The sequence below is a fragment of the Aquila chrysaetos genome, chromosome 12, assembly GCF_900496995.4.
Source record: "Aquila chrysaetos chrysaetos chromosome 12, bAquChr1.4, whole genome shotgun sequence".
Taxonomy (NCBI): Eukaryota; Metazoa; Chordata; class Aves; order Accipitriformes; family Accipitridae; genus Aquila; species Aquila chrysaetos.
The window spans coordinates 24,879,526-24,951,614 of record NC_044015.1 but is presented as its reverse complement, the minus strand read 5'-3'; the positions used below and the strand labels follow the sequence as shown (position 1 = coordinate 24,951,614).

General features: G+C 40.2%; 1 long non-coding RNA gene across 1 annotated transcript; it reads left to right on the top strand.

Annotated features, from left to right (window-relative positions):
- The first annotated feature begins 39,554 nt into the window (after positions 1-39,554).
- LOC115349156 lies at positions 39,555-47,326 on the top strand. Its single transcript, XR_003926013.2, has 3 exons — positions 39,555-39,869; positions 44,258-44,380; positions 46,812-47,326. It is a non-coding gene; the product is annotated as an uncharacterized LOC115349156 (long non-coding RNA).
- Positions 47,327-72,089: the final 24,763 nt, after the last annotated feature.

The following is a 72,089-nucleotide window of genomic DNA, read 5'->3' as shown; positions in this document are numbered from 1 at the left end:
GCTTGCCTATGAACAGTTTGCTGGGAAGATTTGATACACAAAATATGAACTGTTTTCAGTAGATGCACAGGAAGTTCAGAATATGTCTCTGTTCTTTGTCTGGAATATTTTCAGTCTTGGCATCGGATTTTGAGACGCACGGTCTCAGTTGTAAAATCAAAACTCCTGTTCAGTGAACATTCTGTTGTATTCTTTTAATGCTACCCTTTGTTGAGAAGCTGTCATAGTACAGATCTAGACTATTTCTCAATAGTAAGCAGGAAGCATGTGATATATTTTTTTTCTTCTAATTTGAGTGAATATTCATAAGTTGTCTTCTGCAGAATACTCCTGACTAAGCAAAATACTCCTGACTCCAACCATGGCACTGTTGAGGATAGATGGCTGGTAGCATGTTAAAAGACAACAGGGCTTCCTCATAGACCTCCCAGAAGAGCACATCTCTGATCTGCTTGATGGACTCCCATGATGTCTCTGTGTAGTGGTAAGTCTTCCTGTTCTCTGTCCAATCCACTCTGGAGCTATTTCCAGCCATTTTCTCTGTTTCAAGGGAATATTATGAACAAATAAAATGCATGCATGCAGGAAAAACAGCTGTCTTGACAAGTGCAAAATAAAAAATGACTATACTACAGTGCTTTGATAGTGAGCTGAAATTTCTGTGGTAAATAAAAATTGAACCTATCATTATAGATAGTAAATTCTGCTGTGGTTTTTGGATGTCCTGTAGTCACCAAAAATAGAGAGCAATGAAACATTTGGTCTCTAGAAATGCTTTCAGCTTTATGCCTCTCTCTAATTAGAAGTGTGTTTGGATATCCTCAACATATTAGTATTAATCATGGGAGTTGCTGTAATGATGAAGAGTTGTAGCCATTCCAGAAATCTTGCTTGCCCCTTCATAGATGATATTCAGAGAATTTGCAAGAATAAGCCAGTTCTGATATCCTCTTGTCAGTCTAGATTCTTTCTACTCTCTAAGAGTCTAAGAACACTATTGCTTAGTGGGAATGCTTTTGATTGATACCTATTTTGATGCTTAGCTTCTCCCATGTCTCTAGTCATCGCATGTGTCAGTGTCTAGCTAGTTAAGAGAACATGTGAAAAGTTTCTTTCCAACCTAGGATCATCTTATTTCTTAAACCAGCTAGTAGGAATTATCATCTGCTTTTCTGGGAGATAATATTGCTTTTAAAATAAGCTCATCATCCACTAATCCATTTTCAAACCCTGTTAAGGCAATCTGGGTTAAGTAGAGTATAACAGAGTTATCCTGCTGGATTGATTGTGTAGAGTTAGATCTTTTACATGTGGGGAGCCCAAGACCCCAGGGTCTAATAGTAATACTGTCTTCTTCATGAATAATTTATTGACTCTGTAAAGGCTGTGTTCTATTACAAAAGATTGGAGGGAGGGGGTGGTTGTGGTTTTTGGTTTTGTTTCGGGTTTTTTGTTTTGTTTCTTTTTTTTCCCCCCAAGATTCTGCAAACTTTCACAGCTAAACCTGAAACATGACCAAACAGATGTTGGGAATGAGACTTACAAAGTTTGTTTAAATCTGGAGTAAACTGGGCTTAGCTTTTCCATGGTTATTGTTCTCCAGCAGCTTCATGTAACGATCATTTATTCAGAAGCAACCAAGTTCCTGTTCATTTGCAAAGTTATCCAGTGCTCACTTAGATTTTGCTGGTACCAAGCCTGTATTTGAATCCCAGTTCTGGTTTGGTGTCATATCTCATACTCAAATCTTGCCTAACCATTGTCCCCAGGGCCTTCTGCATATATAGTTACTTGTTGTTGTATGTACCTATTGTAGCTCTTGAAAAATATCTAGTGTTCTTGTTTCTGAGTAAGAAAAAAATCAGTTCATATAGGTACTGAATGTGTTTGAGAAACCATTCTGTAAATCTGTAATTTTTTTCTATTGTGATTAAAAAAATATAAGAAATAAAGAGCAAACAAAATAGGACAAATGTTAAGGTGAAGGTATGCATATCGCTCTAGTGTTCAGAAAGTCAATATACACGCAAACCTCGAGCAAGCCTTTCTGTTCTCCAAAGAAGCAAATGTTGTTCTACTCTTAGTAATTCTGAGCGTAACAGGATTGTAATCCACAGTGATCAGGAAAAACAAGGGGCAAAATTCAGCTCAGAAGAGCTGAATTTTCTCCACTCACACTAATAATCATGCAAGTAAGAATGAATACTCATGTTTATTTTGCATTTCCTCTCTGTCTAAAACAGGTGCAACTGGATGAATCAAAGAAAAGAACATTTCAATTTCTGTATTCTTAGTATTTTAAACGACGCAGAAAATACATTGTTATTCTTTATGCTGTTTTGCTTGTCTTTCCCTGTTTCTAGGGGGGGTGAAAATTGTAAAATGAATGCAAGGATCCTGTTCTTTGTCTCCTACCATACTCCCTGTCTGCAGCCTTTTCCTTCCCTCCAAGGCACCTCTATTAGGTGTTTCTACAGCTCTCACTCTCACAGATTCATCCTGGTAGTGTGAACAGCTGGATGGCAAAAGCATTTTCCGTTCTGCCTTCGGATGTCCCAAAACCTTAAAAAATGAAGAGGAGGAAAGAAGCTGTTTTGCCATATCAAGACCAGGGCCTCTTCCATGTCTCATGTTAGTTTTTTAATCTCCAGTCTATTGGTTACTCTGGAGTGGATCTCGCTGCCAGTCTTTCTCACTGGGTCACTTGGCTTTATATAGTTAAATCTGTATGAAAACAGAAGCCTTAACTTTATTCTTGTGCTTCCTGAGCAACTTGGCAAGAGGGTATTCTTGGACGGCCTTTCTGTCTGGATTTATCCAGAAACTCCCTTGTTACCTCTGATCCTGATTATTTTATTTCCACACGATGCTGCTGTGACCAGTATATAAGTTTTAAGCAGGTGCAGATGTGCTTCTCAGTGTCAGATACATGACCTCTTCAATTTCCTAACTCTTGGTGGTATATTCTAACCATGTCACAAAGAAAGATTGACTTCTTGTTTTAAATTTAGGTTTCTGCTTTTGCACTCTGAGTAAGAGAACTGCTTAGTCTAAGTCTGGGTATGTGAAGAAAAACAGGATTTGTTCCTCAAAAATGCTTTTCTTTATATCCCTTTTTAATATATCATCCGTGAATACTCTTGTAACAACATGAGCAACATTAGTCAGTATATGAAACAGCCTTGCCTGTATCAAAGACAGAAATTGCAATGACTCCTGAAGAATAAAAGAATTCCAAGATAACAGTAGAGTTACCATATTGTCAAATCTCAACTTTCTTAAACTTCCACAGACAAGCAGATGAAGACATTAAAAAAGTCATGCTTGGGCAAGGATGTAAAAACAGGGCACCCTTAATGTGGATTGTTTTACAAACATAACAATGGCTGAGACATCCAGGAAACAAGTTTAATATAATTAAGTCATTTACCCAGGAGATTCCTAGCACAGAATATCTTTGACTCAGTTAACTGGTAAATTGTTAGCATCAGGATTAAAAACCTGCAAATACTGACATATTACAATGCTAAAATTAAAAGATACTATAATCATGACTAGGGCCAGAGAAGATACTTCTTCATCCAGGGCAGGATGTCAGGAGGAGGCAGGAGCTGTCTCATGAATGCAAGATGTAGCTGAGTGTAATTCAAAGGAACTTTAGCTCCCGTTGCAGGTGCAAGGCACAGCTGATGAGCTGACTTCATGTCTTGCCTCTGGAGAAGGCAGGTTGCCCCAGATCCATCTACACTTGTCCTACAGTGAAGGTGTAGACATCGAGTCCTAAGCTCAACAGGAACTAGGAGCCAATCTCCCTCAAATGTTTGACTTGACTGGGGGAAAAATTAACTTAATTTATTGCCAGTTAAAATAAATATTTAATTATTAACTTGAGTAGTGGGAAACAAAAGACAAACGTTAAAACACCACCTTTCCTCCCCCCTTTCCCAGGCTTAACTTCACTTCAGATTCCTCTACACCCACCCTGAATGGTGCAGCGGAGATGAGGGTTGTGATCAGTTCATCACAGTTCTTCTCTGCTTTTCTTCCCCCTCACACCTTTCCTCTGCTTCAGAGTGGGCTCTTTAGGAGCTGCAGTCCTGTCAGGAGTGTCTGTCTGGTCCAGTGGGGCTCCGTGGGCTGCAGTGGGTATCTGCTCTGCCATGGAGCCCCTCTTCCTCTGACCTTGGTGTTCCCCCCGTTGTTTCTCTTTCCGTTCCCTCATCTTCTCTCCACTCGGCATTCTCTGCCCTTTCTTTAAATACGTTTTCCCAGAGGTGCCCCGCGCACGGCAGCGGGGCTCAGCTGTGCCCTGTGGTGGGTCAGCTGGAGCCGGCCGGAACCGGCCGTGTCCGGCACGGGGCAGCCCCGGCTTCTCCTCACAGAGGCTGTCCCCGCAGCCCCTGCCAGCGCTCTGCCACCAATGTGTAGGCCCAGGCTGTTGATAGGGTTTTTTTCACAGTTCATTTGTGAATAGTGAGCTTCGGTTTCTTCGAAAGAGCCCCCAGCAAGCAAAATGTAAAGTCCTAATACCTTTTTCTTTTCCAAAGGAGGACCGAGTTTCCTGCTGTAAGAACTGTTTCAGCAGAGGCAGGTAGCTCATAATAAATTTAACTGTAATCTGCTAAATATATGCTAATGCTTTACTTTCGATGTATGAGCATTCATGCCTCTTACCCATTGGTGCTAATTATCTAACATACATTACCATAAAGCTGGAATTGCGTGAGGTATGTTAGTGCTTCCTAAACTTTATTTCAGACAACTTTCCCGCTTATTCATCAGTAGGTAATTTTATAGCTCCCGGACACAGCGCACACAGAGTAACGTGGCTCCTTCAGTTTTCTCTGCAAAAATGACAAGACGCAGGCCAGCTGGTCCCCCACTGCTTGCTCTGGTGAAATGATATTCCCATCACAACTCCCGCTGTAATCACTTCTACTAATCTTGCTCTCCCTCATTCCCACGTAGATTCTCCAGATCATTACACAGGTTAGCTCTCCCCCACCTGCCCACCAGTCACAGGATACGAACAACGAGCCTCAAATTATGCTGAGAATAAATGGAGATAAACAGCAAACCCAAGGAGACAAATAAGACAAACACCTTGAAAAGGAACCAGTAAGCAAAATGGGATGTGACAGGCTCAGGAAGATGAGAGGGAATGATTTCCTGGAATGCAGCAGCAATTTCGTGCCGGCAGCGATGCGCCAGCTGTACTTGACCTTCAGTAACCTTTATCCCCATCTCCTCCTGCTGTTCCTACAGCTTCTCAGCCTGGTTCTCCTCCTTCGCTGCTGCTCTTGCAGTTTCCCTGGTCAGATACTTTATCTAACTGGTACAGACGCTGTGTTTTCTGAAATTGGGCTCTTCCTGTGAAGGTGCTGCAGTCTGTGCGTTTCCCCCCACCTTCCTGGAGTGGGATGCAGCCTGGGGGCTCTGTGGTGGTGTGCAGAGGGAAGTCCTCTGCCTATCTTCTTGACAGCTTTGACCTGATATTGTCGCACGTGGAAATGAATGTCCAACATTAACAGAACGATCTTTCGGGGAAAACCACTCAACTTTTTCTTGAGACCTTCTAGAGGGGTGCTATTTGTTGGGTTTGGCTGGGAATTCTCTGGCAAAATGGGTTTTTCCCTGGAAGGTGTCAGTTCCTCGAAATTAAAGCAGTTAATAGGAATGATTAAATGCCAATAACTTCTTGGAAGATGCTTCCTGGGGGTGAAGCGTTCTGATTTGACAGGTCTGAAGCGAGACAGAAATCACTTGTCTAGTTTGAAATATCTGGTGAATTGAATTACAAAACATGTTTTTAAAACTGAATTAAAAATGAAATATTTTGAAATTATCAAAGCGGAGAGTTTCTACTGATGTGATTTGGTTTGGTGTGCGTGACTCTTGTGTCCTTTTTTTCGGTTTGCCTCTTTGTCTCAGATCGGGGAGTGGGGCAGGGAGGAAATCTTGAAAAGAGTGACAGGACATGGCTTTGGGTAACCACCCCCGCCCTAGTTGTCTTCTTCCTCATTTGAAGGGAAATAGTCAAAAGCGAAGGATTTGCCTTGTTATATGAAGCTATTGTCAAACAAAACTTGTTAGCAGAGACCACCAGCAGCTTTGGAAGGAAGCGAGTATCCCCAGTCCAATGATGCTCAAAATATTTTGAGAAAGAAGGTTGCTTTTGTGTTTAAGCTGTGTATCAGGATATCAGTTCCTTTTGGCAATGCAGAGAGGCCAACGGCAATAACATCAAATATCTGTGTGAGTACTTCATTACATATTTGATTCAGTGTAGTACATCTCCTAATCCTGTTCCTGACATACTGTAACTGTGTTGTTTGGTCTCAGTATGCTCTTGTGTACCCTCATGCAGTGTAATATCAAAACACTTTCTGTTACTGAGAGCAGTGTGTGTGTGTGAATGCATCTTTGTGTATGAAGCACTCCCCTCTGTCTCTTCTCAGCCTGTCGGGAAAAGAATTTGATTATTTTATAGAATTTTGCTTTGTTTGAAGAAATTATTGAGGGATGTTCAGCTGGAAAGATGAGGTTTGCACTGAAGTTTGCAAGTGAGTTTATTTTTCTCTCCTCAGGGAAGAAGGTCTGTAGTCCACATCCAGCTCCTCCAAAAGTCATCTCCTCCTCTCAGGAGCATCTTGCCTGTTTGCTGGCAGATTCACTGTTTGGAGGAATGCAGCTGTCATGGGAGATCGTGGTCAGAGAAGGGGAAGGAGGTCTCACAGGTGGGTGGGGCCAGTCCTGCAGCAGACTTCAAATTTCAGGGTAGCGACCTTGAACTCATCTCTGCTCTGCAGGGAGCCCACATGGTAAGCCAGAGCACTGGGGTGAAGTGCTTGCTGTGACCTGTGTTGCTGATCAGATGAACTGTTATGTATAGCAACACTTGGTATTTTTTTCAGGATATATAACTTCACTCCTAGATCTGAGTTGAAGTGACATAAACGCCATGCAGTTCACTGTTTCATCAGACCTCTTCATTTACTGAAGGTATTTTGTGGCTTTTTTTTTTTTCCTAAGTGCTTTTACATTCATTTAAGTACAAGAAATTTTTGTATAGCCTGTAATGGATGAATTTCTTATAGCTGATGGAAGTTAGTTCATTTATACCAGATAAGTCCAAAGTACTCTTTTTACGTGTCTTAGAGTAATATAGTCCAGTAAACCTATATGCTAGGGAAATGTAATATTGGGAGTATACCAATGACTGTCTCTCTTAAGATGAAATTATTTTAGAAATATGAATGGTGTGAGACTTCTTTTCTGGTTTTCTTGTGAAGCTCCAGTTCGCTCGCTCTATGCACGAAGTATTCTTTATTGTTTTGAGTTCAGGTGAGGCTGTGCTTCAGTGATACAGTTGGCTTCATGGCTCCTGGCAAAGGTCCCCAAAAACCTGCAGCCTCATGATGCAAAGTGCTGATCTGATACAAGCTCATTCTGCTAGTTCTACTTTCTTCAAGTATCGTTGATGGCTTAACTTTACATTGGCAAGTTTTAGGCTAGAACAGATAGCATATTTTCTCTCCCAGCTGATGTCAGCTCAAAAATGTGTCACCAACTCTGTATTGCAGGCTTTGGTGAGCTGTACAAAAAAGTTGTTTACCTGCCCTAGTCTGGCTTGAATTTTTCCTGCTCGGGGGTGCAGCAGAGCAATGATGTGACATTAATGACCAAGGATGGAACCACAGCCTAGGTACTCTTAAGAGACTTGCCAGCTGTGATTTTGTGGCTCGCCTTACACTATCAGCATTTTCCTTAAAGCTTCAGCTGCAGCATTCATAGGAGTATGTCCAAATTCAGCTTGTGCTTAAAAATTATAAAATAGTGTGTTTACCCCATGGAGCTATGGGCTTAGATTGAGAAGAAATATTCCTAATTCTCAGAAGGAGGATAAAAAGCCAAAGATCACTCGCATAGTATTTTGTGATATCTTAACTAACCACCTCCTGAATTTTGGATGCTTGGCTTGTGATTTTTGAACTCCTGGGGTTAGAGGTAGTGGGATAGACAGTGAACAGGGAATCAACACTGAGTTGCAAAATCCTGCAAAAACCTACCAGAGTCACATTTTCACTGATGCCAAATAAATTGTATAAAACATTTTCATAGGCAGTCAGCAACTAATTATTTTGCATTCATGTATGTTGCTGTAGAATTCAATGACACCTCAACTTTTAAAATTAAATATTAAAAAAATAACTATTGCAGAGAGCTCATCAACAGCAGAGAAGTTATTTGCAGTATTCTTTGCGTAGAATATATGTATATTATCTTCACCTACTGTGGCATATCTTCTGCCATGCTTGTTATGTGGCTCTAGACTCCCATTAACTGAATCCCTGGTGGAAAGCCGTTTCCCTACATTATATTGTAATGCTCTTGTTAATGATAAATTGATGAAGAGCTGCTTTTTTAGATTAGGTGAGTGGTCCTTTGATAATGGGGTTGGAATCAGGCCAGAGGTTTTATACTACTTTGCCTGGAGGGTGAGAACCAACTAAAATACTCCTTTCTTGTGTTCTGCTAGAAAATGAGACAGTCAAAGAATTTCAGCTTTTAATTTTAAGAGAGCAGTTCAACACTGGTTTACATGGTGGGTATTTTTAGACTTTGTCTTTATCTTGCCCCATATTTCTAATAAATTATTAAAGAAAGGTACTTCTCATGTAATTAGAGAGCCAAGCACCTTTTAAACAAGATCAACTTCCGTACGTTTGAATTGACTGGTTTCATTTTCTATGGCAAAAGATCATAAGGAAAATACTTTTGCATGTTTCAAAGTTAAGATCAATTGTTACCCTTTTCCAGTTTCAAATGCACTAGGTTAGTACTTTTGCTGTGGCAGAAAACTGTTAGAATATTTATGGTTTTTATTTTCACATAAATCCAGACATTTCTTATTATTTGTTTCTTTGGGCAAGGAATGTGCAATGCATTCTTGCATCCATGGATATTTTTTGCTATTAGCATTAATATAATTGAAATTAAGTGAAAGTAAAATATATTTTTAAAGTGACACATATTTTTAAAGTTTACAGTCTTGGCTCCTGTGGTCTTTCTCAGCTCTGTACCTTGCCCTTTGGGAAAAAACATGGAGTGTGCATGCTCGTCTCTTCTGATCATGATTTGACAAGGTCATGCCTTGGTAGGATTGGGCTGCCTATTATTATCTTGATATTGCTTTAAAATTTAGTGGTATATGGAAGAAAAGAGAGGGGACAGTGGAATTTTAATACACCCAATAGATGTAGGAATCTCTTTGCTTATTGCTGACTGGAGGTGGCTCCATGTTGCTTAATAAAGGACAATGCCTAATGGAGATACAGGACATTTAAGTGTGAACTTAATTAACAGAGAAGAGAATCTTAAAATGTAATTACAGTAAAGCAGTTTTAGGTTCAGGTGACAAAATTGGAGTCTGGATTTTGATTCTGTCATTTTCAAATTTAGGTGTTTAGTTTAGTCCTCTATGAAAAACAAAGATTAAAACAAACAAAAAAAAACAAAACCCCAAAAAACAAACAAAAAAATAAACCCACCCTAAAAAAAAAAAAAAAATGTAGCTGATTCTAGAATTCAGAGTTTGACACTTCTATTACCCAGAGTTTCGATCACAAGAAAATGAGGATTCTTTCCTGTTGAAGGATTTCTTCAGCCTTTTAGATGAGAGCTGACCTAATCTCACCATAGGAGAGCAGATTTAATCTCACCATAGGAGAGATTCACAAATCCCTTACTTGCCTTCTGCTTTCCAACAAGCATTTGTTGTCATCATCAGAAGGAAAATTCTGGTCTACATTAAAATTTCTGTCCCTCAGCTAGGCCTGTGTTCAGCGTTCAGTTCATACCCTTGCTAATTCATCGACATTTATTGTCAAATCTTCTATACAGACTTTAATTTCCAGATCAGAGGGAACTGCCTGGGATCCTAGCACCACCTGGTAAATCCCAGCACCACCTGGTATATGGGAATCGTTTGCTCAGGTGTCCCTGTGTAAAAACAAAAAGCGTATCAGGCTCCAGCCGTAATCAGGAGACAGTCAGTGATAATAGAATTATGTCATGGCAGCTCTGTGGAGGGTAGGAATAAAAGGTGAAGGTTTTGGGGCTGTTGTACTTTTTTTCCAAGGATTCAGAAAATTCTCTGCGGTCACTAGCATGGAAGGCTGCCTCCTGAGGCCATTGTATCCCATGGCAAATAGGAGATGTGTTGGTAAAAGAGGGTTCTACATGTTTTAATTGTGCCACCTTTGTTCAGTTTGCCTCTTTTAGGGAGGCTTTGGGTGCAGCTTTCACTAAATTGTTTTGTCAAGAACATGATCTCTGCATTGCAACTGGGGAGGTAAAAGGCAAAGATGTGTCTTCAGTTAAAAAAAAAAAAAATCCTGTTTGGAATTCATGAGTGTGCAGTGTCTGAATATATAAAGGCTTTGCTCACCTGAGAGTTTGCCTTGTAGGACAAACATTATCCCCAGTGCCCCTGCCCCTGCAGGGGAAAGGGTGCAGAAATCTAAATATTGTGTTTAAAATGATCCTGGTTATAAAGAGCTAGAGCAAAAATACCTAAAAGACAGCTTTCGTAAGTTGATATTTGTTTCAACTGGTGGAAAGAACAGTGGCTGAGTGCTTGTTAAAGGTATATTTTCTTTTAAGTTATATGGAGAGAGATGTCAACTATTTACCATAAATATATTTATACATTTGAATATATAAATGATACTGTTACTTACCTTTAGTAGGTTTCCCACTGACAGGTATGCTCAGAAAACATCTTTCACTAAACCTGAAATGTTGATATAAATATCTGAAGAAAAATACTAATCACAGAATACATTGAACAGACTTACTGATCTTGTATACCTGGAAAAAGATTTTCAAACAGACTTTGTCAGCTCAGCCTTGGCATTCCTTGTCAAACAAAAGCATGCCTAAAGACACATTTCAAAAGCAGACAATGCAGCACTTGCTAACCTGCAGAAAATCGAAAAGGATCAGGGAGGCAGAGAACAAACAGAATAGGTAAGCAATAAGAAATGGAACACAGTTCTAAAGAGCTGTTTCAGAGAGCCAAATATGTTTAAAGAAGCCTACATCAATAATTAAACATCAGTAAGTAAAATTCCAGTATACTTTTTTGCCAGTATTTTTTTAAGATTTGTAATATAGAAATGAAATTATTGATTCAGTATCAGTAAGAAAACATAACTAGTGTTAGGGGAGGAAGAAGCGGGTGGGGGGAAGAGAAAGAGACAGGAGTATTTTTAGCACAGAGATGCTAGTCTGTAATGTTAACTTTTCGTAATAGAAAGTCCACACTTCAGTATTCGTCCACTTCAGTCAGCTGAAAATTTGGGTCAGGCAGCTGTTATCTGAATTGACAGCAGCTATCTGATTAAAAGTAAAATGGTCTTTAAAAAAAAACGAAAAGAGAAAGAGAGAGGAAAAAAGGCTGTGCTGTGTCACATTCACGCCACTCATGTTGCTTACGTTGTGTCACACTGTACAGTGATTTGATGCCACATAACACAACATGACATGAGTCACAGTTCACTGCTATCCACATTACACTCAGGTAGTTTGGCATAGCTCTAACTTTTGCTTTACTCTCATTTCCTATTCAGTGCACTCCACTTAGACTGGTTGGTTAATGCAGACAATTGCTATACACTCAAAACTAGAGTTCCCTACCCAAATACATTTTTCATTGGATATTAAAGTGGAAACTTCAGTGGGTATCTTTTGCACATCCATATGAAGCTCCTTTGCTCAACATAGGAAGGGCATTAATGGCAACTTACACCTGAAAGGGAGGAGTTAAGGGGAATTTCCCACAGGAAATAGAGCTGGTGTCTGTGGCAATGACTTTCTGAGTTGGAGAAATACTCTTTAAATGGAAAATAATTTGACTTTTTTCTGCCACCAGAGACATTCCCAAACCAAAACCTCATATTAACCTCCCAGCCTCCCCTTCAATTTCAATTTGAATTGAATACCTTTCTGTTTCAGAAGGATGTGAAATATAATTCCAGATCTGAATTTATAAGCAGTCTGTAGCAGGCTGAACCAAAACTCCACATCTCCAAATGCTTAGGACATGGGCAATTCAACATCTTTTCAGAGCTTTGCACTTTGGGGCTAGCTGTCTTAATTGGATGTTTCCCCCAAATAATAGTCTATTTTCTTCATGGTCACCCACCTCAGACAGCAAGCATCAGCCCTGGAGCACAGTTAAATTGCACTATTGCTTCCTGTAATGAACTCTTGCCTGCCTGTCATAGCATCTCATACATCTTACCTTTGTTCTAAACAGAAGTAGAGGAGCACAAATTAATAGCCAGCTTTGATGTGTTTCTTTCATTTTTATTGACAGCATCCTGAAGTTCTAGATCCACTTAGCACCTCCAAAGAAGCGGTAAGTGATTTAGCTTTTTGGCGACAAATTGGTTCTATTAACTCCAACTGCCAAATTTACCAAAAATAACTCATTAGCTGTGCATTATGATTCACTAGGGTACTCTGCTCTTGGCTAGATCCCAAAAACCACATTTGTGTACAAATGTTCCTATTAAGGGGTGTGAGACATATTAATGGTATACCATATGCACCAGTGCATTTTTCTCTTTCTAACAAAGCAGTTTTCCTACCACAGATGAGAAGTGACCAGATTTTGAAGGGTTAAACCTATTCTAATGTGATAAAACCTGAGAGACCACAGCAATCAAGCTATCATTCAATCTCAGCTACTCACTTTCCCCTTTCCTGTGGCTACTACTTGAACCTAATATTCCTTCCTCTACATTTAAGAAGCAAACAAGGCAGCCAGCAGAAAAATTTAGTTATGGACTTGGTTTCTGCTGCTAAGTTTAAGTTTGCTGGAGAACAAAAGTGCTCACTCCCTCCATTCCCTTTTGAAAAAGCTGTAATTCACAAACTGCTCCTGCCCCACAACTTGATTCTCACACTGATCGGTTGGATTCTTCACAACTGAGGAAAAGCAATGTCTGATACTGTGATAAATGTGACTTATTTTCCAATGTATTTAAGAGGTATTGGTGTAGTTACACACAGATCCAAAAGAAAAGCAATGGGTGATGTGAAAAATGCTGGAGGTTTTTTCTGTCTTCTCATCTCTTGGTGGTAAAGGCAAGGCTGTGATTGTCCTTTTATGCTGCTGTTCTGAATACTGTTGGTACCTTCTGCCTAGAAAGCAGAGACAGAGCAACCCCTAAGAAGCATACCCAGTCACAAAGGCTCCTTATGCTAACAGCACTGAGCAATCGGGAAAGTGTGTCTGCAAGCCAAGATAAAACATCCTTTCCATAATTCAAGGAGCAGGCAGGCAAACCCTCTTTCTGATCTATCTAGGGAGGCAGCGGGGGTGATGACTCTGCCAGTGGGGCAGCTGGGGCACTGACAGTCTTGTTCCTGTTCCACTGCATGCTTCCTGTGTGGCCTTTGGCTCATCATTTGGGGCCCACCTGCAATGGCACAGTGTGCTACAAGTCATTCCCAAGTCCTGCACCTGCATTTATTATCCCTTATCGTTCACCGACTCCCCTGTGCAAGCATTCTTCCTGCTGTGGACTGAGGGGGAACTCTTCCCATTTCCTCGTCGATATTTCTTAATGCTCTGTGTCAAAAGGCTTTTACTTCTGCTTCTTAGCTTGGTAACTGGAGTTTTACCTCCATGCTTCCACTTCCCTATTCTCTAAGCACTTTGACTATTAATTGAGTTTTCTAGTGTAGTAAGCTGAAGTTTTTCACCACATAAATGATTCATCCCAATAAAGTGAAGTTATTGAGTAAAAGTTAAATTGGGCTTTAATTTGCCTCAGGTCTTTTTTGAGCCGTCTCCTTGGTTGCTCCTTATTGTGGAAATGTTTCCTTCTTTGAACATGGTTTTCTTTAAAACACTATTTGCAAGAAAATGAAAGAGAACAAATTTTGTTGTTTGGACATCCTGACAGCTGGTGCCAGGTCCAGGAGATGTCTGTCTTCTGAGGAAGCTAGTTGTTCCATGAACGTCCCTTCTGTCTTTATTCAGGGCTGGTGGCTGAAGGGAAACGTGGGAAGAGTCTGGGTGAACAGCTGTGGCAAAATCCTGGTTCCTTCATTTTCTCCAGTACCCCTACTTCAGTCCTGTGGCCAAAGGGATGGGCAGTGTCTCTTCCATTTTGCAGATAATTGTGCTTTTAATGGTTTTGTCACTGGCCTTCCAAATGGCAGGTGTCCTTTAGCCTGTCCTCTAAATCCTAGCTAAACCTGCAAGTGAGGACCCTCTAGGTGCAAATATGAAATGTGCTGCAAAATGAGATGCAATATAGAGAGGAAAATAGTTACAGGTATAGGGATCAGTCACATCCCAATTTTGACAGACTTCTCTGAGCAAAGGCTGTTTCAGTATCGTGAGGCAGCTGCTTCTCATGGTGTGGCGTGTCATTACAGAGATTCACACACAGACTGATGCTCCAATACCCTGTCACCTTTGCTTGAAAAGTAAGGTCATGTTATATGCAAGATAATACTGTATTCATCACTTAATATTTTATACAATTAAAATATTTAGCTAAGTAACAGTGTGTTGGGGTGGGTGTGTTTGTGTATGTGTGGGTATAAATAGGTATAAATAAACAAGTATTAGTGGTGCAATACCACTGAATAATTTATACAGACCAAATGAATTATTTTCAGCCTCTTAGTCTTAAAAATTTCAAACTTAATTCTTCAACTTCATTTACAATGTTCTTTTTCAATAGGCATATTGCAGTAATAGGAGCTGCGGTGTCTCAGGGTATCATAGCTAGCTTAAGGATACAATGGCTGGAGAGCTTGCCCATATTCCCCACTTAGATCAGCTAGTCTAATGAAAGATGGTACTTCTGTCTGCAAAACGTGCTTCTTTTCTAATCAATACATTTAGTTTGTATAGGTCCTGATTTCTCGTGGAAGTGGTACAAATGTTTAAAAGCAAATTAATACAGAGCCCGGAGGATCAGTGAATACTAATAATCCCCCCAAGTCTCAAAGTGAGACCAAGTGGAAAAGGGAGGATGGACTGATCAGAGACAAGCTGACACGAGTAGCAATAATAGTAGCAATATAAAATGACTTAGAATGTCACTGCACAGGATTTGCCCAAGACACTGCAGTAGCGCCAGAGCACAGATCAGAGTATAAGGCAGTATACATAGTTTGCCTGTGCAGTGTCACTATAATCAGAGATTCCCATCAGGGTACAGTAACCCTTTGATTTTGATTCACCCCTTTGCTTCAGTGCTTGCCTTGGGCCACACCAGATCCATCTGGCTACCTGTCTTGCTTTTGCCACCCCTGTCATAAGGACTCCTGCCAACTGCTTGTCTCTCAACATGCTGCATTTACTACCCCTGAAAGCAGTGCCTTCTGCTAGTCAGGGAAGCAGAGCACTGAGGAGCAGTGAACTGGCAGATTGACAAATAAGCTGAGACTGACCCAGGGCTGGCACCCTCCAGAACTCACTTATATTTTTGTGTTGGGCATGATCATCTCTAAGTGTGGCCCTGATTCCAGCTGTCATTTTAGGTCAGATGCATAATATCAGTTTACAGAACAAGTGTAGTTAAAGGACCCTCATCCATCATAGCCAGATGGAGGAAAAAAAACTACAAACAAACAAACAAAGTATGTATCAGCAATGCTTGGGACATACTATGACTATGGCACTCCTTCAGCATGGGAAGCTGGGCAGTGGCACCAATTGAGATGGTAACCTACACTACAACAGTAATCTGTGAAACTGCTGCATGCTGGAGAAATTAATCTGATTACCTTGTCAGCACAAAAGTAGAGAAATTATCTTCACTTATACAACTTGTGATATATTTGTAAGGTAAATAATAGAACCCAGAGTAACTGTACCAAAAGGCAAAACATCACACTGAGCAAACTTCCCATACAGGCTGTTTGAGAGCCTTCTCCTTATCGGGAATTAGCACTGATCTTGTAAACAAGATGTCATTTCTGTGAGGAGACTGATGCTAGACAAGGCAAGAACTAAATCATTTATTCCTTGTTGACATCACTTTAAAATAGGTTGAAATTACTCTCTTTACAAAGGAAACAGAAATTACCCTTTTTCCTCCTCCATGTATCTTTCATCCAGTTTTTGGCTTTGTAGCACTTCCCCAGAACAGTGGACTCACGCTGGACAGGTCTGAGCTTCCCTGGCAAGAGGAAATGGATGTTACAGCTTCTCAGCTTGGACCAGTCCCTCTTTTCCCCAGCTTTTTGACTGTCACTGGCCATATACTTCTGGAGTACTCTTGAAATGCATCCTACCCCTCTCATCTGGCAAATGCTGCACTTATGCTCTGAGATACCCCGAGAGAGCTTCTGCTGGACCTTTCATGAATGAGGACACAGGAAGGTAAGATCACTCACTTCACCTCTCCAGTGCAACATGCATTCTTATTAGGAAACTGGATGGAAGCTCTGGTCTGTGGCTGCACAGTTTCTTCATATGGGCTTGTGTCTTCTGCAGTCAGCTGTGTGTCTGGGTCTCTCAGGCTAGAATTGGGTGGTGGTTACTTATCTCACTTCTTATGACTGTACTTCTTGACATATTTAGTCAATAGTGATTAGTTAAATCCTGAGAAAATAGAATCATAGAATGGTTTGGGTTGGAAAGGACCTTAAAGATCATCTAGTTCCAACCCCGCTGCCATGGGCCAGGACACCTTCCACTAGACCAGGTTGCTCAAAGCCCCATCCAACCTGGCCATGAACAATTGCAGGGATGGGGCATCCACAACTTCTCGGGGCAACCTGTTCCAGTGCCTCATCATCCTCACAATGAAGAACTTCTTCCTTACATCTAATCTAAATCTACTGTCTTTCAGTTTAAAGCCATTACCCTTTGTCCTGACTACATGCCCCTGTAAAAAGTCCCTCTCCGGCTTTCTTGTAGGCCCCCTTTAGGTACTGGAAGGCTGCTATAAGGTCTCCTTGGAGCCTTCTCTTCTCCAGGCTGAACAACCCCAACTCTCTCAGCCTGTCCTCATAGGAGAGGTGCTCCAGCCCTCTGGTCATCTTTGTGGCCCCCCTCTGGACTCGCACCAGCAGGTTCATGTCCTCCTTATCTTGGGGGCCCCAGAGCTGAACGCAGTACTCCAGGTGGGGGTCTCACAAGGGTGGAGTAGAGGGGGAGAATCACCTCCTTGACCTGCTGGTCACACTTCTTTCGATGCAGCCCAGGATACAGGTGGCTTTCTCAGCTGCAAACGCACATTGCCAGCTCATGTTGAGCTTCCCGTCAACCAACGCTCCCGAGTCCTCCTCCACAGGGCTGCTCTCAATCCACTCATTGCCCAGCCTGTATTTGTGCTTGGGATTGCCCCGACCCATGTGCAGGACCTTGCACTTGGCCTTGTGGAACTTCATGAGGTTCGCATGGGTCCACCTCTCAAGCCTGTCAGGGTCCCTCTGGATGGCATCCCTTCCCTTCAGTGTGTTGACTGCACCACACAGCTTGGTGTTGTCGGCAAACTTGCTGAGGGTGCCCTCAATCCCATTGTCCATGTCGCTGACAAAGATGTTAAACAGCGCCGGTCCCAATACTGACCCCTGAGGGGCGTAACTCGTCACTGCTCTCCACGTGGACATTAAGCCGTTGACCGCAACTCTGAGTGCAACCATCCAGCCAATTCCTTATCCACTGAGTGGTCCATCCATCAAATCCATGTCTCTCCCGTTTAGACACAAGGATGTCATGCAGGACAGTGTGAAATGCTTTGGACAAGTCCAGGTAGATGATGTCAGTTGCTCTTCCCTTATCCACCAATGGTGTAACCCCGTTATAGAAGGCCACCAGATTTGTCAGGCACGATTTGCCCTTAGTGAAGCCATGTTGGCCGTCACCAATCACCTCCTTATTTTCCATGTTCCTTAGTGTAGTTTCCAGGAGGATCTGCTCCATGATCTTGCTGGGCACAGAGGTGAGACTGACTGGCCTGTAGTTCTGCAGGTCTTCCTTTTTTCCCCTTTTCCAGTCAGTGGGAACTTTCCTGGACTGCCATAACTTCTCAAATATGATGGCTAGTGGCTTAGCCACTTCATCTGCCAGTTCCCTCAGGACCTGTGGATGCATCTCATCAGGTCCCATGGACTTGTGCAGCTTCAGGTTCCTTAGATGGTCTCAAACCTGCTCTTCTCCTATGGTGGGCGGTTCGTTATTCTCCCAGTCCCTGCCTTTGCCTTCTGCATCTTGGGTGCTGTGGCTGGAGAACTTGCTGGTGAAGACTGAGGCAAAAAATTCATTGAGTACCTCAGCCTTCTCCCTGTTCCGGGTAACCAAGTCTCCTTTTTCCTTCCAGAAAGGGCCCACATTTTCCCTAGTCTTCCTTTTATCACAATGTACCTATAGAAGCTTTTCTTGTCACTCTTGACGTCCCCGGCCAGATTTAATTCTGTCAGGGCTTTAGCTTTCCTAACCTGCTCCCTGGCTGCTTGGACAATTTCTTTGTATTCCTCCCAGGCTACCTGTGCTTGCTTCCACCCTCTGTAGGCTTCCTTTTTGTGTTTGAGTTTGTCTAGGAGTTCCTTGTTCACCCATGCAGGCTTCCTGGCATTTTTGCCTCACTTCCTCTTTGCTGGGATGCATCGCTCCTGAGCTTGGAGAAGGTGACCCTTGAATATTAACCAGCTTTCTTGGGCCCCTCTTCCCTCCAGGGCTTTGTCCCATGGTACTCTACCAAGCAGATCCCTGAAGAGGCCAAAGTCTGCTCTCCTGAAGTCCAGGGTAGCAAGCTTGCTGTGCACCCTCCCCGCTGCCCTAAGGAGCTTGGACTCCACTGTTTCATGGTCACTGCAGTCAAGGCTGCCCTTGAGCTTCACATTCCCCACCAGCCCCTTCTTGTTGGTGAGAACGAGGTCCAGTATATCACTTTTCCTCGTTGGCTCCTTCATCACTTGGAGAAGGAAGTTACCATCAACGCATTCCAGGAACCTCCTGGATTGCTTATGCCCTGCCATGCTGTCCCTCCAACAGGTATCGGGGTGGTTGAAGTACCCCGTGAGGACCAGGGCTTGAGAACGTAAGGCTGCTCCTATCTGTCTATAGAGGGCCTCATCCGCTCGGTCTTCCTGGTCAGGTGGCCTGTAGCAGACTCCCATTACAATGTCACCTGTCCCTGCCCTCCCTTTAATCCTGACCCATAAGCTCTCGGTTGGCTCCTCGTCCATCCCCAGGCAGAGCTCTGTGCACTCCAGCTGGCCATTGACATAGAGGGTGACAGCCCCTCCTCATCTCCCCTGCCTGTCCTTCCTAAAGAGCCTGTATCCTTCCATCCCACCACATCTCTGTGATGGCAATAAGACCATGGCCCTGCAGGTGTGTGCATGTCTCTAACTCCTCCTGTTTATTCCCTATGCTATGTGTATTTGCATAGAGGCATTTAAGTTTGGCCCCCGATGAAGCTGACTTACTGGCTGGTGTGGCTGGAATTCCTTTGTGTTGCTCTTCGGGTGCTCTCCTGCTGACCTGGGATCCCTCTCCAGGCTCTGGGCATTTATTGCTGGCACTGGCATTAAACTGGTAGGAGTGGAATGGATTGAGTTTCCCCAGCCTTGACAACTTTAGTTTAATGCCCTCTTCACCAGCTTGGCAAACCTATGACTGAAGATGCTCTTCCCCTTCTCTGACAGATGGACCCCATCAGCCCCCAGTAGACCAAGTTTCTCAAAATGAGTTCCATGGTCTAAGTAGCCAAAGCCCTGGTTGTGGCACCAGTCCCGTAACCATTTGTTGACTTGCCAGATTCGACTGGCCCTTTCCAACCCCTTCCCTTTGACCGGGAAGATTGATGAAAAAACTACCTGCGCTCCAGAGTCCCTTACTGCCACTCCCGTGATTCTGTAATCCTTCTTGATACTTCTCAGACTGCTCCCGGCTGTATCAGTGGTGCCCATGTGAAACAACAGCAGTGGATAATAGTCAGTGGACTGTACGAGATAGTAATTACATATTTGTTTGAAGGATCATAAGGATTGGTTCCTGCCCTTGGGTTTTGCACAAGAGGTTTTAGACCATTCTCCTGCTGTCTTTTCTCTTTTCCCCAGAAAGCTATTTCAATGTCTGCAGCTCTGCTACAGTCAGGTAGTGATTAGAATATATTGTCAAATCTTTTGGCTTTTTTTTTATTGTTGTGTCACACAGCTCACCTGCCAACTTGTTTCTTGTTAATTCAACTCTTCTCATCTGCTTCTGTTTCTACAGTTACTTGTGGGGAGATGAGGTGACTGGGATTGAATAGGAGATAGCAGCAGTAGTTGAAGCAAGATGAAAATGAATGATATTTTCAAATCCTAAGCAGGGCTGCAGAGGCTAATAATTACATTAAAAAGGCCCTCTGCAGGTAGGTGCAAATAGGCTAGTCTAAACAAGTGCCACTATTTTAATGTGGGCTGTTCAAGACGATGTCATTACCTGACTAGACTGCCACCTTTCACCTCCAGCCATTGTGCTCTGTTAGATCTCACTAACAGGGAGAGTGAGGAACTTGTTTGCAGGGGATTTGTTGTCTCACGCTCAGAGGCAGCTGAGAGACTTGCCAAATGACAGGAAGACGCTTATATTCACAAGGTGTGATTGCCTAAGTGTTTGACTGTGTCTAATTAGTTTGCCTTTGCTGGTTGGTAGCTCCACAGTCAGAAGCAGATTGACTCTGCAGGCTTTAAGCAAAGAGGTCTGATTGGTGTTATTATCATTTGTTTATTTAACCCTCCCACTAGCCATGAAATATTCCCTACAGTATGGCCTTTTCCTCTGTCTTTAAAAAAGGCATTTTTATGGCACATATTATGATGAATAATATTTTGTCCCATCATCTCTCCATAACTTCTAGTTATATTGTAATTAGATTTCTTTTAAACATCTTCAAAACAGGCATTAGTATTAACTTTTTGAGCTTTGAAATATGAACAGTATCTGATTACCTTCAGAAGCAGGTGATGTTAGCTTATTTTTATCATAAATAACAAAGATTCTTTCTGCCTCTGTGTGCGAGTACCTGTTTGGCCAAGCTTCTCTGGGGATAAAGAATCAAAATGCTAATCTTTTTCTTTAGCAAGTGATTCCTATAATGAGAAGAGACCAAAAAAAGTTAAAAATAGGCCTTGAAAATCCTTATAAAATAATAGGTAGCCCACATTTAAAATCAAGAAGGGTTCTCTGAGTACGAGTGAACACAAAAGCACCTTTCTTTCTCAGTGCTATTCTGCTTGGCTGTACCTCAGGTGCAGGTCCTAAGGAATTCCCCATCCTTTCAAATTTATTGGGCATGAGACCTAATTCTCAGCAAAACAAATGTTCCAGAAGGTGATTCTGGGAGGAGAAATGAGTTTTCTCTGGAGGGGAATGAATTCCTTTGCCTTCTTCCTGGATTGTACTTACAGGCAACTTTTTAACTGGGCCCAAAAAACCTCTGAGTTTTGAAGGGTTTGGTGTTCTTGTCAGATGTTCCTCCCAAAGATACCACATCCTGATCTGAAAAGGAAAGAAAAGGCTGATACCCAAGAGTCTCTGGAGTTGCCTTGGTTGACTTTGGCTCACGTGTGTTGTGTTTTGGTGCTTTGGATGTTACCACTCTGGGATGTGCAAAACTTGAAGATACCAATGTATGTCTCCTTGTTTGAAGGGCAGCTTGCATTTCTGGCTATTCTGCTTGTTCCTTTCTGAATTCTGTTCAGGCTCCATAGTGAGGATTTCCACGCTGCCTAGGAACTTGCTTTGGTTTTGAGTACCATTTTTATCCTTTTAACTGTCGAATAGACTGGCTCCTTTGGCATTTCCTGAAGACAACTTAAATTATTGTCAAGACTGTGTCAAATTATAGAAGGAATCCAAAGTATGTAACTGAAAGAATAGGTCATTATCCTATCAGTGAACAGATGATCAGATTAAATATGCCAATGTAGATATATCTTTCTCTACTCCATTATTCTTAGAAGTTCCAAGTAATAAACCCCATCTTAGCATCTCATTATATGATGCAAATTTTATAAACAACTGACATTATTATATCCACAGACATTATTCTGAATCAGTTAAAACACAAAGGAGCACAGAATAAGAATTCTGTCTCAGATCTGTAGACCACATTTTAAGGCAGCCCCTCTTTGGCTTATGCAGCCCTTTTCCCTTGGGGAGTGTGAGATGCAAAAGGAAGCTGCATCTCTGGGGGATGGTGTGTGGGTTTGTGATTCAACTGAGAGAGATGTGTCATCACATCTCTAGCTAGATGCTCTCATTTGGCTGATGATCTCAGCAGGTCCAAATGAACAATGTGTTGCATCAAAGGTCAGGTAACTTATTTACCCTAATATTAGGGGTAAATGGTTTAGGAAAACTATGAACAGTCTTAAATATTAATCAGAAAGTTAAAGATGTTATTTTCCTGTAAGCTGGACAAGTCCTCTATCTTAACCAGGCCTTCCCTCAGACCTGTGCCAGACTCCTGCCTGCTCCAGCCATCCTTAAAATCTTGAGTTTCAGAACTACTTTGCAGCAATAGAGACCAGTTTTCATTTCTGGTTCAGGACACCTCCTGAGCTTGCACAACCTGGGACAGGAGGGTGTAGAAAAGAAGCCAACCATTGCCCCGAGTTTTGCTGTCGCCATGGAATGGCTTTCAGCTAGCTTGTTCTGTGAAACAGAAATCGTGAAGTTGCCCCTTGAATTCCCATGTGATAACACAGCGTGTTGCTGTGTACCACCGGGCCGGACTTGACTAAACTTGTATAATTGTAGTACCATGTAGCTTATCCTAAGTCTTGAAAGATTTCTCAACAGCGGAGAGGCTAAGATCTCTAAACCGCTATTATAAGATAGCAGTAGAAGAAAATATAACCTATCAATTTACCAGATTAAAAATAAAACAAACTGATATTTTCTAGAGCTTTTACTAATTGTCACTTCTCTGCAATGTTACAAAACTCCCATGTGCAAATGGACTTACTGGCAAGTTTCTGTGTACATACCAGCGCCTTGGCTCTACTAAACCCCCTTATCTTAGCTTCACTAATTTGCCATGTCAAATTAGTGTGATGAAACAAATTCTAATTACACTGAAAGATCACTTAGAGCATTAGCACTGCTGCTGTGGTCTGTTCTTGTGCTGTCTTATTTGCATACTAATCCAATGTGCCGAGGTAGATGACAAAATGAAATGTCTTCTAACATGTTTATGAGTTTTTCCTGGGAAGGTGCTGACTCAGCCTTGACAGATGCTCCCATAGGCAGAAAGCTGGAAGGAGGAAATACGAATCACATTGCTCAACCTAAGGGGGGATGTTATTTTTCTCCTTTGACTTCCCAGCTTGTTTGTTTGATCCATTGGGAAAACAGAAACCATTTTTTCATTTTAAAGATAAGCCAAATAATGACATCAAGAATCAAATAATATAATCATGACCCCTGTTTGATATTTAAGTTTATAGCATCAAAACACCGAAAACATAGAAAAAAGTACAATTTAAAAGGTAGAATTAAAAAAAATATTTAAATATGTCCATAAATATTTTCCATATTTAAATTCTTTTAATATGGAGAAGAACAGTTGAGCAGAATTGCTAATGGTAGGAGTTATAGAATAAGAGTGTGGGTAAGAGCATTTGTAACTTCTTCTTTCTGTCTCAGTGTGTTCGATGAGTTTATGCTTATAAATTAATAAGTCATTGTTGTTTGTTTTCTTCCTGACCAAAAATACTGATTTGTAAGTATGCCTGGGCTGCAGAATTAATCTGCAGCTAGCTGCTTTAGATGTGTATTTACTCACTGAGGAAGAAAAAGAGAAAAACTATAGCAAAATTTAGGCTCAGAATATGGAACAACCGAAAAACATGACTCTCGGAATTTGATTTCCCGCTGGCATTACAACTTCTATTCCATTGGAAACACAAAGCCCATGTTAATAGGTTTTGCTTCACATTTTAAAGCCATGGGATTGAGATACGGAATCCTGAAAAGAAGGGAAAGGCAATGTCTTACCATTTGTGGGTGGGCCTGCTAAAATCATTTTCCCACTCGTCTTCACATGTGAATGATATCTTGCCCTTTTTTATCACACCACCATGCACAGGCCTTGTCTGGAGATTTTCATGGGAGTTAGCAGGGCTAATCATTGCTCTGTTCCTAATCGTAATGGGCAAATTCATAGAGAAGTCTTGGCTTAGGTGAGATCTTCAGCATCTTGTTGCAAAAGAAACAAGCTGCAATCCTTGTTCCACCAAGGTTCATGGCAGAGCTCTGGATGATTCAAATGCAGCCAGGTTTAGCGTGGAGTACAGCTAAAATGGGTGGAGATCACTGCCTATGTTGGTCACCCTGGAAAGCATTGAGGATGAAATGAACCGACTAGGAGGTAAAAATGTTTGATGTCATGAATAGGTGTGTATTTACTTAGTGTACTGTACAGTCTGCAGTGTGCATGCTTAATAGCCTAGGCTCATAGCTTTTTCCATATGAATATTTATTGGAATAGAACAGGCAAGAGTTGCTTGTATTTGTACCTGCAGAGAAACCATTATTTACTTGTGTGTAAGCATGTCACATAACATACACAGAGAAAGAAACGCTTCACAGTAGAAAAGTCATGGCATTTATTACAATTCAATAAAAAATATCACAGAAATATTCATACACCAGAAAATTAACCCAGTGCCACAGTGCTCTGGTAGAAGAAGGGCACTTTTACTATCATAATGCCACAGAGGACATTGGTCATAGGTGAGTAGTTGAGTCTGCAGATAACTGAGAGAATTTTTGATGTGATTATGTAGTAGACATACAGGAGATGACCTGTGTGTTGGATCACACTATGCACTGGCAAACAGGGACACATAAAATAGAAATTGTATTATATTTTCATTCTAGTTTTTCAAATTTTTCATGAAATGCTAATTTTGCTACAGATCCATTATTTATGAAACTGAAAGGCTTTTTTTCCCCCTCAATGCCGGAGGGATTTTACATGTGTAAGCCCCGTTTAGTGTTAATGGCAGATACCAGTATACCAGCTCCATTCACTGGGAGGAAAATAGTCTAGTGCACCTAATTAAATAATACTGAATCACTTGCATGGATAATATTTCCTGTTCACTGGGATTTAGTATTCTGGTTAAAAGCACAGTCCAACAAACAGACTCCAAGCTTGCATATCTAGCTGAAATATATCATAGGAAAATTGACTTTATTTTATTGTGTAAATGTAGATTGTTGATTTCCTTTCCTCAAGAACAGCATAGCTTGTGTGGTTCGATAGCTTAGACCTATTTGTCTGTTACATTTTCACAGCAAAGATGCAGCTCAGACCTGGCGCCCTATTGCTCTACAGGCAAGGTCCAGGGTCTGTACCCGGGCTTTCAGTAGGCAGGAAGGAGCAGCCCGTCAATGGACCAGTGTCAGAATCTCTCCATTGCCCTCACTGAGCATTGGAAATGGCTTTATGTCCTAATTGCTACTCTGAAGACTATTAAAATCTACCTGTTTTCATGAAAAATATGGTGCTCATTGCCATCCGCTTCTAAATTAGCAATATATCTTAACACTAAAGAATAGTTAGATACCTACAGCAATGTTGTACTTTAATGTTAAATCCTGTAAGATTTTCTCTTGAGGATTAAGGCACAGCCTTGCTTTCTTTTCTTTAAAGCAGCTTCCCTGATATCATCATATCTATTTTTTCTTCTTTCTGAGGGCTAGATACTGTCCTAGTCAAAAGCGGGCTAGCTGAAGAGCTGTCACTGTAGCTACAGCACTATAGGTCAGCCAGAGAAATAGCTGGCTTCACACACAGTGACAGAAGACAGTTCAGTTGTGGAACCAGGACAACATTCAACTTCCCTTTGCCCAGACTGTGCTCTTTGCAGAACACTGTAACAGGGGATGCAGACTTTCCTTATTAGGGGTAAAGAAAATCATGCAATAGCTACTAAAGTGTGAAAGTGGGTAGATGAGGATCTCATTTTCACCCATAAAGAGGATGAGAAAGAAAAAAAAAGAAGTGCAAGGTGTTTAAGTTTGTTACATTAAAAACATAATGCGCTTATTTCCAAGGCACTAAGTGTCCCAGGATACTAAATATGGGCTTGTATAAGAAGAGCAGATTGAAATCTTTTTGAACTTTACTTGAAGTTTGGGCTACTACAGAACTTCTTGGCTCAGTCCTCTCTCTCAATAGATTTACAATATCAGAGTTATGCTGTAATTGGTACCACACTGACACATAATGTAAAGTGTTACCTACATTTAAAACTTGAAAATAGTATTTGAATTCCATATTCACAGGTAATAAGAGTTCATCTTCATGGTGGGGAAAATGAGTTTCAGAATGACAGCTCCTAACCTGGATTTTTTTTTCCCAGTTCAGTTCATATGGTTTTCTCAACATGGGCATTATTCTGCAGTCCTTATTCAGGCAAAATCCTCCCTGAAGTTGTGAATATCAACACAATGATAGCGATTGAGAAAGGCTTATTGTTATAAATATATGTTTGTCTTTTAGTCTCCACATTCCCAGTGCAAGCTTTATAAAAAATGCTGCAATAGTCCACACTAATACCAGCAGCATTATGATATGTCCATAGTTCCACGTAAAACATTTAATTTAAAAATAACAATAATTGGCATGTTGACCTTCTCCTTCCCAAGGATTTCAGAGCACTTCCCAAAAGTTAGTTTATTAATTTTCACAATAGCAATTATCTGTCAAGGCAAGTATATCTGGACGAGATCCAAAGCCCCTTTGGAGAAGTCTCTGTCATAGTACCATTGTGCTTTTTGCCTGAGAAAAAAACCTACACATTCCAGTTTCTTTGGTGAATTTACAACAAAAAGTTCCACAAGCCCCTGAAAAACAGACTTTTTTTCAGCCAGCTTTTCTCTTTACCCTTAGGTCATGTTATCTCTGAACAACATGGTAAATCACAGGAATCTGCTTTTGCAGTGTCTTGATTTGACATTTAAATTATTCTCCTGATTCAGATCTTCTGACAATCTGGCAATAAGGTTGACAGTTGAGTCCAAATTTGCTTATTCTGTGGCATTTATGACAATCCCTGCGTGAATTCTGCTCTTTTAAAAACCAGATTTCCTCATGATCCTAGCCTGGCAGTCTGTATGGTAGGGATCTGTTTAAAGCTGGAGAAAGCTCCCAGCAGAGGAGTGGGCAATCTTTCCACAGTGCCTGCAGTGAAGCTTGGAAAGATAACCACATGTATTCCCTCATGCTTTATTCTTTCCTTAGAAACAAGCATCTAAAGATGATGGACCACAATCTGATGTCTGTGGACAGAGAGGGAAGGGGGAGACATAGCTCTCATCGTCCTCATGCTGGAGATGTGGGAAAGTATCAGCTTAGTGTGCATCTTCACAGATTACGTGGCTTCCGAAGATGTGAAAAGGCCGCTGTTGGGGGAGAGCAGAGATGAGAAATTTTCTTCCCTTCCTTCCCCTTGAGAGTTACCATGCTGGGCAGCTGGCAAGCAGCTGAGCTGTGTCCCTTCACAATTAGCCCATCAGGCATGGTAAGTATCTGACAATCTCACCACCTTCTTCATTGCATGAGTGAGTGATTAATGAATGAATGGTTTTTTTGCAGAGTAATTCAAAGCTGCAGTATAATCACTTTGATAAGATTAAGATCCTGTTTGACATTTTAATAAGAATTAAACAAGTATTTGCTTGCTAGGACATGATCAGGAAACACTGTGGTTGCAGATAAATCAATACATAATATAAGTTGCTCTGTAGAAACTTTAGAAAATGTTACTTGTATTTGAAATACCACATACTTTATGTCTGTGGTCTGTCTTTGGCAGTTATATTGCAAGGCTTTCTATATCTTTCCATGGGTTGAAGAAAGACAAGAGAAGGTAAAAAGCCATGCACAGAGCTAAGACGCACAGAAAACCCCTCAGAAGAACCCCCACTAAAGCCACTGGCTGCATATGTTATTGGTGAGGCAGCATTGTGGCTTTCACATGTTAAGCACAAAATGAAACATCAGCTAACCAGGAAAAGGTATACTATTTCTTTTGAGTGATGCAATTTAGACTACTGTCATATAGCGAATGACTCCGTATTTTTCACAAACTGTATCGGTGACAAAAATGAGTTAGATGTAACTGGGAAAGAATGCTTTAATTAAATTCACATTAACTAAAACTTTGACATTTGGCATCAAACATGGTATTTAAAAAAATTGCATAGAGTTGTTTCTGTGATCGTTCAATTTCTGTCATTCTCGGTTTCAGTGCTTACCTCTCTCCTACCAGTGAACATTGGCTGATGACAAGGAACGGTCTGGGCTGCAAATTGTTAAAGAATTCGGCTTAGAAATGCTTGCTTCAATTAAAAAATATTGCATATATCAGGATGAGGAGGTTGTAGATGTGCTATCACAGATTTGCTTCTTGTTCTTATGCGCATTTATTTTCTAGGAGTACTAATAAGGTGAGTCTTTGGACTTTCCTTGCTAATTATGGATGGGAGAGTAACCTGATGGCTGCCAGAAAGCACTGAAAGGCCTGTGTTCGTGTCCACTATTAAGCCAGGTGATTTAATCAATCTAAATGCCTGAACTTTTACAAAAAATGACACCTCCCTGTCTTGAGATAATTGTTATAGCAGGAAGGACCCAGGTATACTGCAATGAGTGATTTTTAACTAGATCCTCTGTTCCTCCATCCATGAATGTCCATATGTGAAAGGGCCATTGGTTTCAAAGCACTGCTGCACATTTATTAACGTTAAATCAAATATTATTTACAAAAGCCATGGGGAAAGTATTTCCATAGACTGTCCCAGCACCCCAAATAACACTTGTGTCTTGTGGGAACAGAAGTGAGAGTAAAGATGAGTAATTATTGGATCTAAATAGGGACACAGCTGTATTTCTAATGGGATTCAGGCTTTCGAATGGCCAACTTCTTTCAGTGTGTCTTAGAGGAGCTGTGAACTTATCATTCGGGCATGTGCACATAAATACAGCAGCTGCCATTGCTGATGGCTTTGAAGCATTTTGCAGTCAACTGCTGGAGCTGGTGGCTCCATGCCAAATCATGATGTGATTCTGATCCTGAGAGTTTTTCATGCAAGACTGGGGACAGAGGTCATGGATCAAATGTAATGGGCTGATGTGTATTAAGAAAGATTAATGAGTCTGGGCACAAATTAATTGTGTTCTTATCAGATAATCAGCAGGTCTCACTAACTTACTTTCAATGTTATAAAAGAGGAATATGTGCTGGGGTCTCTCCTGGTCAGCTATAAGGAAACAGTTTTTATCGTTATTTAAATGAGACAAAATAGCAGTTTTGTCTGGTATAAAATCTTAACAAGGGGTTATTCCAGCTCAGGTCAAGGCTATTTTTCCAAGTTCCACATTAACAGGGAAAGGAGCTACAACAACTGTCTAGATTTATTGTAGTGTCAGGAAAAAAAACAGGGTAGAGCAGAAATAAGCCAAAGATTGTTGTTTGCAACTGTGATCTGAGAAGAGTGAAGCAGCATAAGTGTAGTGGTGGAGTACAAAAGGTGCTGCCAAGAAAATCATGTTATGGCCCACTAACTAGAAAAGATTTTATATTTTCATTCAGTTAAATGTTACTAAAATGTGACTCCAAAGAGGAATTCTGTTCTGTGGGATAGTTTCCTGTTAACAATCAATCAGAACTTCTTGGATACTCACTTCTTTCCCAAAAACAAAGAGTTGGGAGTCCAAAGGCAGCACAGCAGTTAGGTTGCAGGGTATGTTACAGGACAGCTTCCCTAAAACCTTCTGCATTTTGGTGGTAGATGGTTCCCTTCAGTGAGTGTTTGCCCATTGTGTATGGCACTTGTGAAAAATTCAGCTCTGACTGTTTCTTGCAAATGTTTTCACTGGCCTGAGGAATCTGAATTTGTGGAAGGACTCAGGAAATGTATGTGCATTTGTCATACCTGTTTCTCCTTTGCTTTTTTTCTTGTCTGGTTTTTGTTTGGTTGGTTTGTTTGTTTGTTTTGTTTTTTAAATGAGTTATATACTAAAGCATTCAGGTTGCTGACTTAAGCAGTTACAAGTCAGGAGATAATGGAAGCAGCAGGTTATTGTGTTTAAGATTTGTATCAAAGAGCTTGCAAGTAAACAATTAATGTGTAGAATTTGAATGAGGGCATTTTCTCCTTTTTCAATGCTTTTTGTATGGAAACAGTCCATAGCCTAGGATGAGTGGGCTCCAATTCTTGTGTTGAATTGCATAAATCTGGGAGAATTTCTGTATAGTCCATGAGGTTACTTTGGGTTTACTGAATCAGACTGGAACAATACCAATAATTGGTATTTTTTCAGATTTTTATGCAGCCATTTGTGGGAAGTGTTTCATCAAATATTCCAAATTCAAGCTATTTACAAACCAAAGCTCTCACAAACCAAAGTTGGATGTTCTAAGTATATAAATGACAGTGGCAACTAGCAAACACTTATGAAGATAGATATGCACAATAGCAAACTTTCCAGTCATCTCAGCTACTAATATAAATGGGTTAAAAGACAGGCCTCAGTAGACGCCCCCCCTGTGAGGGGCACCTGTCTACCACAGGCTTTAGGACAATTCAGTGAGAGAAGAACCAGGCCAATTCCAAATCCTTCCTGTGGGAATACTCCCAGGAGTGTCAAGAACACCTCCAAGAGAAGGGTATGAACAGCATTCACAATAAAACTTGGGAAGACAGTGGACATAGTTGTCCTTATTTTGCACCTGAGTTTAAGTCACTTGTCAAGGAAAAAGCTATTTTTCTCTCTCCCTTAGGTTTCTCAGAGAATGCTTTACATGTAGAGAAAAGGTAATCCGTCCTTACTGAAAGAAATCACATATATTTGAGCTTGAGCATCACTTGGCTGAAGTCAATGAAGGTGTATCTCTTTACCTGACAGAGCAACGATATTAGGATACTCAATGTTCAATGCCAGTAATGGCTTGGTGCCCCTATATTTAAAAAAAAAAAAAAAAAAAAAAAGGCAGCAAGCTGGAATTGTGAAATGTTTCAAGTACCGTTTAACCAAGTGCTCCCTAATCAATATGGAGCTTCCCTTTCTCCTCCTTCTCTAAGCCTGATAAGGAAATTGTACCTCTGCAGCTTCTTAACCCAGTGAGTGGGATTTGGAGGGATCACTCCTATGGCTGGCTGTTACTGTTTAGCACCATTGTTCTGGAGTCTTAGCTAAAAGGTGTGATAAAATGGCAAGTCCTAGGGTGATTCCTTCCTTTTCAGAGCCTGGCATAACGAACAACTCATATAGTATCTGGCAGATATGAATTTGTGGAAGAACATAAGAAATTGCAGAAAAATGAGTGATTACAACAGCAGCAGAGTAAACGAAGTATTACTTGCCCAGGGAAACATGTGTGACACAGACTCTGATTTCTGTTTTTCCCAATTAATCTCATTTCTCTTTTCTACCTGCAGAAATTCACTAACTAGAATGAGAACACAAAGACTGTATAGCAAATATAAATTGACACAGTGCCACTGGAGCCAATAAAGCCTGGATACTTTACACCGGTTGAGGATCTATCTCATTTTATTTCAGTTCTCGTTGTATACAGAAGTGAACCATGATTTAAATATAAGGGGAATTTCTTCGGTTGTAATGAGCCCTTGTTTTTACAATACATGTAGTACAGTTCATGGAAGTATTTTACCACCCTATCTTCCTTTCAAGAGAATGACACTATATGGGTTTGATACAGTCAATAAGTTTGTGGTTTTGTTTTGTAACACTGCCCACTTCAGGGTTTCATCACATTCACAGCAATGTTTTGAATTTTTATTCATAACCATGTGTAAGACCTTAGCTTTTCACTGCTGCTTGTTAGTGTACATTTTGGACAATGTTAACATCATCTCAGATATTCAGGACAAGTGAGGAACTTGGTTTAAGTCCTTAGGAGAAGCTAAAAAGACTATTAACAAGCCGAGTCCATAAAAAACATCTGTTCCAGTCATGCTGCTGATTTTTTATTAGTCCTTCAAATCCATAGCAAAGATCTCTAGAGCAAGAAAAATGCTCTAGTGTGGAGTGCAATTTCCAATTTCTTAGCTAACCTGATTTTGTTGATTCATACATATGCATGATTCAGTGCTGTTCCTGAATACAAACAAAAAAAACCCCTTTTGGGTTGTACTTTATTTATTTTCCTTGAAATGCCCTTGAAATTTCATTTGCTCAGTGAAACCAAACAAATAATTGCATACTAAAAGGAAAATGAAGAGTAGCAAGCTAAATAATTTGTAACATCAAATATGCCTCTGCTGTGGTTAACATTCTCAGTGAGGGGAAACAGTCAGCAATAAACAGCCCAATGTATCTTAAATGCAATAACTAATATCAATGTCAAATGCATGAAGTGAAAATACCTTAGGATATGCTTTCACAGTTCTGCTATATCGCTGCTAAATGGAATATGCTATATAACTATAATAGCAGTCATACTTGTCATATTTCTCCTGATCTCTAAGGAAAAATACCCATGTAGCCATTATGCAGCTTACATCTTTTTCTAGTCAAAGTCATATTTTTATGGGGGTCTTTATGGTGGTTTTTAAAAGTTTACACTCTGAAAGCAAACTTGTCACAATTTGTATATCTCATAGACTCTACCAAGTCACATTCCTGATAATTAGGGACATGCCAGTACTCTGTTGTGCACATCACTGCTAGCTAGTTGTGTAGTAAATAACAAAAGATTACTTCTGATTTGGGCTATGTAATGCTCATCTGTATGAAAAAAATCAAATAAGCAAGTTCTTTTAAGCAGAATTTTTAACAATGACCTCATTAACCACACTGGACAAAATGTATCACTTGTGTAGCTCAAACAATACCATTGGAGTAATAGCAGGGATGAATTTGACCCATTTTAGCTAAAATTGCACTCATTTCCCTCAACACCCCAGACAGAGACTTCGTATGGTGATGAGCACTTTTCACCATGTTCCAAGTGGGAAATGTTGCTGAACATGAAGTTTGTAAATTAAAATTGGCATATTTGAGTCAGTAGTTGTCAGTGAACATCCTGCTAAGAAAATGGTATAATTTGTGATTCCAGCACGTGTGGAAACGCCTTGCCATAGGAGACTGTAAGTCAAATCTTTTTTCTGCTGGAAATGTCTTCTTTTGGGAGAAGACGGAGTCTTTGGGTGCTGTTGCTACAGTCTGTGCAGTGCCATACTCTGGTCCCGAGGAACATCCCTAGCAGAAAACAGGGTGCCGATTTCATCACAGCCTGTCCTTCTCTTGGCCTCTGCTTTGGTCTCAGTGCTAGAATAGCAGCTGCTGCTCTTTTCTTTACCCTGTTGTACACTGTGGTGGTGATGTCTGCTCTGTTACAAGGTGAAGAATTGCCTTGGTGGACAATGTGTTTTAATGGAGTTCTGGAAGAGCGGTTGTCCTGATAGGTAGCAAACACCTTGACTTCATCATTTTCCTTCCGCCTTTCAAAAAAGCTGTAGCAGACGTGGGTCAGAATGTGACTCCCACATATTCAGTGGTGTAAATCGTCCTCCTTATGCTTGCTATGCTAATTTCTAATTTTTTTTTCCTTATAGAAAGTCTCCTCTAACACTCTTGAAAGACTGTTTCTGTGCAGAGAAGTGGAAGCAAACACTTCTAAATCATTTTCTCTGATGGTTACAAGGAGGGCCAAGAGGTTGTAGAGTAGCTGTACACACGGGTGCAAGTAGTGTGTTTGTTTTTCCCCTTAAGTATGTTTAAAAATTCTAGTCTATTAATTTCTGCACCATATGATTCAGCTAATAATGAGAAGAATTGTATTTAGAAATGCCTTCTAAACAACAGAAGAAGAGAAGCAGATGTGGGAAAGACAAAGAATGGTGACTTGTAGCTATAGATGTCTGTAAAACATAGGGGATTGACTCAATTATTCAAAACAATGGTGGAGGATAAACTGACATTTAGATGTCATTAGAAATGAAGGACAGTGAAATATACTTCGAGAAGAAAATGCTGCATGTTCTGCCCTATTGGAAATGACTAAAGGATGCTCTGGTGAACATCTCTATTGGCTACTTCTGTTGCGGGGATGGTTTGGAAGATAGCTGGGAAAGGAGGTCACCAAGGACTAAGTCAGAAATTATTTAGGCTAATGAAATGTTTGAGAGATAACTAAGACCTTTGGATAGCTTGCTTTGTCTTCCTGGAAAGGTAAGGTTGGGAAAGCACGTGACAAACCATTCTAGTCAACTTTGCAATTGAGTGTTTCTGTGACTTTTTTTTTTTTTCCCCCCAGCCCTCCAGTCCATGTAAGACCCCTGCACACCATGACTGTATGGAAGGGTGTATAAAGAGGACTCTGGCGAACCATGTAATAATATACTGGTAACCTCTCTTTTTTCAGCTAAGGCTACCTCTTTATGCCTCACTGAGGAGTATGCTCCATTTTCTGCCTAGCACTATTGTTCTTGTAAGCCTGCTATTTTCTGCCTAGCACTATTGTTCTCGTAAGCCTTCTTGAGGTAGTCCAACATGACGTTTGTTACATCTGGCTAAAATGTACCCAACAGACTCAACTGTTTCTCCTGCTGGAGATCTGTGAACTGCTTCCTGGTGGTGGTGTCAGCCTATGGAGTCCTTACACAGAGCATGGAAGCATCTGGAGAAATCACATTTTCATAATGTAGCAGCAATAAATCATCATTTGTTCCACTTATATCAGATCCACTCTGCAAATCTGATAGGAAGATTTCTCCCTAGGGATCTCATCTTGCTTCCTTTACTTGTTCACTGAAGACCATGAGAACCACACAAGTGGGGTGAGCACTGTTTGACCCTTGGTAATTAAGATCACTTACCTTAATATGTTTGCTAGTTTGAACAGAAGAACCAAGCACAATGACTTAGGACATTTACAGGGTTGGTTTACTTCATGCATGAAATATTGGAAGACAATATGAAACAACCTTTTAACGATGATTCTGCTCTTGAGCCCTTCCCATTTCTTTATTAACAAATCACTGTTTTTCTTTTCTCTGAGGTGCTCTTTGGGAAGCAGACACAGCAGACAGGGAGAGATGAATTGGTAAATTAATATCAGCTTTGGAAAACTTCTGTATAAAGACCATGATGCACCGCCAACATCATTACACTTGGGTCCTACCTAAATGAAGTAAGTTGTATCCAAAACAGTAACCAATCTTTAGTTCCTGAAAATAAATACAAAGTTCAGGAAAAGCTAATATATATGTCAATCTGAACTTTAAATTCTTGTGAAAAAAACTTGGCCTTGGAGCTTCAGAAAATAAATATTTTTGCCACGTGGCAGTGGTTGTGAAGTAAATATGTCCCGCTGCTCTGATCTTACATCCTGTCACATTAATGTTTCAGAGCACTCAATATAAATATTAAAACTAATAGCTTCGCTCTTCAGCTATTACTCCATCATTCCCTGAAATCATCATAAAACATTCAAAGCCTTTTAGAACATTTACACACTTGAATCTGATGGTGGGGAAAGGAGACTAACAGAGCACAGCTCACAAGCTTAAATAATAGTGGAAAGCTGTTTATGGAGTATGCTTTATTTATTCATCATTTCAAGTAAAGTTTCAGTTTTGATGGAGAGGAAAAAAATCAAAGTATAGCTGTCAAGGGAGAAGGCTGAAGTATTGCTTTTCTATACTGTGGACTTGTGTAAAAAAATATGAAAAAAAAAAAGTTTAAAAAAAAAGAAAAAAGCAGAGTCCATGAGAATCTCAGTCCAAGGTCAATCAATCTTAGGACTGTGGGTACGTAAACAGCTAATGGATTGTAAAGACACATACCAGTGTTATGAATTTTTAACAAGCAACTCTTCAGCACAGACCCCTATAAATCAATGATGACTTATTGGCTGGATCAATTATGCAAACTTTAAAACACTTAATGACAGGTAATGAACAAGTCTCTGGAGTCCACCAGTCAACAGTGTTTTGCAGTTGTAGTTACAACTACTTAAGTGAAAAGTCTGCAGGAAGCCTTTCCTCAGAAATGATTTAAAGCTAAACTCTAAGGTTGTGGTAAGGTGAAAGAGCACGGTTGCGTTTCTCTTTGCGTGTAACCTTGAACAGGTTGGCAAGTGGGCACAGTTGTTAATGTACTCATAGGCATGTATATTATTTTTTTAACCAATGGTATGTTGTGACCTTGGGAAATCAGTGTTCCCAAACTTTATACTTCAGGTTTCTTGCAAGGTACTGTAGATATAAGTGGTGCAATTTTCAAAGGAAAAAAGGTTGTGCTTATGTTAGTAGACTAAATAGTTCTTTCTTACAATGCTTTATTTTGAAAGTTAAGATAGGTGTCAAAAAAGGATTAGATGAGGGGAATAATAGACTGTATTACAGTTAACCAGCACAAAAGGACTGAAAGATGAGTGTGGGCTGAATAATACAAGAGAAGTCTTATGGAATAACTGGTGGCATTATGGTGGTTTAATTTCTTATTAAAATTATTATCCAATGAAAGAGGAAGGATTTTTTTGTGGATTTTTGAATTTAATAGTTATTTTAAATTTTAAACATTAACCTTTCTAATGGGCAATTTAAGATAATTCTGCAGATTACAGGCAAGTTGTAAATTAAACATACCATTCAAGAACAGGTGTATAAGCCCCTGATCCAAACGCACTATTCAGTGTTAACTTAGTTAAGGCTTTACTCAGATTGACTGAGGCCTCCTGGATGAATCAGTGCATTAAGTAAGTGCTCTTTATTGCCATTTGCTTTACTTTCCTAAAGACAACAAATATAAATGAAAGCTTGGAGAGAGTTTAATCTTTGATCTGAACAATCAAAGCTTAAGTGTTTTGTAAAAGTGGTAGCATTATTTTGTTTGAAAAAAAATTATGTTATCTAGATTCTGCACAAGGAAACCATGGTCAGAGAGCCTCCCAGTGTCCTATGACAATATAACTGAATCCTAGCTGTTTAAACTCACCGGTAAGGTCCTACCTCTTTCATGCTTGCTGCCAGCAGCGATTCATGAGAGCTCCAGCACCCCCCACTTGGGCTGAATAGCACCTTGCTCTGGAAGTTGCTCTGGCAATTGCAAGTGAGGTTTGATGTGAATAGGTGGATACCAGACCCAGCAAGAAGAGCATGTTTGGTTTTTTTCATGTCATGCTCAAAGTTTGGGATGCGAGACATACAAGGAAGGTGCAGTCATGAGAGACTGTAAATAAACTGAAGAGTCATCCAGGGATCTGTAGTAGTTAAAAACAACTGCTATTTTTTATTTGTTGATCTGAACACAAATGAGCACTCTGCTTGGTATTTAGTAGTGTTTTACTTGTGCTGGTGAATGAAGTACAGATGTGCCACTACAAGAACTGAAAAGTTGTCTTATTTCAACAAGTTCCCCGAGTGCTTCTGTGACCTCATATGGAAATATTTTTTGGAACAGTAAGATCACTACCTTACGACAAATAAAGTTTCTGTCTTTCTCCAACCCAAGAGAAAATGTACAACAACAAAGCTTTGCTAAAAAGTTCTTTCTATACTGATATGGATGAAACTAGCTTTTTAAGCACAGGATCTAATTAGGTGGTGGCAGGAAATATTAATAAAACTCTGGAGACTTGTGGTGAAATGAGGAGTGGCCCAAATGTTGGTTATCACTTCCTTTTCCAAGTTGGAAGTAGAGAGATTGCTCCTGGGGTTAAGGAGCTCGGTAGAACTACTGGGAAATATGTTTGCTGTGGTCAACCTTTTATTCTGTCATCTGACATGCTGGCAAAACAGGGCATTTAAACAATAGCAGGATGTCTTGAAATTCATGCTCTTATTTCTTTAGACTTTTTAGCTTCTTATTGAGACTGACATTATACTGCTGTCATTATTCTGAGTGTCACAAGTTATATCAATATCTCCAGCAGCTTCAACATATCCTGTGTGGAAGTTCTCCATTTTTATCTGTCAAAACTATCAGTCATTCTCCATTTTCCGTATTTACGGTCTCTCATTGGCTGTAAGCATCATTTGTACCTGCACTGCAAGTATGATGCCAGCTGACACTAGGAGGAAGAGGTTTAAATGTTACTACCAATGAAACTGAGGGCAGATCATATTTATTTCAAGGATGAGCTTACTGCAGAGGAATGATACACCTTTTAAATGTAGATATCTTGGCTGGATGGCTTTTTAGGAGCATGCTTAGTGGAAAAAAGTAGGAGTTAGGACAACAAGTGAGGTGCTTTCTGCTGAAAGGAGTAAATACCCATCCCTACCTCCTTCCTACTGTGTCCAAGAGAAGGAAGTTACCCTTTTGATGCTATTTTACTTCATTGGTTTCTATGTGTGAATAAGCAGTGGACACAGCTGGACTGGTGGGTTTCTGCAAATGAGCTGAGATTCAACAGTGATTTTTTTGTTTGGTTTTGTTTTTTTTTTTTTTACTTGTCAAATTAGAGCCACGAGTTTAGAGGAAGAGCTGCAGCAGGTGATGGAAGAAAAAAAAAAAAAACGCTAACTTGATGTGTTGATCCTTCTGGTTGCTTTCATTTGACTTTGCCTGATAGAACTTCTGAGTTTTTATCAGGTCTTTTTATATTGTTTTCTTCCTGATTGACACTCTCAGGTTATTCTAAAACCTTGGATCAAGTAAGGTAGCTAAGATGTAGTAAGCGGATTCTTTCATGTTGGAAATTCATTGTCAGATTTGCTACATAAAACATCCCCTCATTTCACAGAAGAAATAACACCATCTCTTTCAACATCCTGTTTTAGGCTTTTCAGTGTATTTCCTAAAAGACTGATGGACAAGCTAATTTGACTGACACCAACCCACTTTTTCCTGACATCTCACACACATGCAAAATCTGACAGCTGCCTTCGAAACATCTCTATGAATCTGAAGTGCCAGTAAATGCTTCGTCTGGGCCCATCTATGCTGTGTGTTGCACCAGTGGTGGCCAAAACCTACAGAGCTGGCATGCCCTGTCTGGAAGTGTGAGTTTTATCTTGCGTAGTATAGCCATGACTGAGTTATTGGAAGTGAGCTGCACAGAAAAGTCTGCGGGTGACACATCTGTAAGTGTCATATGTCTGTCTGCTAATCGCAGAGATGTTTTCCATTGGACTATGTAGTAAAATAACCAAAATGCCTTAGTTCTATGTTTCTGTAGCACTTTTGAGATTCTCTGTCTCCGCACTTTTGAGATTCTCTGTCTCTCTCTAAGCGAAATACTGATGATGTGAGAAACAAATGAATTCACAGAAAAGTCAGCATTGTTATGAGGACAAAACTAGCTCCCAAACTAGTGACAAAAAAGCAAGTCGCAGCTACCTGTCAGCTGCTTAGGCAGTACCAAGTTGTGTGTGTATATTGCAGTTATTCATTCAATTTGTTTGGTCTCGCCAAAGTAGCCTATTTAATCATGGAATGTTTTCTAGAACTTTGGGTGAATATGGACGGATAAAGTTGCATAACATTGGGCTTATGGTCAAAACATAAATCAAATTCTAATCCAATTGCTGGTTGGAGAAACTGGGGTTTAGTTTTTAAGTTAAAGTTAATGATTTCTACTTGTATTTTTTTACAGTATCCACACCTTGTGATTTCAGCTGAGATAGGGAAGAGAAAGTAGAAAAAAAGTGTGTGTAGGAGCCCTCTCTGGCAATTTTTCTTGCCCAGCTCAATCAAAGAATTGGAAATCTTATGAGAGAAAGGTGGAAAGCAAATGTTCTTGAGTGATTTGCAGTTTGATTTTCAAAGCAGTGAGCTACAGATAAGACTGTTTTGCTTGCAGTCAGATGTTTACCTGAACTGGAATGCTATGCCAATATAAAGGTATTTATTTGCATACGCTGCTTTTTTTTTTTTTAAGTTTTCTCTGGGAGTTCTCTGAAGTTATTGACTTCCTGGTAAATCACATTCTTTCCTTGCACTAAGCTAGGAAGCAATCAAGTCTCCAGTGCTCAATTTGGCAATGTGTTTATCTTGCCTTTTTGAAAGCACATTTTTGTACTTTTTTTATCTACTTCAAAAGTAACTACATTAAAGAAGGGGTCAGGAGATGATGACTGTACTTCAGAAAAGAAACAGTCATGTGGAGTTGCAAGAATTTATTGAGGTCAATGCTGACGAGAAACTGATAGAGTAGGTTGAACAGTCTACTGATTTTTCAGTATATTTTTTCCAGTGCTCTAATGAAATTACTGTCACCCTTTTCTGAATGTTATGTGTGCTCTCTATCTTTCTCTGGTGCTCTCTTATCTTTCTTTTCATCAGGACACTGTTAATCTTACTTCTTCCCTCATCTAGCAGGTTTCAAATGTACATAACTAGGCAATTCATCAATTTTTTTGCCTTTGACACAACCTTTTGCTGATAAGCACATGTATCTCCTGATCTCACTGTATATTGCCAAATTAAAAAAATGAAGAAACAAAGCTGAGAGAGGAAAAACTTGCAATAGCAGAAGTTTTTTCCCTAACTTTTCCCCTAAGATTGCATATTTTTTTGGACATGGATGTTACAATTAAATGAATTTAACATAGAAAGTTCCTAGTACACAAGGCTTACATTAGAAAACTCAGGTGTTTTGGTATCACCTTGCTAATAGGTGCACCTTCTTTCATTTGCAGCAGTCTTAGCCTTGTAGACACCTTCTCTCCCACTTCCTTCACAGTGCCAAGGGTTGCAAGTCTCATTATTAGATATTACAAAGTTTCTGCACTTCTTCTCTAGCCTTTATCAGTCTTTCTCTCATTTCTCCTCTGTGTTGGAGTCAGCTCTGGTGTGTCTGTGAGCTAACTACTTGCATGCAGCCTTACATGGCTTATCTCCCAACTCCCCAATGCAGCTTTACCACTTGGGGGAACTGATGCTTCAGAACTAGCGATTCTGCAGCCAGCACAGGGACGTGTATTGAAGAAGAGCTTGTCTGTGAACTCCCTAGAGCATTACAAGGGTTCATAGACTTTCAGTCCCATAGTCAAGCAGTGATCTGCAATGTTCCTTTGCCATTAGCTGCATATGCACAGACATGTTGGCCATTGCAAGACATGACCCTCACTTTCAATGCCTACTTCCTAAGCACTATCAATCATTAGAAAAACTACATGTCTCCTTGATTTAATAATGGACAAAGCACCTGTTCCTGCACGTTACTAGGATTTCACTGTCTCATTCAGTTGGGACTGGGCTTGCTTATTGTTGCCTTGCTGGGTTTCAGGCCTAGCATGTTCCTGGATGTCTGTATACAAAAACCTGCAGTTCTGAACTTGAGTCCTGGAGTCAGAGTTCAGTCACTCTGCTGAGGTTCCATGGTGGGGGCGTCCTGGAGCACGAGGTGTTTGAGTTCTTAGTGCTGTTCGTATTCTCCTTCAAGCCACCAGCATTTTAGCCAATATAAAACTTTGGGAATTTGGCCTCATGTGCAGCTGAGTAGACCGTCCAGTGTATCCCCATTCCCCAGCATGCCTTGTGTATCACTGCATCCCCACAAACACATCTACAGCTCTTTGGGAGGTAACTGTGGTATATGAGATGAAAAATGTGTTATGCTTGCTGTCACTCAGAGCAGTGGTGCTATAACCATTAGCTCTTCTGATGTGGAGCATGGTAAATACATGGCTGCTAGCGCTGTGTGATTTTGGTATTCATATTAATGGTTACTCCTGTGTTTTGACTGGAATTTCATAGTTGCATAAACATGAGTGTCCTACGTGGCTCCTGACTCACATAGGACAGCCTGGTCCTAGCTTGGGAGAGAGTTAAAAGGGAAGAATAATGTCATGGAAAAGGCAGGACTGGAAAAAGGATGTGTAAAAACACATTTGTTGTAAGGTCAAACATAATCTTCTGCAGATGAAACTTCAATCCTTTTATTACTCAAGGTGGGATTTTGGCTGGCTGTCTCGGATTCTGTAATTTATCATGTCTCATTAAACAACTTAAATCAGGAAAACTAATCCTTGAATAACTTAGTGTCTGAGTGATCGCAAACAGTGATTTATTTTCAAACACCTCCGTGAGGTGAATAGATAGTGTAACCCTCATCTCATGCTCTAGTGCTAAGACTTTATGCTCAAAAGTGTCTACAAAATTTTTCGATGCCCAGCGATGCCTTGACTCACTGTACCTGAGAGACTGATCTTGAGACAGAGCTGTAATGACCAATCAGTGTAGTCACAAAGGGTGACAATGTGGTCTGGCCCTTTCCCAGCAAAATAGCCATTACAGTCCATCTGTGCAAAGATCAGTTGTAGTCTGAATGCACATTGGACACAGAGTTTCTCAGAAGACCTGGTTTATCTGTGCATAGCACAAGTGCATAAGTAAGTCCATCCCTGGAGAACGGCGGCCACCAAAATGAGTTGTGGGTTGGATGCATTGTTCTAATGAATTATCTTGCTGAGCTACCCCTCTGTTAGCACAGAGTTGGAAAAAAAAGATCCAGTTTTGACAAAAAAATGGCTCAGGACAAAGTCATCTCAACTAACAACATGGTAAACTAATGTCCTTCACTGTTTAAAATATACATCTTTTTTCAAACCAGAATTCATCTAGCTTTTTCTGGATATTAGATTTTGTTATAACTTACTCTATCAGAGAGCTGGTTTTAACTATATATTTTTTTCTAGATCGTTACTAGAACCTGATGCATTTTTAATAACTGTGCATAAACGCAGTATGATCCAGAAGTGTGTCAATGGAAACTATATTTTCCTCCTTTAAGGAAGGAGTAAAATGTCCAGCTTTTTGATATCCTTCTTGAAAAGCAGTCACCAGAACTAGGCAGTGCATATGACCAGTGACTTCATCAAAGCCATAGTCACTTTTGAGCATAATGAAATAATTTCTTATCCCTTAAGACTTTTACAATCAGATTAACTGTAACAGAAACACACCATTGAAAGATGGCAGGGAGATGAACCTCATAGAGAAATGGGCTGGAGCATTTTAATGACCTGTGCTCCCATTAGTCTCTTCCATACACAGTATATACAGAACCTGGAGTCCTCCCAGTGCAGGTGACTAGATAAGCATGCCTTCTCAGAAGATGGCTCCAGGATGGAGTAAAGGTGGTGCTCGCTTCTCGTGTAGTAGTCAAGGGAGATGGCAGTGGCCGCCCCCTTGAAGGTCAGTCTGCTGGGTTGCAAGAATAGAAAAGACATGCAGTCAGAAGGAAAGCAAGCAAAGGAGTGCGACTACCTCAGAAGTTAGGCTGTTTAGCAGGAGGGGAAGAAAACAGGACAGGTTTTTATATCCAGTAACTTCTCAGTAAAAGGAGTCCACAGTGAAACTCTGGATTAAGTTTTGCTGTTTTGAAAATGTGCCCGAAGTAGAAATTGAAATTTCCCATCTTGTAACCAAGGATGCAGTAGTTTCCCTGGAACAGGTCATGTGCTAGAGTTGTGCAGTCTGAGCATTGCAAGGCAGTCTTATTGCTGGCGTTCCTGCAAGGCAGAAGTGAGAAAAACATTGGTCATTTAGGCTTTCTGGGCTATGGCTTTTAGTTCTAAAGCATTGAATTAGAAGGATACTTGTTAGTGAAGAAATGTTGATATATATGTTCAATTAACAAGCTGGTAAGACAAACTGTGAAGCCTTTCTTCTTGTTTATTCTACTTAACGCATAAAACCATCAGGATGCAATGTGCCTGAGGAAGAAGGCAGAGTCTGCTCTGAGGGGTTTGCAGTGCCTGAGACCTGTTCCTGCAATAGTCCATGTTTAGTCATCAAATGGGGAAGCACTCTGTGTCAGAGATATTATCTGCATTAGTCATCAGTACATGCAGTAAGTGTTTGTACAGTCAGGCCATCAGTAGAGGATCTCAACTAGAGATTTGGGGGAGAGCTACTTTCTTTACATTGGCTCTGTGAGACGAGTGTTAACTTCCTCTGAATTCAAATTTAACATTGATGATAATCTGATCTCTAATAATATGTTGACCTCAGTCTCGTTTTGATTTATGTTTTATTTTTCACTTCTGTACATCAGCTCAGTGATGACAATACAGCTTTATTTCTCATTCTATTGACTCGCTGACTCGTTCCTACCACAATATCAGTTTCCAGGGGCTGTTTCTTTAGCATCTAAGGTCACGCAGGTTTGGGTACTTTCAGACTAGCATGGATGAAGATTTTGATGGGAATTGCTTTAGGAAAATAAACAGAGCAGAGCAAAATGCAGATCTGAGATACGCTAAGTATGCGATGTTCTTTCACAGGACTCAGAAATTGTAGAATACAACACAAAGGATTACTGGTAATTTCTGCAGGAAAGGTCTGCTCAGCAAAATGTCCTTCTGTGCAGAGAACCACCAGCTGGCTCTGAATGACTCTTGCTGCAGGTGAGTGTCTCTGAATGGCTCTTGCTTTGCCCAGCCCAATACGGCTGGCCCTGATCAGCTGCGAGACTTACCTGGCACTATCCCAGTCCTGGGTCAGTGCTCTCTCAGTATCTCTGTACAACCTGTATTGTGCTGGGTAGACATACTCCTGGTAATCCAGCTGTCAGTGCTGATGCTGATTAAGGGACAAGGGATCAACTCTTGCATATTAAGCCCAGAGGCTCACTTCTACCTTTGTGGCTCTGACTGACTTGCGTGAACCTGAGTTACTCATGCTCTGCCCCCAGAAACTGGTCTGATCATATCTAGGTTAAAATGTCCTTTCTTCTTTTTAAATTGATACTGTTTGCCATATTTCCAGGTTTGGTCACTCTTGCAGCAGGTAATTTATGCAGTTCAGAGTGATTTATTTTTTTATCTGTGGTGAATCAAAATTTTCTAAAAAACCCTTCACTCAAGGTTGAATGAAATATTTCTCTCCTTTGTTTTTATAAGGTTTGAAACATTTTTGCCTTTTTAATACAATTGAACTACATCCTATAATAGTATGATTTATTTCTAGAACTAGTTCTTTTTGTAGGTTTTTTCCCCCCAGAAAATAATTCACTGAAATGGGATTGGTTTTCTGCATCCCTATAATTTTGTAATACTGCAGGCAAGTCACTTTCACACTTAGTTCCTCCTTATGCCAAACAAGGGTAATATTCCACAGCTGAAGAATATGATGAGCATTAATTCATTGATATCTGTAGCATGTTTCAGAAATGTGTCATGTTCCCAGGAATATTCTCAATTGCATAGATCTGCGGGGGAATATTCAGAGTTAACATTAAAGGACTCTAAAGAAGAGCATAATTTTGTGTTGACAATAAAGGCTAAGTGCATGGCACTCTCTGCCTATGCTTTAATTTCACAAATCCTTGTCTGGAGACCTTTCTAGTTCTAAATTTCTGAAGAATGACTAGGATTTTAGCTGACTGACTTCTATTTGACTTTAATGGGAGATCTGCATTTTAAAACATCATGCAATATTTTGAAAAGTTCCTCATAATGTCCAGACTAGCATTATTTTAAATCTGTCCTTGGCAATGGCAAATGATGTTATTAATATTCAGTTGTTGCAAGCTGGATTCAAACAAGGGGGGGTGGGGGATGTTCTTTGGCATGGTTCTTGGTTGTTAAGAAAGTAATAAACCTTCCTTGTCTCTGATTTTATAACGGACAATAACCATTAACTGATCAACAGAAGAAATGTCAGGTGTGGAATCAATGCTGATAGAAAAATATTTCATCTGTTTACATTTACGAAGGATCACTGATAAAACCTTTGATCCCATTAAGGATATAAACTCTTCACATATAGTCGATGACAAGTCTGATGAGCTAGCTGAGCTCCACCAGCCTCGCTGTGCTTAGTGAATGTTCAGCTAAAAAGGGATCAAATTGACTCACGAATTTCAAGATTCCTAAGAAATTACCATTGTGAGGTGACCCAGTTTTTTGATTAGTGTCATGAAAAGACAGGTCTCACTGAGAAATAAACGTAATAATGTCAACCATGTGCTTAAGTTCTTCTCTCCGTTATACACATTCGCTTTCAAATTGTTTTGTCATTTTAGCATAAACTGTATCACTTGCTTTCATCTGAGAAACACAAGCTTAGCATAGTTCTGTGCAGAAATCAAAGATGAGCATGGAAAAAAGGCCCCTCTTTGCCTATTGAATCATTGATCAGACAAGCACAGCAGATATTTGCATGGATCCTTAGCAGTTGGGTCTCAGTAGCTGCCTTAGATAATTGTTGGAAGGGAAAGAAGAAAAGAGCAGCAAACTTAGATATTCCATCCATCTGTTTTTCCCAGTAATTGCAGACCTTCTTATAGGTTGCCCTCTCACATCTATCCTTCTTCAAGCACAGGGGGGTCACCAACTGATACCGTTATTGATACTGTTATCCCTTTGGAACCATCTAGTTTAAATCAGGAACAAGAAATCATGACATGAACTGCCTTCCCTTGTTAATAAATGAGCATGCTGAGGGGGAGTTGGATGGCTGCGCCAGGAGGAGATTGAGAAAGAGAGGGAGAAGCAAAGCAAAGGTTCAGAAGTGCCATCAGATCTGAATTGCAGTGGGACTGATTTCATTCACACTGTATTATTCTCTCCTCAGAAACCCATTTGACTGAGTTGGAAAATACACATGCAAATACTCTAAAAGATTTAGGAAGTCTTCACAGTGACCAGGCTATGGTCAGCCACTGGCTGTTAGTTGGAACCATAGTATTCCTACTTTCGTATGTCAGTGAGGGGTCATCAGCCCCATTTGATTGTTGGGATGCAACCATCCCTACCTCGATTTCTTACCCCACGTCTGTGACATTTTTTTATCAGCTCTTCCAGCTCTTTTCTCTGTTCCTGTTTCGCTGTACAGGTGCAGAGAACTTTCTGTGCTGTGAAGAGACCCACAGCACAACCAAAGGATGTGAGGAAAACTGCCTCTACAAGGAGAACATCAGATCTTTTCCCTCTCCACTGAACATCCTGTGTGCTCCCCTCAGGACTTGTGATAGGTCAGTGGAGAAGAGCTGGTGAGTATGGTCAGATAAAGCAAAGGAGATTTGCCTTAGTAAGAGCTACGTGGGAAAGTCATCCTTGGCTCATGGGCTTATGATCATCACAAATAGCTTTACTGCAAAACCAGAAGCAACACAAATTTATATTTTTCTGTTAAGACGACTTAAAAGTCAGATGAGTTGAAAAAAGGGGAAGAAAATCTCTCTAGGTTCAGTAAGTGAAAACAAAAGGAGGGAATATAATAATGTACAATCACAGCTCTTCCTCAGTGTGGCAGCAGCATCTGTTAAAAAATGCAGGACACTTAAAACTGGCAAGGTCTGAAACTGTGGTTGAGCTGCAAAACTGGACTGTATCAGAGAAATGATGGCTTCAGGCTGTTGGGGTAAAGTTTCCTATGAAGTGCTGAAGTACCAGTGCCTGTGGACTCTGGTTTCTTCCCGTTCACCCTTTCCTCTGTTTTTTTTCTCCAGTGCTTGCCAGTTATGTTAAAAACTAATGCTCGGTCCTCTGAGGTACCTGTTGGCTTTGACTGATGTTATAAGCCACTTGGTGATGGGCTGTAGTAGAAAAAGCAGTTGCCACTGGAGGTGAACACAAGGTGAGATAAAAACTGAACAAAAATATGGCATTGTTCTTTTTAAACTGCAAATTCAAGTCCAAGGTGTGAACAGCATAACCTTCAAATAATAAATGTGCAGACATCTTTTCGGATGCACTGTGAGAGCTATTTTGGAAGACACAACTGCAAGCTGCGTGAGTTAGATGTAGTGATTGCATAGATGTAGGCTGCCCCAGCCACATGTCTTTTCAAAACCGAAGCAGAGCATTTAATGAAGACCGCTGTTATCTTTTCACTGCCTAAGTTAATTTTGCTTTCTGAGGCTCTCCCATGTCTCAGCTCACAGGAGAGTATGTCAGGAAGAATTTTCAGTTCTTCCTACGGCACGTGCTTTTGGTGGAGATTTTCTCTATTTCTCTTACAGAAATTAAGAAGTTTATATGTGTATGGTGTAATTTAGGTGGCAGAGGTCGAGGTGGGAGGGAACTAACTCCAAAGGAGATAACACCCTCTTCGTAACAGCCATTAGCCAAGCAGGCTCAGCTGCCACTAGTACAAAGAATCTCAACTGGTTAAACTGCCTACATTTCTCTCTTAAGTTATCAGTAGAATAGCCAAGTAGAAATCATTCCCCAGATGTTACAAGTGCTCTGAAATCTGTTTGAAACTATCTAAATACTTAACACTTCTTATAAATTCATATCTTGATCCCAGAAGAGGATCCAGTGTGCTCACCATGGATTAATAAACATTTAGAAAAGTTAAATTACTTAGAGATATTTAAGTACCATACAAATATTTGTAAAGTGTAGACACTCCCCAGCATAAAACCCAATCTGCAAAGGTCTTTGTCTATTTAATTGCATTTTGGTTCACCCATTTAATAACAAGGATTGGTTTTTAAACTCTCAAGTTCCAGACAGAACTTCAGATTCTATTATAACAGAGTGGAGGAAGAGAAATCTTAAAGCAGGGGCATCTAGTCACCTGCAGAGTGAGAGAGACTGAAAAGTAAAATGGTTTTACTGCCTTCTAGATCGCTTTGTAGGCAATTTGTGTTTGCATTCCTGTTAAATCAATTTCTGCATAATATTAGTGGTCTGAAATGATGCAAAATGGTATCGGAAACCAGCCTCCTTTCACAGCACAGAGAAATCCTCTCCCTGAGTCCTTGTTATTCTTTAAGTCATCTGTTTTCCCTTCATTTATTCTTTCATGTTGTGGTCTGCCTTCTGACGAGTGAAACGTGAACAGGAAGTGGGAAGGAGCAAGCTTTGTCTCTCTACTGCCAGTGTGCTTCATACATTTGTGAAGAAGCAGACCCACATCATAAAACCAACTGAAAGCCACGGAGGTACCTCTCTAAAAAATGTAATGGACTGTACTGAAAGCCTAACTTTGACTGATGTGAGGTTTGGGACTTTATCCAGGTAAGAATTCATGCAGCAATGAGCACAGATAAGGCAGATGACCCAGAGTAGGGCCAAACTGTTTACCAGCAGATGTGTTTTTGAAAATCTTCCTTAACTGGTCATGGCAGCGGAAAATACCCTGCTGTTAAACGCATCTGCAATCCACTGCACTCCCAATCCACCTACAAAAATTCTGACCTTTAAAGAAATGATGGAGAAGCTGGTGATTTTTTCCATGGCATTGAAGCTCAGTCTATTTTAGGCTCCAAGGCAATTGCAGCCCTTTTTGCTCCCTATTTCACATCACTTTTAAGTCTTGTTCTGGCCACTATGAACCCTTCAGCACTTCTCCCTGTGCAATCACTCGAGTCAAGATCTGTGATTTGTGATTTGCAGATGACATGTACATTTCTTGGCTGATGGCTGTTAAAGCAGTTTGCAAACCTAAGGCAATAAACTGCAGGGATGCAGTTGGAGCTCTCTATTGCCACGCTAAATTGCCATTCTCATGCAAATGAATAACAAGTTTCTCATTATTAAGACTGAAAATAAGCTGTTGTACATTTCCAATGTTGTGAATTTCTGCATTAGTATTTTAATGGAATAATTTTGTCAATTTCCATTATATACCTTCTGTAGATGGGAATATCATATTTAACCAGTCTGTGTGTCAAAAACAGTGATGCAACCTGCTGTATAGGAAAAAGAAAAAACAGAACAGTTTCTGCATGCACCAAATGTAAGTCCTTTAATCCCTTCAGTATGGAAATCTATTACTAAGCTGTAGAACACAGTAACAGTTCCTAAAGTGTTAACAATTATTTATACATTTCTGATCATCTTTCATTTAAATATTTATAAAATACATACTGGGAAGTATGTACCTTTTAGAAAACTCAGTTTCTATGTCATTTTCTTAAAATATTCACTTCTGTTCCTCTTGAAAGATACCTAAAAAGAAAACCTGCTGGATTTTGTTTTAAGTGACACTATAAATGTACAAACAAAATGTAATCTTAAACAGAAAATAGTATGATTACCATCAGAAGGATTACTGTGGTTCATTGTTCAGAAAGCAGGAAACACAAAATGATTGTTTCAAATACTCAGTCTTAGCTTGCAAAAAACCAAATGTATTGAAGTGCTTCAGTCTTACTGTGCAGCCTAAAGTCTACATATTGTATAAATTCCTAATCCTGTCAAAATGCAAGTCTGAAGATTAGCAGAATGTATAATAAATGTGTCTATGTCATTACACATAAAAATAGTATTGCTAAATCAAGTGTGGCCCTTTATAAATGTAAAAAAGCCCAACTTAAGCAGATTTGCACTTTATAATTCTACAGCTCTGAGGAGAAAAAAGCAAGATTGACTAAAACAGATTCCCCATTTCTCTGATATAAATCACTTTGTCTGCATACACACAAAAAAGCCATTGACATAGATTTCTTTAGCAAATAATATTTATCGAGATTTCTTGTACATTTAATTATTAATGTCAGCAGTGTTACAGTATTTCTATGAGGTTGCTATTACTGACCCTGTACCTGTTGGGTTTTTCCCCCTCATATTATTTCCTCTACAACCATGAAAGCATAACACTTACCAATTATTTTGTGTGACAGAGTCAAAAAGACTTATGGTTTCATTGTCTGTCGCTAGATCTCTTATTTGTCAGCATTTCGGGGCTTGACTGACTGTCATCCTACAAAATACTGTTTAGTTTAATCATTTTACAGTTAGTGTGTTTGGTACATTAATGATAAATGTATACAGAACTACCATTTCTTAATGTATTAAAATGAGTCTTGTAGAAAAGTTCAATGAAGCCAGAAGAAATTATAAACCACGTAAACAGTTCTTTGTTCAGCAGTAGATATAACCTAGACACAGTAGTGCTACCCTTATAAGGTGTGGTGATTTGGACTGTTAAGGTAGAATATTACAGACACCTTCCTATACAAAGGATCTTTTATTATATTAATCCTTTTCCCTTAATAAGATAGAATAACTAGAATAATAAAGGTCAAATTACAAAACCTGTATATATTATAAATATGAAGAATGTTAGGAATAATGTATGAACCTGCACCTTTTACTGAGTTGTGACACTTCTGCATGGTCTAAATGGAAAATAACTCAATAATCGTCTTGTTGGTGGAAAAATTGTTTTCAGACAGTCTTTTTCCTCCAACACCTTTTAAATAAACCAGCCAACCAGAGAACTCAGAATGACTGAAGTCAGTAGAAAGCTGCAAGATGCAGCACTATTGAACTCGGTAGTAAAACTCTCACTGACTTCAATAGAGGCAAATTTCTCCCCAACATTTTCAAAGGTGCCTGGAGGGTGTGCATCACCAACTTAAGGAATTTTAAGGAGGTATTTCACACTGCTTGAAAATCATCTCTTTCAGACATGTCTTTTCCAGATGCTGAGATGTAAAAATAGCTGGTATAACAAGCATTAAAATAGGGCAGCTCCTGGTCCTTAATGATGAAAATAGCTCTGATCCATCTTTTTTGATCAGCTGGCACGTTGTACCAGTTTTGCACGTTCTTAAGTGTACTGATCCAGATTCTGAAGGTCTTACATGCACAGCAACCCTCCAGTCATTGAGGACAGCGTGAGCTCTGCTAGAGTCAAGCCCTCAGGACTAGGCATAGAATTTCCTCTTAGGCTCATTGTTTCTTTCACTTGAAGAACTAAAAATGACCGAAAGAACTAACTGTATCATTTATAGCAGGAAATGAAATGTCCTGGTAACCTAAGTCTTTGACTAAATCGGGAGCATCTCTAGGATTGAGTATCTTGGACAGGGACTATTAACACATTTATTAGGCAGGACTGCGTCTGGGTCTGACACATATAGGCACTGGGAGAGGAAGTACTGAAGACTGAGTTTAAAAGTGCAGCACTGTAATTTCTGTCATTATTTTCTCATTATAAATTCACTAGGAGACTCTCAAGAGTCAGGTCTCTCCCTTTGTGCATGCCAAGGAGCTTCTTCCTAATGCTAGTCGTTTGGGGAAGGAACACATCTGCCTCTCATCTGCTGTCTGGGAACAGAGGCACTACCCAGACCAACACTGTCCCTTACGCGCACCTCTCCAAACATCCCCAGACCCTCCATGCACAGAGCAGCACTACTCCAGCAATTCAGTGGACAGAAGGAGGGGGATCCCCAACTTGTAGAGATCCATTTTCAGCCCTTCTTCCACCCCACTACTATACCAGAGAGGCAGTGGGTACCGTACCACTAGTTCTTGGAAGCAAAGCAGCATAGATTGTCTCCTACAGTGTGGAAGGAGGCAAAGAGTAGGGTGTAGGACTGGTGTGGTAGGTAGCACAATACTACTCCATAATTTGTTATCCCAAGAATTCCTTGTGTTTCAAGTTGCAGTATGGCTGTGGGAGCTGTGTGGTGCTCATGAACAGGTGTTCGGCAAGAAAAGCAAGCCATGTGTGTGTCAACCTATACTCTAGGTCAGCTTCAGGCAGTTCTTTCTTTATGTACCTCCAGCGAACAAGCTGTCAGGGCACTTAAATGACCTTATGAGAGAGATCCAGATCTTAAGGCAAATATATCACCTATGCTCTATCAGGGGAATAGGCAGAACAATCCCTAGCCCCTGGGTTTCTGTTACTTTAAGGAAGCCAACCCCTTTGGAAAAGGGTCTGATGGCATGCTGAGGTCTGTGCTGAATCAGGGCAGACAGTTTTTTTGCCCATACAGTTTCCTTGGAAAATGGCAGCCAAACTGAAATATTCTATGGGAAAGGAAGGATGTGGATGAGTTTTCAGCTTGGGTAAGGGTAATAATCAAGAATTGTTCCAATATTCTCAAAACTAAAAATTCCAGTGTTGGAAAGCTTTTTGTTTTGGTTTGTTTTGTTGGTTTTTTTTTATTTTGAAATACAGGTTTTTTAGTATTAACTTAAACCCCCCCCCCCCCCGAAAACAAAAGAAAATACTAGAACCATCTCAGAAGGAACTGTTCTAGTTAATTTAACAGAAAATTTCTTGGTCTGGATAAATCTAGTCCCATTGGACCAGTGACAGTGACCTATGCTTACCAGCATAGGATTCAGGGCTTTAACATAAGAATAAATGTATACAATAAGCAAAGAAAACAGTTAAATCATTAAAAGGTGACAAATACTTTGGCCTTCCTACAGTCCGAGTGCCTTTGTTAATGACCACTGAAGCCAACAAAAATATTCCCTCTTTGGGTAAGATTTGGATATGACTCTCTATATTTTTCTTTTGTTAAAGGAAATGCTGCCATGTCACTAGTACCTCTGACAAGCAGAGTATAAAAAGCAACAGATTCACTGGGAAAATACTTCCTATCTGTTAGAAAAGGTTGACAGTTTTCAAATAGATGATGCATGATTTAGGTTTGTTGGTGAGTTATGTACACTGGGTTTCGCATTAAATCTATCACTGAATACACATTTATCATGGTAACAAGAGAGCATCATTTAACAGAGCTCCTAATATTCCCTCTCAGGATATATAGTGGTAAACATACTATTTTTTTAAAAAAATATCTACAGTGCATCTTTGTGTTGTATTCATTACAATATTCATTAAATAACGAAATTAATAGCAATCAGAGAAAGCATGATGGATGAAGAAGAAACTGTAGCACTGAAGAATAATCTAGGGAATAGCTCTGATAGGGTGATTGTTTTCTTCCAGTATGCTCTTTAGTGTTGCCTTTTACCCCAGAAAAGCTTTCAGATCACAGCTGCTTCTATATTGATGAGTATGGGGAACAGGACAAACTCTAGCTGTGAATGTTCAATCAATCTTTATATAGGTAAAATTGCCACTCTCCAGCTGATTTATGTAATGATTTTAGTTTGCGCCAGGAAAGCCGTAACAGAAATCCAGTCCTGTGCAATTAATTGTTTAAATCAAATACGCATCCTTGCTGCACAGGATACTTATGCCTAAATTTTGTAGGAGACAAGACTGTATACTTCTTGAATAAATGATGCAGAAACTGGTTGAAGTTTACTTTCTGTTATCCAGGGGCTGTAGCTGCTTCTTGCCTTCTTCAAATGTAGTCTATTTAATCTCCTGTAGTGTGGGAAATTATGTTCAAAATCTCTGTGATCCTCTATCCCTAGTAAGTTATGCAAGTAGTGACAAGTATACACCATAAGGTCTTGAGATTATATCTGTAATGTGTGGCTACAGACTGTTGATCAAGAGAGCCTGGAAGAAAAACATTATTTTCAGGTGTGAAAAACCGTCACCTTTATCAAATAATTTCTCTTGCATCTCTCCCAAGGCATTGTAGCCTATTTAAACTTGGGAGGTTAAGTTTGTAGCATTCATTATGACTGAAAATTTAGTTCACACAATCATGATGTTCTCTTTATTAAGTGTTACTGTTAAACAATATTAAAATAAACACAATGCAGTTGGCCTTTTGAAAGGTTCACGGCATATTTATTTCTTTGCCTTGTCTCTTAATTGTGTCTGCTTTTTAAGATTCTGATATGCAAGCTAATGTTGCTGCTATACACCTTATTTGCCACATATTATCTGATTTATCTATGTATATCTTACAATTTACAGTCCTGTCTGGTGCATATAATTGAAATGCTTAGGGGTAATGTAAATGTCTTTTGACAGAGCTATGGCTTGAATCTTTGGTTGGTAGGTTTTCCTGAACCTCAAAACAAATCAGAAATAAATTCTGGCAGATAGCCTGGCAGTTTTACTGTACCTAGCAAAAATAAGTTCTGTAGGACTCTTCACCCATGTCATTATATGAATTATTAGATAGAATAACGACAAGTTTCAGAAACTCTAGCAAGAGATATTCCCGTATCAGGATACCCATGCTAAAAATGGCTGCCTCACCCACTAGTCCTCTCCCAGTCTGATTTCATTTTATTCAGCCCCAGTTCATCACTACTCTGTGACAAATACATAGTCTCCATCCTTTAGAATAACTGTTATTTTGTCAATAATTTGCAATATCCACTGGCATGACATGTAAAACATTGGGCAGGGTATTGATTCAGCCATGCTTGCTGCTAGCAGTGGGTTAGGAGTCCTACAGGGGCCCTTCAGTTAAACTTTGGGGAGACTCCTCATGTAACCCCAAGTGCAGGAGTCTCCATGCGTATGGTATATGTGTGCAATATGGGAAGGCTTTCCTACTACCTGTGGCCACAGAGTGAGCAGCACTTCAGGAACTTCAGAAGGCAGGTTCCTGCTGCATCCATGCAACCTTGCTGACCAGCAGAGCTGGCAGATACATGAAAAACATTCTCTCTGTATCCCTCCAAAATGGGTAATGCTGAACTGTGTTCAGGAATGTTTTCCCATCCTCTTGCTAGGGGGTGAGTTGGCTCCATATTGCCTTTCACTGTGGGCTGCACCTACTGGGTCCAATGCAGTCCTGAGCTATCATCAGACGAACAATTGTTACTGGTGCAAGATTGTTTACTTGGACTGAAGAATCTTCAGAAAGCACCATGTTCATTGTGCAAATCGCATTCTTCCCTCCAACCAGGCAGGAAATAAGTTGGGCAGGAGCTGGCCGACAGTTCAAGCAGGCACCATGACTCCACTTTTGGTTGATAGTTGCTACGTTTAGAAGGCAGTTCATTAATCATTATTCTTTTCCTCTCTGCATGCGGGTTCTTTTCAAAGCACTGAGATATCAAGGCTCAGATTTTCAGAGGCCCTGATTTCAGCAAGAGCTGCACTTCTGAAGATCAAGCCACAGGCTCTTTACAACAGACTAATCCAAGGTAAAAAAACCCAAATCTGCAGGATGTGGGAGTCAGATCTTTCTGTGGAAAAGATGAAGCCTGTGTCATTTGCTCCTCCACTCCATTGGTCACAAAGCCTATTCTGGATAGAGAGATAGAGATATTGCTGACTTCTCTTTTTAGTAGAAGTGGGAGATGGATTACAAACCTGAGCATCGAAAGGCTTTTTGCTTTTTTTTTTTTTTTTTTTTTTTTTTTTTAAGAATGTCAAGTGCTTGAGGGAGAAGCAGACAGTCAGCAACATCAAAACCTGATGTGATTCTCCTGAAAGGCACTCTGATGCACTGGAAATGCCACATCTCCACTCCTGGGATCCAGTGCAATTATCTGGGGAAAACAGAATCATTTCCAAACTATTGACTTGCCAGTAGGGCTAGGTCAATGTGGCCTGATGGTTTTCAGCAAAAGGCTCCCAGTAGTCTTTAAAAAACTGACAAGTCATAGAGCTGTTGCTGCTTGTGAGCCAGGAGGGTATGGGACATCAGCTGCCGTGGAAGAAAGGTTTGTAGGTGATGTGAAAGTGAGTGGAAGTAGACTCTCCTTTGCTTGCAGGACTTCTCTGCTGAGGTATGACAGCTATGGCAAAACCATTTACTGCCATCAAGAGGCAGCTATGAGAGAAGAATATGAAATATGCTGTTCCTTATCCAGGAAACATACAGTGTATCCCAATGACCGATTTATTATTTTCACCCTGTCCAGCAATACGGAAGGGTGCATCAGGGATCTGCCTTTCTCTGCTCTGAATAACTTAAGTCGGGCCGCAACATGTGAAATAATTGAGCTGACCAGAATTTACAGCTCTAGGTGGAGTTTCTTCTTTCTGTTGGGTTTGTGAGTTGTGACAATAAGAGTTACCACATGAGCATGATGCAAAATGTACATGTTCATTTCTTTCTCATTTTTCATTTTCATACTGTTTTATGACTTAGTTCAGCTCTAGCATGGTCCGGTTCTCTTAAGCAACAGTCTCTACAATGATTGGGTATCATCTTTAAAAATTAGAGCAACAGACAGATCATGCAAGGCATGCTCTTTCATTTTTTAACTCTGATCTTCACAGAGTAAGTCCCGCATGGCTTTCAGAGAGGCCTGTCTTGTTTCATGTGGACTTTGTTGGGCTGTAATTTATTTTACTTAATTATTTATGGCTACATTATGTATATTAGCTGCACTTGTCTAAATAACAAGGGTTGCAGTGGAAAACTGCCTGTTCAGCTGATGAATTCCTGTTACTTTCTCCTTTTCTTAAGGTGATTTTGTGATGAGTTTAGATTGCTGTTTATTGTTCCTGAGCTTGTGTCTAGCAGGAACACTCTGGGACAACAATAAGAATAGGCACAGGCAGAACTTAAATAAATGGACACATAATATTGGATCCGTTTTGCACTTGAGGATGATTTCAGAAGGATAGGGGAATGTTCTAGAACTGAATGAATGAACGATCATTCCAAGCTAATTTTCTAGTAAAAAGTGCATTTAAATCAAGAGCTCTTTTTATTCCTTACTGTTGCAATTTTGAGGCTCTTGCCATTTTTTTGATTCTATTTTACATTCATAAAAATAAGACAATGTATAACATAGTAAATGGAAACTTACCCAGAAAAGAGAAGTAAATTGGAAGATTGGTTTCTTATCTGACACATCCTTTTGTCTGCTTCTTACTGCTTGCTAACAGCTTGCAGCCACGGCAGGCAACTAGCAGACCAAGTGCAGGTTAACCATTTTAATATTTATTGATAGGGAGAATACCCTGAGCACACTTTTAATGTCAGTTCCTGGGACATAAGGGCATCGATGGCTCTATAAAATGTAAATACATTCTTAATTACCTCAAGTGCCCCCTCCTGCCCAAGTGGCTCTTTTACGTGAAACACATCTCGCTGGTAATGAGCACAAATATTGCTAATAGACTGTGAAGGGCATATTGTGTGATCTTTTTTTACCTGGGTCCCATGCTGGCAATGTGTAGGGTTCACTTCTTGTTCAGTTCAGGAAAGTTCTCAGGTTTTTCTTCCCCAGTAAGGGAGCTCTTCCCAAATGAGGACCACCACAGTCTTATTCTGACTGTTCCTGTATTTCTTGCAGTCTGTCTTGGGCTCTCAATGTCAGTAAGAGGAGACTTTGAAATGCATTATAGCTTCCATTGTTTCCCAAAGGAAATATTTTCCCAGAAAGTCCTTTGCTTTTCCTGCTCCCCAGTTCTGTCTCAGTAACAAGCTCCATTCCCAGTCTTCAGTCTCTCTTGGACGTACTATCTCACACTTCTCCATGAAGGTTTGAGCTTGTTCATTCAGTTCTCACACTTTAAGGTGGATGTTACATCTTGAAAACTTCTAGTAGGAGAAGCCCCAAAATACTAGGGAGGAGATTGCTGGATTTGGAACAGAGCCTGAATGAGGCCGATGGTGGGGATATTACCATGAAAGGAGCTGTAAGGTGTGAGAAATGGAGTTTGCAAATTTTTTTCAGAGCAATGGGAGACTGCTTAGAGGCTGCAGAGTGAAAGACGTATTATTTAATGGGCAGGGAAAATAAAAGGGCCACAGTGACTGTTTTGAGAGTCGTAGATGGAGAGAAATTGGAAAAAAGAAATTCTTTACCCCACACTGCTACACACTGACTTAGAAAGTGTGTGCTGACATTTTAGAGTTGTGCATGGTGTTCTTGAAAACCTGCATGAGGGAAGATGATAAAAAACTCTGAAACCTGCTGCTTCTTGAGAGGCTAAGATCTAGGCCTGGCTCTGCTGCATTGCTGCCTGCAAAAATAAGCCATAGAATTTTAAGCCTTGTTGCCTTAGACTAAATGACGCATGAATAAATGTGGGCTTGGAATGGGAAGGGTGCATCTGTCGGAGCAGTAATGTTGGCTCTGGAACAGTCTCCAGTCAGGGCAGTGAGGACAAACACAGTTAGTACATTTAAGGTGCAGCTTCAGTTCTTTGGGAGGGATCGTATGATGACTGCAGTGGACAGCAATTCACTGATCCAGAAAGGTCTTTGTAGCCTTCTGTTTGTTTGTAAGATAGGTGTACTGCTACTACCAGTGATTGTGGGAAGATGCACTCACTAGCTGTAAAACCCGCAAATGGTGCAGCCTTAAGTAGCATGGAAATGTCTATGTGTAAGTGAAAATTACGCATGCTGCTACCAAGAGTTTGAGGGGAGTTGGAGATGTGAAGGTGTCTGAGCCTCATTCATTGCTGCTGACATACCTTAATGTCCTCTGTACACTGTGTGCTTTATCAGAAGGATGCAGCTTCTGATAAAATGGTCCCCCTTTCTCCATTTTCATTCCTTGCCCAAAAATCAAAGGACTGTCTGGGAAGTGGGCAGAGCAAGAGGGAGAAATGAATGAATCACACAGTTGGTGAAGACTTTCTAAGCAGTTCTTTTGAGGCTTTCTCTCAACCTCAAGAAGAGGAATATCATGGGAGAAATAACTTTACTCTATCATAGCCTTACAGTGACCCTTTTAATAGAGACAATTATGTTACCCTGGACAGTGACCTTGTCTCCCCTGTTACAGTCTCTTTTGCCTGTGGTAGCAATGCTGTGGTTTGAAGTTCTACAGTGCTTCTCCTGGGGTGTCTTGGTCACGCTGCTGCAGCCACAGCACTGAATGCGGATAGATGACTGTGAGAGTAGAAAAGAATCAAGAGAAAGAAAAAAGACCTGGGGAGGGAAAAAGAGAGCAAAAACTGGGGCAGAAAGGTAACTGATCTAGAGAACTTACTGAGGCCTTTGGTGCAGACTGCATCCAGTGCTGGAGAACATAAAGTGCTTCAGAGAGGAAGTAGATTTACTCTTTCTGCTCCTGTGCTATAATCAGATCTGTATCTCATTTACTCTTCCCTCTTCTTCCCCTCTCTGCAGATATATAAACTTGGTAGTAGGAAGTTCACCATGCTCCACAAAATCAGCACATCTGTAATTTATATGCCTTTTAACTTCTAGTTACATTTCATAACAGAAGAGCCGAGGGTCCCAGGAAGTCATTTATGGTACCAGAAAGCTGTGGGAGAAGATTGCTTACTTCCTAATTCAGTGTGACCCAAAGAAGTGAGAGAAATAACTCAGGGCTAAGTTGTTTCCTCTGGAGTGTTGTATACTGGAGTGGCCCACAGCAATAAGTGCTTAAGTGGCATAAGGGAATAGAGGAAGAGTATATAACCAGAGATGATATCTTTTCTAATAGCATTTTTAAGAATTAAAGAATATGACTTAGAAAATAGGATAACTGAAGCACAATGAGCTAGAAAAGGAGCTTTCTCATTAGGGGACAGACTAATGAATGACTAAAGTTATCAGTCATGAGTTTTACTTAGGAGTGATTTTTTTATTCCTCAAACTTTTTTTTGGAGATTCACCAGCCCCTTCCATGCTTCCCATAAGCTCAGAAACAGTCATCTTGTCACGTTTGACGTAGATATATACTACTCTGAGTTTTAAAAATAATAATATAGCGTGTAATGCGCATCTAGCAAAACCATATGGGGCAATTATTGCCCCTTGGATTATGAATCTTGAGAAAGCATAAAGCAGTTCTTCAAGGCTCCTCTGTATCTGGAGGTATCATATAAAATACCTGGAGGAACATTTGTGTCGTTACACAAATTCATTTTTCTAAACATAGGGAAATTTCTATAACAATTTTGGAAATGTGCATTAGCACGTAAAAATCATTGTTGTAGGAAAACTTGATCTGTTGATTTTACTTCCATGGTGGACTCTTTACAGTCTATATCATTTCCACTCCACTTCACTGATGGTGGAAAAGCTTTTTTCATGGTTTATTTAGCAGAAAGTCATTTTGATTAGCAAGATGAGTAATACTTTACAGCTGTTTGCAATTACTGCATCTGTTCTATCAGTGGATTCAAATATTGGAGGCTATATTGACAGAAACGTGAAATGCAATAGAAATGGGTACAAGAGGGGACACACAGACGCACATGCACGCTTCATAGATCTCGTCATGTTAAGAGAAATCAAACAGCACGTTAGTCTCAAATCTGTGCCACAAACTCAGTGCTGGATTTAATAAATTTGAAAAGCAGAGTCTCCTGTTTGCAGGTAAACCTCTAGTAAAGGTTTTGTCCCAGATAGCTTGGTGTAAAATCTACACACTAATTCTGCTCTGCTAAAATATAGTAAAAGCTTTGCCATTCACTCCAAAGGAGATCAAAACTGGACCCCACACAGATGGGAAGGCAAAACGAAGTATCTGAGAACATCTGGAGACTACGTACAGTCTATATACACAAAACTTCATGCCTGGAAGCTTAAAATAAGGGATAGGTTTTTTTAATACTTCTGACCTTATTCCTCCAAATATACAGCTCTCTTCTATGTTCTATCTTCTAAAGAAGGGCTTGGTTTATTTCAAAACTTCTCATAAATTCTTGCCTTATACTTTCCCAAGGAAATCACTTTGCCATTCCATTATTCCACATTAGTGGGGGTTTCATGCAGGGTAGAAGCAAAAGATATCAGGGAAGCTGGGTGAAATAAATACCCCTGTCAAGGTCTACCACAGCAGGGTATGTCTTCATTTAGTTGAAAAAGGGAAATGTTTTTGTCTGGGTCACACTATGATTATAAGTAAGCTCAGTAATTATTACAGAAATAGTAATTTAATGGCAAACTGGTATTCCCACCTCATGATTTTCTCATGGGCAGCATAAAATTTCTTCCCTGATTTTAATGTTTCTATTTCTTTGTATTCCACAGGCTACTTTAAACAAGTCATCTTGGTCCAAGACTCTTCAACTGTTCATTGTATGCCAACATCTCAGGGCAGAATCTAAGCTTCTTGGCTCTGTGAATCTCTGTGCTCTTAGTGATGTAGGTGAGTAGGTGATCTGGTCTAATAGTTTTGTTATCATCTTTCAGGATGAATTTCAGAGTCCTTTGGATTTATTGGTGCTCAGGGCATTCTCAGAAGCCTGGTGACTCAAGTGAGTGAGTTTTTGCCTCAGTAGCATGGAGTACCTCTAGAGTACTGATTTCACTGCATCATTCCCCATGATTTGGTCCTTCTCTCCAGACCTCATGGTTATTTGTGTTGTCATTTGATTTAACTTCAGTTTCTCTGGTCCTGAAGTATTCAGAGTCAACAGTATCTCTGCCCATTCAGATTTGTTTGGTACTTCTTCAATAACTAAACAAAAATGAGGTGTTGCTAGGTGTTCTGAACTGATGTTTTATTTATTGGGATAATTAAGGGCCATGAGACAAAATCAGAGCTCCACTGCAGAATGTGAAGTTTGCCACTGGCTGTGGGGTGGGGGCTTTGCCCTGGGTACGACTGAGGTGTTCCTACAGCAGCACTGGAATCCAGCTCTGGGAACAAGCTCTGCTCACCACCCCAAGCCCTGAGAGACACTGCTCATGTGCAGCTCCCTCTCAGGTCAGCTGTCATCCCAAACTGTCTTCCTTTTTCTCCAGATTGCCAGCACACTCTCTCTTGCCAAATACTAGTTGCTTGTATAAATGATGAATGCATTTCCTTTAGGGATCCTGGAAAAAAAGGTGTTTACAAGAGTTTTGATTCCCCACTAAAACTGGGTTGGGATGGCTCTTCTATGTTATTAAGCACACATACTGTCTCCATCCTTGGATATGGTAATAATATTTTTGTCTCAGCCTTGCCTTTAGGAAGATTGATGTTGTTTACGGTGCTTTCTATGGGTTTGTATTGTATCAGAGTCCTGACATTCATCAGTGAAATTTATGTGATTTATTAGCCTGTCCATTTCTTCAGGTTAGACAGAAATGAACTGGGCAGATTTTGATATATCTCTATACATAAGACATCTTAATGCCACATTTCTTTCACCCATTACAGACTACTGAAAATAAATACATTCTTATAGCAAGGATTAACACCAATCCCTGCAAGGGTTCTTACTGAAATTTGATCTTTCCCATTTATAGGGAGAGCTGTCTTTCTAGAATACTCTTCCCACATCTGAAGCAACAGCTACAATCTATAGATGAACGAGTCTGCATTGTTTACAAAGCGGAAAACTGTACGTGAGTGATCTCTGTAGTTCTCCCAAATACTTTGTGAAATTATTAATGTGTCAGGACTTTGTGTCAGTGTCTCATTGCATATTTACAAATGATGGAGGAAACTTGTTCTCATCACAGATTGAGGCCAAAGTCACCTGAAGAGATAAACTAATCTACCTTACTTCCCCCAAACAGGATAAACTCTACTTGTAATCCAGCCTTTATTATACAGCTGTAATCGCTTGAGTATTTTGAAAGTACTGAAATGAGAGTAGATAGAAAAAGTACGATGATTCGTGATTAGCAAATGAAATAGAAGTACTGTCTGGGAGAATCAGGCTTACTAATTAACAGAACTGAGGAGAAAGGACTATGTTATGAAATTTTGTTTAGAGTAGATTGTAATGTGACAAACTATTCTAAAAATCTGGCTGAAAAGAAACACCTTTTGCAGATACATATATATAGAGAGATCACTATAGCTGCAAAATTTAGATTCAGGTGCATTTGGAATCACAAACAGCAGTACCTACACTGTACTGTTAAGGAGTCTTTTCCAGCTCAGCTTGATGGGCATGTTGATGCAAGTTTGACAAAGAAAACATAATTCATTTTTGCGAGTGATGGAGATTTTAACGCTTGCTTGAAATAACTGATAATCTGGCACAAGAGGGTTAAAGGATTACTGCACAGTATTTTATTTGACTAATAACAAAAGCTGTTTAAAAACTCTGAGAACGATGTTTGAAGTACAGTGAAGAAGCATTGTTTTAATGAATTTTGCAACAACTGTAATTGTTTTTTCACTTATACTGTACTATTTTCTGTTCTCCACAAAGAAAAACTGGAAAAATGACCAGATAATTCATTTGTCCTCGCTAATACTGTTCACACACAAGGTGGGGGACAGGTGGTGAGAAGGATCTGCATGTAGCTGGGAAGGCCATAACTGAGATGATCAGAAATCTCCATGGAGGTAGGTCAAAGAATGTCTAGATAGGATCCAGGGCAATACTTTTTTTTTTTCATGCCCCTCAACATGTTCTTTACATCTACCCATATTCCTTCTTCCTTGCTGATTTGTGACAGTAAAGGGATATAACTGCCCTTTACCCATTATGTCGTGTCACGTGTCACATATCCCCCTGCTTAGGAGCAAACCTCATGTAGGAGCACCGTCCAGCACGTTTTCCTGTGCAGCCTCCAGCATTTTAGCTGCCTTTGCAGTGCCAGGGTCAAACAGAAAAGAGGACTCAGAGATCCCTAGAAGGGTGCAATCTTTTCCTGCTGCAGAGAGGAGATGGCATGTTAAAACTCTCTGAGCTCAGGCTGTCCTTAGGGTTCAGTAGGGATATCAGGGCTGTCCCACCAGAGCTGTATACAGGCAGCTACAGAGCACATCGGAAGGGCTTCTTGCAACGTATATGACCTTCTCAGCTGAGCTAATGTGCTTGGAGGAGTTGGCACCTTTTGCCTGTCAAGATTCAGACCAGGTCACAGGCTGGCACCAAGATGTGTCACCAGTACAATTTCTACTGGTGGTACCTACTCCTGTTGCAAGTACTCAGTAAACTGCCCCTGTGGTTTTAGCTGCCCCAGCAATTTCAGCCACTTTGCCCAGCTGTGGAGAACAAGAGCAAGTAATCCCTGTGCTCCCTAGACAACTGGCAGTGCAGGGATTTGCAAATGAGTACTGGCCTTCAGCAGCAGCCAAAAAGAGGTGGGGACTGCCCAGGTGGTGGAGCAAAGGGGCAGCACACGGTCTTGCTCTCAGCATGCCACTTGCATGGTGGAGAATCCCTTAATGTCATATATTCCTGAGGGAATGTGACTAGATCTGGGAAGGTCAAATGCAAGGGAACATAACCTGCACTCAACATCCTTCCTTTCTGAATTCAGCATTGCAGCTGAAGGCTGAGGCTCTGTGTTAGGAAGGGGGCAGAAGGGTCTCATACTTGCCCTATCTAGATGCGTGCATAGGGTGGGTACAGCCCTCATGCAAGACGAAATTCCCCCACCCAGGATTAAGAAGCAGCATCTCATGTTTCATCTAGATTTTCTCCCTCTGCTTTTTGCTTTGATTTTTATTTTCTTTCCTGCTGTTCTTGTAGATCTGGATGTCTGTGAAATAATATTCCAGCCAGTCTGGGAAGCTGTAAATGCTGGCTAATTAGTTCATAGGTTGTGCTCTGAAAATAACAAAGTTTTATCAGTGTCAGGCAATGGGGTTTTTACCATTTTGGAGATAGGGAAGTTGTATCTATCTGCTCTGCTAGACAGCTTTTGTGCCATGTTGAACCAGCTACAAAGGCACACTTTTTTACTAGAATTGTGATACTAGATTATGATGAAAACTGAAACACATCAGGAATCATCAGATTTTGTTACATAAATATTAAATAGGATTTTTTTAAAAATAACCAAACCAGCCACATCTTAAGTGCTTAAAATGGGACATGTGATTTCAAAGTGCTGAATGTTGATTAAAAAAAGAAAGGGGAAAATATTTTTACACTGAAAAGTGGATTGTGTGCCCTCTCCAACATTAATTTTCAATTTTACATGCAAGGCAGATTAATATTTATTTACAAGTGGGGTCTGCCTGTAGCATGCAAGTTCTTTGTGCAGTTTTGAGGTCATTTTTGTAGTTCAATATTTTCCATTCTGTCACACATTCATTCTTTTCATTTCTTGGTTTTTTTCTTACCAGTACATAAGTGAACACTTCTGAGCTGCACACCACAGGGGATATACAATTCCAAAAAGGGCAGAGACAGATGGAAAAGTGGAGTTTCAACCTTTACAGATGAGAATGTGTGTCCATTTAATAATAATAAAAAAAAACAACTCAAAAATATTTTCAGAAAATTGAAGTCCCAACAATAGCTCACAAGAGCTATGGGCAGCAGAGAATTATTCTATGACCAGCAACAAAAGTAATGGCCCAAGAACCTGTGCTGCCACTTGATAGCTGCATACACACAAAGGGCCAGTGCAAGGCTTAGGTTTCTTTGACCTGGTTCTTTACAATAAAAGAAATCACTGCTTAATAGTAAAAACTATGAACTTGAATAAAACAGAGAAAAGGGTAAAAGCAAACACAAAGAGAAAAAGAAAGGCTAGGGAGATTAAGAAAGCTAACTGTCTCTTCCACGAGAAAAATGTTTGGACAAATAAAGATGGCATTTCTACTGTCCCAGTTACCTATTTGCATTTCTCCCCTCCTTTTGCACAGTAAATATATACCTGAAGAGAGATGCCCAAACTTCGGTGTGTATTCCCTTCTCGTTCTGGGGACAGCCCTGGGTGAGGCTGTACTGTACCTGCTTCCAACAGTTAAAATAGCATTGCCTTGAACTGAATTTGTTAGCTCAGAATGTGAGAAAGAAGTGTGAGTGGAAGAAAGGAGTCACTTTTCTCTCTCTTGGCCTCTTCACTGGTGCCTCCTCCTGCTTCTCCATTCCCAGTGGCATTAAAGACTCACCCAGCCTCAGTGACCTCCACTGACGGGCTGCAGACTGCAGTGTTTTTCCCACTGCTAGGGAGTTTTTCAAACCGGTGGCTCTTCAGACACACAGTCCTGCTTCAAGAAGATGCAGAATGCTCCCTGCCATCAGCCTCTAGAAGCAGAGCCAACCCTGGAACACCAGTGTTTGCTGGGGCTTTACTAGGTCATGTGAATCATTGGAGTGGGGTTGCTGGCCAGGAGCTTCTGCTGCCGTTTCTAGAGAGAGCTGTAAAGATGTCAGAGCTTGGGAGAAAATCAGCACTTCCCTGGCCTGAGCCCTAAGGCCAAACCTTCAGCAAACTGCTGTGAATTCACCCACAGAAGATGGGGCACTTGTGGTTTCACGTGTGAGCACAGCCTTTGCATGAGTCAATATTGGTGCACACGCACCAGGGCGCTGTGAGCCCAGAAAGTTTGTGGGAGCAAGCTGAGGTTTTTGTAAGTAGAGGCATCTCTATGGGAACTGCTAGAAGGTTTTGTCCTTGTGTCTTGTTCAACTACTTTGGATTTCCAGGGAATATGTTTCCTAAGAAGATGGTAGAAAAGACCTATCCAGAACTATTTCTTGTCTACCAAACAAAAGGTATGGATGTATTGTTCTCTCCCTTACCATTTCCCATCTCTCACTAGATTTTTCCCTTACAGTCTCCTGGCAGATCTCCTTTCTCTTACTGTGGCCTTTCCAGCAGGATCCCTTACAGTTTATCACCCAGAAAATGCCCTTCCTTCCATAAGTCTCAGCTTGCTCTTTTGCTTTGCCACAATTCACCTGAACTCTCCTTATTAATGTATAATAAAAAAGATGCAACTTGCATTACATACTCACAGGAAGGCCTGCAAATTGTATAAAAAATACAAAGTTGGAAAAAAGATGGGAAACAAAGAAAAGAATTGAAATGAGTTGCTTAAAAGGTTTGTGAAAGTGTGAAAAGACTGACTTTGGTTGTCCAATATTTGCCATTCATTTAATCAATTAATTTACTTCTCACAGCCAAAACACTGCCATTAAAAAGGCTTACTCAGATGCTTTACCCTGTTCATATTGATTCATTTTCAGTGAAAATATCAATATCTTTGTATAGATCTAGACCTTAAAGTTACTTAATTATTGATTGAGAAACAGTTGCTCAGACTGAGCAGGCAGATTTCTGCTGTGTTCAACAATAATAAGAAACCAAGCTTTTGCATGGATAGACGTTATGTGTAGGACCATCCTTATTTAGTGTATTATTTGTCAGAGGGGAGCAGAAGTTTACCAAAATGACTGTTCTGTGACCTAGTGTGATCAACACTTCCCATTTCATTCATCAACTATTGAAAACTAAATTAGAGAACTGTGTACCCTTTTCAGTAATTGTTTCTTACTGTCACTCTGAAGACAGAATGAGCTTTCCTCGTGAAAACCGTAATAGTAAATAATACATTCAAGTCATGTTGCTTTTCTGGCAGCCTCCAAGCATATTTTTGAAGCATGAGGACTATTATATGTTGAGATGTAATTGATTTAAACATTTGGTGGTTTTGTTGACCTGTAAGTTCTGCTGAAACAACTGGTGGTTACATCTTGGTAATCAGGAATCAGAGATGAACAGGGTTGGAGTTGCATCTCACATTCTGTAGCTAATTTCTTGGTTTGTAAGAAAACTTGGTGTTTTGACGTTACCCAGAGGGGAAAAAAAAAAAAAAAAGAAAAAGTTTTCTAATGACCATGATTGTAAGTGAGGAGCACAAAGCTGGACCCTAAGATTTCCTTGGGGTAAGAGGAAAACCTGCTGCTGTGAATGCAAGTGAGGTGGTTCTGTGCAGTTCCTGAACAAAAGTATATCAAGATAACTAGATATAACTTAAGTCACCCAGTGCCTCTGTATGACTTTCTAAATCTTAGCCTCTTACACTTCACAGCTATGGGCTAAATGACGGGTTGCAGACGCTACGTGTGACAGCCGGAGCTGGCTCAAGGCACCTCAGCAAGGCAGACAAACCTGAATGTTGTCACCCCAAGAGTAAGGGGTTGGGGCCAAGGCGGAAGCCCAGCCCTGCATCCCATAGGAAGGGGAGGAGGGAAAAGAAGGAGCAGGGCTGAGCTCTCCCCTCCAGCAGTATCTCCAGCACCACACAGCTGAGTTTTTTCTTCAGTGGCAGCAGCAGCACAATCCTGTATATCTAAGTGTCTGCTCTGGGGCAATCGGATACTGGCAAGGAGAAGTTTTAATGTGTGACCATGGGTTGCCAGTGTGGTGCCCCAGATGGTTGCCATTTCTGTCCATTCCTGGAGGTGAGCTTGTGGCCAAAGCCTTAGAAATACAGAATCAATCATGCTACATAGCCATGTCTTATCTCTGACCTGGGTCAAGAGGAGGTGTTTCAAAAGAGGTAAGAGATCATAGCACAAACAATATAGAAGAGTCTGCCCATCGTGATTGGAGTGGGAAATAAAAATCTGCAATTTGCAGGTACTAAATATCAGCTCTGGAATTATTTTGATGTGAATTAGTATGAAGTACTCTCTGGCTTTTTTTTGTTTTTTTTCATTTTCCAGGTAATTTATAAAAGATCACAATGGATTGACTCAGAATGCACACATACAGTTAATGGTAATGATCCTACATTTACAAAATACTGTATCTGACATTAGTCAGACTTTACTGTCTGTCTGTCAAGGTATTATTTTCAGTAGTTCTGTAGGTGGGAAGGACCAGTTTGAAAATTTTTGAAGCTCTGCAAGACTTTACTGCATCCAGGACAAACAGCAATGGAAAGTTGGGCTGGAAGAATGCAGTGATGTGAACTGGATATCAGCTGTATGGGTGATGACAATGTCAAGGTCAGTCTATCTGTCTATCAGGATCCTCCGAGTCAATTGGAGAACCCAGTCACTGGTAAGTAAAGGCCATTATCAGCCTTATAGGTTTTAGATCCTCGATTCTGCAAAAAATAAATGGGGTAATAAATGGAAGGCCCTTGATCTGACATGTAAACAAGAGCTGTCCAGTGTACAACTGGGTCAAGTGAAGTCCTGAGCTGATGGTGTTTCCAGAACGAAAAAACACCACCATCAGCATGGCTTTTCCCTGGATGTTCTGCAGTTTTAGAGGTTTGACAATATTACATTCAGAGGCATCACAATATGAATTCAGCTAAGAAAAATGTAGTTTCATAATGTTTTAAATGATTTGTTTGCCCTGCAGCATACATAACTACTAAAGATAGTAACATATCAAAATTAGAAAAATATGAGAATAGGAGATTTATTCTGCTTTTGCATATTCTACATCTCTTTATAAAACCCAAAACATTTAAAATGGAAAAGCTGTAGAATTCTGAGGCTTCCTGTATTCACAGGACCTGATTTTGCATAAAGTTATGGTGTTTGGTGTTCAGTTGTTAGGATGCTAATAAAGACTAAATCCCACTATGATAAAGTAGAGGCATCTGTGTAAAACCAGCATGTGATCAGAGTCAGGCCAGGTTACTCTACTGCAAATCAGCCAAGAAGGTAGTAGATCATCCCTTTTCATATGTAAGGAATGATAATTGGGCTACATTAAGAAAGATTGCTTAAGACATACCCAGTATGTATGAGCCCATTTACAGTATATCTTCAGAGCAAATCCTCCATTTCAAATGCCAGAATGAGAAACAGAGATTAAATTTGTGCTTTAATTTGTTTTGGTTTTGTAATGTCAATTTCTATTGATTTTAATTACGTGTCATTGAATTCTGGGTTGCAAATCGCTCTCTCTGTTCTCTGTATGTGTGAAGGGCGCAAAGCATTCTTTTAGAAAGATCATATTCTTCCCTGACTGTATTCTCCATATTCACTTTTGCCTGCACATGCCTTTCTTCCCCATGGAGTTCACACGCAGAATGATGTGGTACTCTGGCTCTCCTGTGTTCAGCAAAAACATTACAAATACAACCTGTACATTGACATCTACATGGGTTTGGGGCAAATGCGAACGTCTTTGACAGGGCACACGTAAGAGTTTCCTTTTAATCATGCCAGGGAGCAACACTCATTTTAATGAAGACCATGCACTTTATTTTACCCTATGCCATGCATCAAAGAGGAAGTCTCCATGAGCGTGTAGAGCACAGGACGTAATTGGTTTTAGAACAGTGTGAGGAAACTACCTCAGCAAAATCTTCTCAGTCTTGACGACTTCTTTCTGTTGCTGGTGTCCCTGGAGAGTACATCATTTTCTACCTTTGCATGCAAAGATGAGAAAAACTGATTGGGGTCTTTAAAAGGAGGAACTAACTGCTAATGCTGGTATTCAATGAACTCTCAGTTATTCAGAGGTGGGAGGTAGATCCAGAGCACACAGACAACTTCCTGCACAGACTCATTTTTTGCATAATACTCTAGGAGGAGCAGACCTGAGATGAATGGAAAGTTTAAATCAACTAACATTTGTCAGCACTGACCAATTTGACAAAGATTGCCTGTTTCTGAAGGATAACTAATTTCTTTATAAGCTTAAAAATTAGTTCAGTGTCTCCTTCTCGTGTAACATCCATGTACTCTGTTGACTCCCTGGGTTACCTAAAGAATAATTTGTTAAGGAAAATCTATCCAGGGAACAATAAGTTCAATTTGCTTATTTTTGCTTGGTCTTTTTTTGAAAATTCACAAAGTTATTAAATTCCCATATGGTTCTCTTCCTTTCACTGTCAGTATGTTTGTTGATTACCCTGTGTCTTTGTTGGCTCTGTTCAACAGGTGGAGCAGCAGCATCCAATCAGGACATTTTTTCAGCACTGATCCAGAAGTGAGAAAGCCCTGCACGAATCATTATATTCTCCTAAAATCCTGCAGCAAGTTGAGTATATAAAAGATCACAGGTGTCTAAACACAGATTTTTGCATATAATGAACTGGAAGGGCTATCTTCCATATATCTGGAAGGCAGTATCTGCTTGGAAGCAGGATATTCTTAGGGCCTGGTTTCCCAATAACCAATGCATGGAAAATGTGAGTCTATTGAGCATCTAACTTTTGTGTGACTTAGAATGTTTATTTGTGTGTGCAGGTACCTTACTTTGCACCTGATAGCATTCTAAGACTGTGTATAAATTAGGATCAAAGTTATGCATCTGTACATAAGCCTTTAACATGGTTACTATTTATTGCTATGATGAAAATATTTTGGCTAACATGATGGTTTTTGCCTCAGATATCCTTGTTATTGTTTTGGATATTTTAAACCTCATTATTAAATCTTAAAGGCCCAATAACTGAGCTGAGTAAAATAGCACAGGTCTCTGACTTCAGTAGAGTGAGCCTGATTTACACCAGCTGAGAATCTGATTGTCGCTTTTGAGCTATCGTAATTGCTTAAGTGAAACAGCCAAAGTAATTGGTGCAAACTAATACAACTGATGGAAAACGATTCAGTGTTTGTCAATACCAAGTATGCTATGGAGAACCTAATCAATGAATTAGTCTATCAATTAATTAGTCTAGGCAGAAAATGACTCCCTGTACTGTTAGTCCATGAAAAGATCAATAAAGTCAAATGTCTAGTTTAATGTTTTTCACGTAATGATTATATTATGAGAAGAAGAATAAGAACAGTGTTTATAATGTTTCAGTTACAATTTTCAGGTTTTCAGTTAACAAAAAGATACCCAGATAGTCCTGTTAGAAAGATAAGCACAAATTTCAGGATTTTAATGCTGTAAAATCATTTGTCCTCCTGGCTGTTTAAGCTGCATCTTCAAGGGACTGATATTCCTACAAGGAAATGATAGTGTGGTATAAGGATTAATGTACGCTGAACCACCATTTGTCAGTTCTTCTACGTGGGAAATTGTGGCAAGAACGTCTGGCTTTT